A 70,156-nucleotide genomic window follows, 5' to 3' on the forward strand; every position below is an offset into this window, starting at 1 on the left:
AAATCATGCCCCCTCTCCCTGGCTATCCTCTGAGGTTAAAACTGCAACTGGGGTGGAAGGCAACCCACAGTCTCTGGGACTCACTTTGCCTCTAAATGTTATTTATGCTGATAAATGTTTTTCTCACCGTTTTCTTTTTTCCCCAGCTTGTCCGATCCCTTTGATGGGCCGGGATTTACTCTGTAAGCTTGAGGCTACTTTAACCTGCACTCCTGAAGGGGTAGGATTATTGATGACAGTGTTAGGAGATTCGGCCCCAGCTCAGGGTAATTGGGAACCCCCCCCCTCTCTCCCCTGACCTCACTGACTTGCCTTCAACCCTCTGGGGAATTTCTGACACTGATGTTGGCCTGCTCCTTTCGGCAGAGCCAGTAAGGATTCAAGTGAAGCCCTCCTTAGCCCCCCCCCCCGTCAGTCCCCCAATACCCCCTGTCGCTGGAAGCCCGGGAGGGCATCCGCCCCATTGTCGAGGGATTCATTGCACAAAAGCTAGTCCGCCCTCAGCGCACTCCCTGTAATACCCCTATACTGCCTGTCAAAAAGCCTCCTAAAAAGGACGGAGACCCTATTCGTTGGCGCTTTGTACAGGATCTACAGGTTATTAATCAGTATGTGGTCCCTCTTCATGCAGTAGTTCCTGATCCAGCTACTATCATCAGCCAAATCCCCTGGGATGCTGAGTGGTTCACTGTTATTGACTTAAAATCAGCCTTTTTCAGCATTCCTGTGCACCCAGACTCTCAATATCTCCTTGGTTTCACCTGGGAGGGACAAAGTTATGTCTGGCAACTACTTCCTCAAGGCTACAGAGACAGCCCCACGATTTTCAGCCAATGCCTCCACCACGACTTGGAAGGCTTCACCAGTCCACAGGGATCCACGTTAGTCCTATACGTAGATGACATCCTACTAGGTAACCGCGAAGAAGCCGCCTTCCGCATCGATGGTAAGGCACTTTTATTATACCTACACACCAGAGGCCACAAGGTAGACCCTAACAAGATTCAGTGGGTCTCACAGAAGGTCCGATATCTGGGCTTCCTGTTAACCCCAGAGGGGAGACAAATGGACCCAGTCCGCATAAAGACTATCCAAAACTGCCCTCTGCCAAACACCAAGAAACAACTTCGAGGTTTCTTAGGATTAATTGGCTTCTGTCGCCCTTGGTTGCCGTCCTGCGGGGAGTTGAGCAAACCGCTCCACCGACTCACTGCTAACCTTGCTCCTGACCCTTTGCAGTGGTCCCCAGACACGATCCAAGCCTTTCAGTTACTCAAGGACAGTGTGGCCTCCTCCATGTCTCTCCGCCCCCCCAATTACCGCAAACCCTTTCACCTTTTTGTCCACGAGAGGGGCGGAATTGCTAGTGGCGTCCTTACCCAGCTGAGCGGGCCCCACCATTTCCCGCTTGCTTTTTACTCCCAGCAGATCGATCCTGTCGCTCAGGGAACCCCATCCTGCACCCGGACTCTGGCAGCAGCTGCCCTGCTGATCACAAAGGCAAAGAGCCTGACCCTGGGTCATTTTACCACGGTCTGGACCTCTCATGCCTTGTCAGCCCTTCTGCGTAGGGGCACGACCCAAGTCTTTTCGTCCCATCGTCAGCAGCAGCTAGAGGCCGAACTCCTAGAAGACACTAACCTAATTTTTGAAAGGTGTGGGCCCCTTAATCCAGCTACCTTGCTTCCTGACCTGCCAGTCCTCCAGGATCAGCACGACTGTGTGGAAGTAGTTCATAGCATCTTACAGATAAGGAACAACCTGTTTGACGTGCCACTGGACAACCCTGATTGCATCCTCTTCTCGGACGGAAGCTCCTTCTATGTTAATGGCAAGCGTTTCACCGGTTATGCAGTCACCTCTGAATGGGACATTCAAGAGGCCGCCTCACTGCCAGGCAACTGGGGAGCCCAAGCCGCCGAACTCTACGCCCTGGCCCGAGCTTGCCAGTTGGCCGCTGGTAAGACCGTTACCATTTTTACTGATAGCAAGTATGCTTTTACCCCGTACCAGTACCCGCTGCTGAACTACAGTTGTGGGAGAGCCTCGGAGCCACTCTGGTCAAAGGGACCTGGCTTATGCCGGATGGCCGAGCCTGCCTCCCTCGCTCCACATACCCCGTGGCAGTTCGCTGGCACCATGATAAGGGGGGTCACTACGGCACGCACGCCCTTGTGGACACCATCGCTCGCTTTTGGTATGCTCCAGGCATTCAACCCTACTGCCTGTCAATAGTGAAAGCATGCAGCACATGTCAGCGTAATGGACCTGCTCCGCCTCTTAACAAAATTAAGGGTGGAAGACCTCCGCCTGCTGCCCCATTTCAACATCTTCAAATTGACTTTGCAGATATGCCAAAGGCTTTTGGGAAAAAGCACCTCCTTGTTTTGGTTTGCCCTCTGACTTCATGGGTCGAAGCTTTTCCTACTGCTAATTGTACTGCTGCCACAGTGGCGAAGATCCTCCTTAGAGACATTGTATCCCGTTTTGGCATCCCTCTCATACTTGATTCAGATCGCGGACCCCACTTTACTGGTAATGTCCTTGGCCGTTTAGAACAAGGACTGGGCATTTCACACTCCTTTCATACACCCTACCACCCCCAGTCTAGCGGGAAAGTTGAGCGTATGAATAGAGAGCTTAAGCTTACATTGGCTAAATACTGTCAGGAAACAGGGTTAAAGTGGCCTCAGGTACTTCCCTTGGTCCTGTTTCACCTTCGTACTCGCCCAACCCGTGTATTGGGATTATCCCCCTTTGAACTGCTCTATGGACACCCCCCTTTCAAAGGCGGGGCGCTACCACGTGCTGTTGTTTCACTATTGGGAGGGGATCATATGACCGCGTGCCAGTTTCTCTCCCTACAGGCTCGCCTCCGTACCCTTTGGAAAGCCTCACAGTTTTCCCAGACCGTGCCGCTGGAAGAACAGATCCACCCGTTCCAACCAGGGGACTTCATCTGGGCCAAAAAGTTCGTTCGTGGCGACGCCCTCCAGCCGAGGTTTACTGGACCCCACCAGGTTCTTTTAACAACCCAGACTGCAGTGTTCCTGGAAGGACGCAAATCCTGGATCCACCACTCCCACGTCAAGCCAGCCGTTGTGGACCACAGTGACGGACCAGCAGCTCTTGCCACCACTGAGGACACTGCCTCTGACCAGTGGACCAGCTTACCTCTTTCAGACATCAGACTTAAACTGACTCGGAAAAAAATGAGAGGATCTTTTATTCTGACAACTGTATGTTTTTTATCATGCCTTTTTAGTTTATTTTCTGCTTATGAAGATAATGCTTTTATTAGATATTTCCACGAGGTTAAAACTCGTATTTTAGGAAATAGAAGTAATTGCTGGGTATGTACTCAATTTCCAGTAAATGCAGAACAGGGACTCCCCTTCACACCCATTCCCCTGACCACTGCTAATATGACTTGGATGCCACCGGCTAGAGTAAAAGATCCAGTCCAACACAATCTTACATGGGACAAAACAGGAGTGCCAATTAACAGATATCTCAGGGTAACAAATCAGACAGGATCACTGTGTTTTGTTAAAGAAAAGGGGTCAACTTTTGTGGGAACCAGTAAATGCAACATGTATTTTAATGGCACCGCCTTTAGTAAAAATCTTGGCTTCAAGCCTTGCGCATCCCACTTATCCCATATGTGGATCCCTCACCCCGATCCAACTTTTTCATGGGTGGGCAAGCCTTCAGAGTCAGCTTTTAAAATGGGGTGTAGCTTTTGGTAAATAGTTATCCCAAAGCTACAAATGGAGGAATGTTGAGTCTGAACTTTTCATGAGTTTAAACTTAACCCAGACTTGATGTCTCTATCTGAAACTTTTAATCAAAGCTCTGACCTGCGAACTACTCATGACACCCCCCCCCTCCCAATAAGTAGCCATCTCCTCCTTTGTCTTTTCTAATTTACATTTTAACCTGTTTTATCCTGTAGAATCTTGATTGATTATGCATGACCATTATGATCTGTTAATCACTTTGTTTACTTCTGTGTATAAATATTGATGCTCACCCCTAATAAACTTGCCACACTTACTCCGAAGCTTTTAAGCTAAGGATGGTGTGAGCCCGTTGATCAACGAATTGTTGTCTGGTCTCTGACAGATTTCTGAGCCCTATACCAACTCCGCACAAACTCGGGTGCTGGAGAGGTGAGTAGGACTTGCTTTTTACCTAACATTACTAATGAATACATGGGAAATTGTTAAAACTGGAGGAACTTTACCGCGGGTGCTGTTTATTTGTTCGGCCTTTCAATTAGAGTTGGGTTCCAGACAGGTGATGGCCACGAAGTTTTAGAATTTGTTTGGGGAGAGGTATTGGAAACCATTACGGCCACATCTTTGTGATCTGGTGTAGTTCCAGCTCTTCCGAGGGCTCCCATTGACTCGTACGTAGCAAGCACTAGGTGTGGTGCTTAGGTGTTTGGGAGCAGGAAGACCTTATCTGCAAGCTCTTTGAAGCAGGGATCTGTCTGCAAACTCTGAAGCCCAGTGTCAATGTGCTCCAGGGCTTCTACTCTGAGGTTTTGGGTCAGTTGGTCGGTCTCTAGGGCTCTGTTGCATTGCACAGCCTGGGTCCCAGACCCTCATGTAAAATACCCATCACCAACCACTTGATGCTCTACTTCCCTTCGTATTTTCAGTGTTGTCACGTGTTTGCTTGTGGGTTGGTTTGCTGTCTGTGCCGCTTGATTCCTTATTTTTTACTGTTCTCTGTGTGCAGTATTCATCAGAGTAAGAGCTGACAACCCAGAGAAATTGTGTAAGCCCGAGCGAATGCCTTTTACTCTCCTTTCCAGTATCAGACAATATTCATGATATTTGTGAGGAGTGTGTGACTATTTCTAGTATCAGAGGGGTAGCCGTGTTAGTCTGGATCCCTGATGATGCCACAGCGCGTCTGGTTGCTGAGCTCTGACTTTATCCTCACACGCAATTATTTCAAATTTGGTGACAATATAAACCTCCAGAACAGTGGCACTGCTATGGGCACCGGCATGGTCCCATAAGACGCCAACATTTTTGTGGCTGACCTGGAACAACGCTTCCTCAGCTCCCGTCCACTCACGCCCCTTCTCTACCTACGCTACATCGATGACATCTTCATCATCTGGACCCATGGGAAGGAAAGCCTGGAAGAATTCCACCACGATTTCAACAGCTTCCACCCTACCATCAGCCTCAGCCTGGACCAATCTACAGGGGAGGTCCACTTCCTAGACACCACGGTGCAAATAAGTGATGGTCACGTTAACACCACCCTATACCAAAAACCCACCGACCACTATGCCTACCTTCATTCCTCCAGCTTCCATCCCGGGCACACCACATGATCCATTGTCTACAGCCAAGCACTGAGGTACAACCACATCTGCTCCAACTCCTCAGACAGAGACCAACACCTACAAAATCTCCACCAAGCATTCTCAAAACTACGATACCCGCACGAGGAAATAAGGAAACAGATCAACAGAGCCAGATGTGTACCCAAAAGCCTCCTGCTGCAAGAGAAGCGCAAGAAAGAAACCAACAGAACCCCACTGGCCATCACATACAGTCCCCAGCTAAAACTTCTCCAACGCATCATCAGGGATCTACAACCCAACCTGGACAATGATCCCACACTTTCACAGGCCTTGGGTGGCAGGCCAGTCCTCGCCCACAGACAACCTGCCAACCTGAAGCATATTCTCACCAGCAGGCACACACCACACCATAGTAACTCTAACTCAGGAACCAATCCATGCAACAAACCTCGATGCCAACTCTGCCCACATATCTACACCAGCGACACCATCACAGGACCTAACCAGATCAGCCACAACATCACCGGTTCATTCACCTGCATGTCCACCAATGTAATATACACCATCATATGCCAGCAATGCCCCTCTGCTATGTACATCGGCCAAACTGGACAGTCTCTATGGAAAAGGAAAAATGGACACAAATCGGACATTAGGAATGGCAATATACAAAAACCTGTAGGAGAACACTTCAACCTCCCTGGACACACAATAGTAGATTTAAAGGTGGCCATCCTGCAGCAAAAAAACTTCAGGACCAGACTTCAAAGAGAAACTGCTGAGCTTCAGTTCATCTGCAAATTTGGCACCATCAGCTCAGGATTGAACAGACTGTGACTGGCTTGCCAACTACAAAAGCAGTTTCTCCTCCCTTGGTGTTCACACCTCAACTGCTAGAAGAGGGCCTCATCCTCCCTGATTGAACTAACCTCCTTATCTCTAGCCTGATTCTTGCCTGCACATTTATACCTGCCTCTGGACATTTCCACTACATGCATCCCACGAAAGCTCATGCTCCAATACGTCTGTTAGTCTATAAGGTGCCACAGGACTCTTTGCCGCTTTGACTATTTCTAGTGGACTCGTAGCTCTGTTTAGCATCTGAAAGCTGAGCGTGTGCGCAGATAATACACCTGCAAGAGGGATAGTTTTGTGAACTGCAAAAGCCCAGAGCATGCTCGTGTTTTGGCAGTTGCTTCATTTTTTCAGAGCCGCTTTCCTTAAAGCTGTAGTGGTCTGTGGTAGGAGTAGGTTGTTAAACTGGGCCTCTGGTGCATCGTTTTTATGCTTTTACTTAATGGCCATGACTTTGTTTTAATTACGTAGCTGTTTTCAGTAGGCCACATTTTGGTGTGTTTACTAGCTTGAGTTGTTAGGATGATAAAACACATGTGAACAGGGCGGGCAGGTGGGCAGGCCTTCAAGGGGCTGTCCTCCCTGTTATCTGGGAGGGTGAGAGGGGCTGGGAGCCAGGACTCCTGGGTTCTATCCCTCGCTCTGGGAGGTGACCAACTAGATGGCCTCATCTCGTCCAGAGCAAGTGGAAAGAGCCATGGGGAGCTGCCACGAGATGATGTCCTGCCTGCAAGAACAAAATAAGTCTGAGCATCACAGACAGATGTTGGGTCCAGCTGTTAGCAGAGGCCAGCTGTTATCCAATCTGTGCACTGTTACACCTGGGCAAGTACAGAACAACTCCACTGATGCAGCAGGATCGCTCCAGATTCACACCAGGATCACTGAGACCAGAATCCAGCCCTGACTCCATTGATGTCAGTGGGGTCACTCCAGATTCACACCCAGGTTACTGAGATCAGAATCTGGCCCTTTATGTTATTCCTCACAAACGGAAAAATTCTGTGGCACCGTCAGGTCTGAAGGATCTTCTACTGGACAGACTGATTCCTTCCCTGCATTGCAAGTGTAAGCAGAGTCAGGACGAGCCCTACCCTGACATCTGGTGGTACATTATGAAGAGTGGGCAAAGGAATTTTAGGAATGTGCATTTGCATTGGTAAACCCACTGCACTTAGCATAACACACAGCAGCATGGGATGGTTATTTTCACACTGTGGAATCCCCAATTTCTTTGTTATTGGGGCAGGAAGGAAAAAAAGGGGGCTGTTACCTTAATTATGTGAATGAGGAACTATGAGACTGCTTTATGACAGAAATGACTCAACCTACATTAAATAGTACTTGCTAGACAAGGGACAGGGGTTCCAAAACCCAGTGAGGGGAGAGAGGCTGGGGACTGGTGTGTGTACCTGATGGTATGGGCCCCTTTTGAGGGCCTGGAACACCAATTGCACTTCCTCCTCTCTCCACTGTTAAAGAGCAGAGCTAATTTTGAATCCTTTAGGAGTCCATCTAGAGGTTGCTGACCTGAATTCATGTTGGGCCATGTGACAGTGGGGCTCTCCTACTACAAGTTGAAATCACTAAAAGAGCTGAAATCACTAAAAGAGCTAAGCTTACTAAGCTGAGATCACTGAGTGCTGTGTTAAGTAGTGGGAGAGCCTGAAGATCTATCACCAAGCAGCTGGCAGAGCGGAGCAGTCTGCAGCACGTTGGAGCAGCCCATGGAACAGTGAGCAGTGTGGAGCGGTTTGTGGGGACGGCTGACGTGGTTCACGGGTCTGCTGGAGGAGCGGCACAGCTGGTGGAGTAGAGCCAGTCGTGGTGAAGGCTGCAGCAGAACTCCACGGAGAAGCGGGGCAGTCGGCCCTGGCCCACGTAAGGTGTCCCTAGCACCCTGTGTGTGTGACCCCCCCCCATTTCCACCCAGGCTGGGGGGGGGTAAAACTCTGCAGATAAACTTTTGAACTCTGGGGTGGCACTGACCGGAGACTGAGACTTTTGGGTTGTTGGACTTTGGGGTGATTGGACTTAAGACCCTAAGGACAGTGCCAAATGTACTTGGAGGTGGGTTTTTGCTTATGGTTTGTGTATAGTCCTGTTTGTGGTGTCTCTCCAACGTGATGCCACATTGTTTCCCTCCTTTATTAAAAGGATTTTGCTACACTCAGACTTCGTGCTTGCGAGTGGGGAAGTATTGCCTCCTAGAGGCGCCCGGGGGGGTGGTAGGTAATTGTCCCAGGTCACTGGGTGGGGGCTCGAGCCGGTTTTGCATTGTGTTATTGAAACGGAACCCCTGGATACTGAACCCAGCCCTTGTTGCTGCCAACTCAGAGGGGCAGAAGGGTTACATTTTTGGGGGCTCGTCCGGGATCCCTGGGTCAGTACCCCTCGCAAGCACCTGTTGAGTGTTCCACTGTATTGGGAAACAATTGTCTTTATATTTTGAGGGAATTACTGTTTGTATAATGGCTAATATGTCGGATTTGTTGGGCCCCAGTCCTGCAGCCCCTAGCTCAGGGGCGGCAGCCTCAGCCAATGATTGGGCACAAGCACTGGGGCATATATTGGAAAAGATTGTGTTGGCCGATGCTACGTCAAACTCTTGTCGTAAGTTAAGGTTATTTGCTGGGGAAGAGGAGTTTGAACCCTGGTTGGAGCATACCACTGAAATGCTGCGGGAGTGGGCCGTACCTGATGTAGAAAAGCGAAGATGTCTAATAGAGAGCCTTAGTGGCCCAGCATTAGATGTACTTCGCACCCTGAAGCTCATTGACCCTAAGGTCAGTGTGAAGGACTGCCTAGAGGCCCTTGATAATACCTTTGGGAGCGTAGAGAGCCCTGAAGACAGTTACTGTAAATTCCTTGATTCCCGCCAGGAAAGGGGTGAGAAAATTTCAGCCTATATACAGAGGCTGGAGAGACTGCTTCAGAGAGCTGTTATGAGGGGAGCAGTGACTGCTGAGCAGATGGATCAGACCAGACTGGCTCAAGTTGTAAGAGGGACTCGGTATCAGAACCCGATCCTACTTCATCTCCGACTAAGAGAACGGCAGGATCATCCCCCAAGTTACTCCCAGCTGATAAAGGAGGTCAGGGAAGAGGAAGAAAGGCAGGCTGCCAGCAAGTGTTGGGAAGCCCAAACATTGGAACCAGCCAGCACAACGCCACTGCAAATGGCCAGTGTACTGATGGTGAGCACTACAGAGGAACTTGCCCAACAAATGCAGGTCCTGACAGAACGGATAGCTGAGCTGCAAAGCACCGTTGACCGAGCTAAGATTTCCAGGAATAAGGAGCCTCAGACTGTGACAATGGAGAAGTCAGTATCTAGAGCCACTGTCCCACCCCGGCGAAGGGGGAAAGGGCAATTCGTTTGCTATCGGTGTGGTCAGGATGGGCACAGTGCTGCTAACTGCCATAAGGAAGAGAACCCCTCCTTAGTGTATGAAAAGCTGAGGAGCAGTTGGGAGAGATCCAGTAGCTGCCAGAAGGTCTGGGGACGGAGACCACCTAGACCTACAGGATTTGAAGATTCCCCCAAAAGAGACCGTCCAGCTGGGATCCCTGCAGGACTGATAGGGCCGCGAGCAGAGGTCATGGTGAGGATTGAAGGGGTGGAGTGTAAAGCCATGCTTGACACTGGATCTCAAGTGACTATTATATTTCAGTCATTCTACCAACAGATGCTTAGGCACCTGCCTATACAGCCACTGACTGGCATTGGTCTGTGTGGCCTCAGCATGGATGAATACCCCTACCAAGGGTATGTCATAGTGCACCTGGAATTCCCAGAGGAGGTTGCTGGGGTAACGGAAGAGGTAGACACAGCTGCCTTAATATGCCCTGACCCTAAAGGGACCTCTGATGTGTCTGTGCTGATAGGGACCAACTCCAGTCTCTTCAAGGTGCTCGCGAATTACTGCAGACGACGGGCTGGGGACCAGTACCTGAGTACCCTGATGATCCATACGCTTTGTGCTGAAGCCTATAGGAAGATTGAGAGTGCTAAAAAGGAGACATCTGAGCTACCAGTTGGGGCACTGAAGTACATGGGCACAACCCCCTTAGTAGTGCCCGCAAGGACAGAGCAAGAGGTGCTTGTCATGAGTACCAGGCTGAAAGGCAGTAAAGGGGCATTAGCAGTGATAGAGCAGCCAGTTGAAGGAGAGCTCCCGGAAGGAGTGCTGGTCCCCAGTGGAGTCATAACCCTACCTGCTGAAGCCCAGGAAAAGGTGACTATACTGATTGCTAATGAAACAAGTCGAGATGTTGTTGTGAAGCAAGGACAAAAGATAGCAGACCTCTTCGAGCCTGAATCAATTGTGAAACCCCAGTGCGAGACTCAAGTTCCGACAATAGACCCAGCAAAGTTTGACTTTGGAGATTCACCATTGTCGGAGGAGTGGAAAGATCGCCTGAGGAGGAAACTTTGTGAAAGACCCAAGGTGTTCTCACTGCATGAGTGGAATGTGGGATGTGCAAAAGGAGTAGAGCACAACATCAGACTACATGACTCCCGACCTTTCCGAGAGAGATCTAGGAGGCTTGCTCTCTCCGAGATGGAAGATGTGCAACAACATCTTCAAGAGCTGGCTGCAAATGGCATCATTACAGAGTCCCGCAGCTCATACGCCTCACCCATTGTGGTGGTCCGTAAAAAGAATGGGAAAATCCGGATGTGTATTGACTACCGCACCCTGAGCCGCCGTACAGTGGTTGATCAGTACACAATGCCTCGAGTCCAAGATGCTTTAGACTGTTTGCTGGGAAGCCAGTGGTTCTCTGTGTTGGATCTTCGGAGTGGATACTACCAGATCCCTCTGGGTGAAGAAGATAAGGAGAAGACAGCCTTCATCTGCCCATTAGGGTTTTATCAGTTCGAACGCATGCCCCAAGGGATTTCTGGAGCACCTGCCACATTTCAACGTCTTATGGAGAAAGTTGTGGGAGACATGAATTTACTGCAAGTGTTAGTTTATTTGGATGACCTGATTGTGTTTGGAAGAACTTTGGAAGAGCATGAAGAAAGACTTCTTAAAGTGCTTGATAGGTTGGAGGATTATGGTTTGAAGCTTTCAATTGACAAATGCCAGTTCTGCAGGACCTCGGTGAAGTATGTGGGCCACATCGTGTCCCAAGAGGGTGTGAGTACTGATCCTGATAAAATAGAAGCACTCACTACATGGCCACGTCCAAGCAACTACAGAGAACTCAAGACTTTCCTTGGGTTTAGTGGCTACTACCGCAGATTTGTAAAAAACTATGCTACAATTGTAAAACCCCTCAATGATCTTACCAGGGGATATCAGTCCAGCAAGAACAAATCTAAGCCCAGGAATAAAAGGCCTTCCGTGCAGAGACACTATGGCCCCTTCGAACCCTTTGGGCCACGGTGGAATGAGAGATGTGAAAAGGCTTTTCGAGAAATCATTACTTGCCTAACTCATGCCCCTGTCCTAGTCTTTGCTGACCCAAGCAAGCCATTTATCCTGCATACAGATGCCAGTTTGGAGGGTCTGGGAGCAGTACTGTACCAGGAGGTGGAAGGCACGCGTAAACCTGTAGCCTTTGCCAGCCGAGGACTGTCTGATAGTGAAACACGCTATCCCACCCACAAGCTGGAGTTCTTGGCCTTGAAATGGGCCATCACTGAGAAATTTCGAGACTACTTGTATGGTGCTCAGTTCCAGGTGTGGACAGACAACAACCCACTGACTTATGTGTTAACAAGTGCTAAACTGGATGCTACAGGGCAAGGATGGGTGGCCGCTTTGGCTAGCTATGACTTCAGCATTCAATACCGATCAGGGAGAAGCAATGTAGATGCAGATGCATTGTCCAGGCGTCCACAAGCACCAGGAGTTGCTGTGATACCCACGGATGGAGTGAGAGCTATTTGCAGTGTGAGTCGCCGAGAGCCAGAGGCATAGGCGGCAGGTTCGTATAATTTTTGGTGGGGCCCAAAATGGTGGTCCCCCTCCCCCCCCCCCGCTCTCACCCTGTAAGCCGATATAAAATGAAGCTACAACGCGTCAGCACCACAAGATTACAAGGGTCAATTAAAAGTGGAAAGTCAGAAGCAGCACTTGCCTGCTTCAATATACAGTATTAAATTTTGTTGCACCTGTTGTGACAAAGTGGGAATGTTCTTAATGTTTTCTCTGAATACTGTGTGGGTGCCTCAGTTTCCCCTGCAAGATGCCAACTGACGGTGTTGGGGACAAAGAGATCAGGTGGCCTCCTTGTCCGGAAGAGACACAAAGGCCAGATGAGGGAGTGTCAGTTTGGAGCTGGCTGGGGAAATCGGGAGAGGCCCAGAACTTGGGTCTGGGCTCCCCACCCCACAAGATGGACCTGACTGAGGGGGTCCTGTTTTCTGTACCTACAAGCTCTGTTTTAGACTGTATCCCTGTCATCTAATAAACCTTCTGTTTTACTGTCTGGCTGAGAGTCACGTCTGACTGCGGAGTTGGGGTGCAGGGACCTCTGGTTGCCCCAGGACCTGCCTGGGCACACTCGCTGCGGAAAGTGCATGATGTGGAAGGGCTGAATGCTCCGAGGTCAGACCCAGGAACGTGTGAGCTTCTTGCCCTGCAGACAGTCTGCTCAGAGAGGAGGCTCCCCCAGAGTCCTGACTGGCTTTGTATGGAGTTGTTCCAAAGCATCCCAGCATCCCCTTCCACACCATGCGCTTCCCAGAAGTCCGCACAGGCACTGACACTCCCTCCTCTGGCCTTTGTCTCTTTTCCAGGCATTAGGAGGCCACCTGATCTCTTTGTTCTCCAACACCTTCAGTTGGCACCTTGCAGGGGGGTGGCCCAGGCCATCAGTTGCCTGGAGACAGGGTGTCGGCCATTCTCTGTGCAGACGGCATCACACTGGCCCTCTAGGGCTTTACAACAATCACACCCCCTTATCCCACCATCTAGAGCCTTAAGAAATGCATTGGGGAAACTGAGGCACACAGACAGTATTCAGAGAAAACACCTGTATATGACCAGTTACATACTTTGAAGGGTGTAAAATAATCAAATATTGTGCTAAATACAATGATACTCCAAACTGACCACCAAATTTAAGTTGCACGTTTTTCCCCTCAGGTGAGGGTTCTGGGGTGGGGCTGGGGATGAGGGGTTCACAGTGCAGGAGCGTGCTCGGTGCTGGGGGTGCAGGCTTTGGGGTGAGGCAGGGCTGAGGATGAGGAACTTGGGGTGCAGACAGGCTGCCCCAGGGCTAGGGCCAGAGAGGACTCCCCATCACCACCACTGGCAGCAGCAAGCTCCAGGGGAGGGACCCCTCCTCTCCCCCCCTGTCCCCCAGAGCACACTCACTCTGCACCACAGTCACTGCACATGTTCCTAGGCCCCCTCTCAGGTCCAGAAAGCCCACTCGCCTCCTCTATGATGGGTACTAGGGGGTGGGGGTTGCCATCACAGGTGGCCTTCCATGTTACTGCCCCTCACCATAACTTCACTGTGGATGGGGCTGCCCCTTGCCCAGCATGGGGCAGAAGTGGGGTCTGCACGGTGATGGATATGGGGCAGGGGAGCAGGGTGTCATAAAATTCACCCAAGCCCCAGCTGCTCAGGTAGGTCTATGAATCCCCCTCCCCCATCTGCCCTGTGGTGGGTGGGTGCTGGAGGGGAGGGGCACTGCCTTCACATATGGCTTCCTGCCTCCCTGACCCCTGCTGCAGGCTGCAGCCTGCTGCCCCTCACCGTAGCTTCACTGGGGGACGGTGGGAGGGGATGGCATGGGGCTGCCCCTTCCCCAGCATTGGGCAGGAGTGGGGGCTGGGGGCGGGAATCATAGGGTCAAACACTCGCGGAAGCCCCAGCAGCTGCTCAGGTGAGTGAGGTCAGTCTCCGAGTCCTTGCCGGAAGTCCCCTTTGTGTCCCCTCCAGGTAGGGGGAGGGGAGGGCTGCCAAACATGGCACAGCCCCCTCCACTCCGCTCCCCTCCCCCGGCCGGTGCTCCAGCAAGCAACAGCAGCTTGCATTGCCTTAGGCAGCAGCCGGCAGCAGCAGAGGCAAGGGAGAGAGACACGCTGTCTGGTCTGTGTTCAGGCAGGGAAGCTCTGGGGCCGGGCGGCAGGGCCGACTCTAGGTTTTTTGCCGCCCCAAGCAAAACATTTTTTGGCTGCCCTCCCCCGCCCCCAGGCATGAGCCCCCCCCGCCCACCAGTGCCCCCCACTCACACCCCCTGTTGCCCCAGCACTGGGCTCCACCCCAAATGTGGGATCCGCTACCAGCACACTGCAGCCGAACCCTGGCCCAGCTGCGACTCTGTCCCCATGCGGGTGGAGCTGCTGGGCGGCACGGAGCGGGAGTACTTCCAGGTGGCGGCGCGGCTACGGGGTGGCGCAAAGAACACGGCCCCCTCCCTGGGCTTCGCAGCACTGCTGGTGGCCAAGGTGGATCAGTTCGCGCTCACCGCTCTCACCCCTGACATGCTGGCGGCCGAGGACCTGGAGAGCCCCCCGGACCTGCTGCTCTTCAGCCTCACGGTGCCCTGGCCCAGCCCTGGCAGGAGGGAAGGCGAGGATCTCCGGCTGCGGGGCTACCTGCTCAGCACCGACGAACCCAGCCGGCCGCTCACCTCCTCACACACTCCAGGAGCCCCTCACCGCCACTGCAGCCCGGGCTCGGCTCCAGGGGACCCCGTTTCCCTCCCTCCCCGGCTCCTCACACACACTGGGTAGGGCCGCCCAGAGGATTCAGGGCAAAGCAATTTTGGGGGCCCCTTTCATAAAAAAAAGTTGCAATACTATAGTAACATGTATTTGGAAATGTAAAAAATAACTAGTGAAAATTAATTTGTAATAATTTGAAAATACACCAAATACATTATTTAAAAACATTAAATGCTTTACTGGTCTGTCTACATTTGCAATTACATAATGGGCTGTTGCTGGGTGATGGTTGGTGTCAATGGGCTGTCACTGCCTGGAGGTGGTGCTGCTGTTGCCCAGGGCTGGGTGGGGAGCTGGGCTCTGGGGGGTGCCCGGCTCACAGGGGCTGGGCTCAGGACTGTGGGGAGATGGGGTCGGAGGTTGTCTGGCTCAGAGGGGCTCGCCTCAGAGCTGGGGGTCTGGGGTGGGGGGGATGGGGTCGGGGGGTGCCCGGCTCAATGGGGGCTGGGCTTGGAGCTGGGGGTCTGGGGTGAGGGAGATGGTGTCGGGGGTGCCCAGCTCAGAGGGGCTGGGCTCAGAGCTGGGGGTCAGGGCTGTGGGGGGAATGGGTACAGGGGGGTGTCCGGATCAGAGGGGCTGGGCTCGGAGCTGGGGTCAGGGCTGTGGGGGGAATGGGGTCAGGGGGGTGTCCAGCTCAGAGGGGCTGGGCTCGGAGCTGGGGGTCAGGGCTGTGGGAGGAATGGGTACCAGGGGATGTCTGGATCAGAGGGGCTGGGCTCGGAGCTGGGGGTCAGGGCTGTGGGGGGAATGGGGTCAGGGGGGTGTCCGGATCAGAGGGGCTGGGCTCGGAGCTGGGGGTCAGGGCTGTGGGGGGAATGGGGTCAGGGGGGTGTCCGGCTCAGATGGGCTGGGCTCAGAGCTGGGGGTCAGGGCTGTGAGGGGGATGGGGCCGGGGGTGTGCCCAGGTCCATGGGGCTGGGCTCGGAGCTGGGGGTCAGGGCTGTGGGGGGAATGGGGTCGGGGGGGTGTCCGGATCAGAGGGGCTGGGCTCAGAGCTGGGGGTCAGGGCTGGGTGGGGAGGATGGGGCCGGGGGGGTGCCCAGGTCCAAGGGGCTGGGCTTGGAGCTGGGGGTCAGGGCTGGGTGGGGAGGATGGGTTTGGGGGGGTGCCCACCTCAGAGGGGCTGGTCTCAGAGCTGGGAGTCAGGGCTGTGAGGGGGATGGGTTTGGGGGGGGTGCCCACCTCAGAGGGGCTGGGCTTCGAGCTGGGGCTGGGGGGCAATGGGGTCGGGGGGTGCCTGACAACCACCTCCCTGAGACCCCCCCCAATCCAACCCCCCCTTCCCTGGCCCCTGACCGCCCCTCCCCCCCACAGAACCTCTGCCCCCTGAGTGGGGTTTGGGGGGGTGCCCACCTCAGAGGGGCTGGTCTCAGAGCTGGGAGTCAGGGCTGTGAGGGGGATGGGTTTGGGGGGGGTGCCCACCTCAGAGGGGCTGGGCTTCGAGCTGGGGGTCAGGGCTGGGCCTGGGGGGCAATGGGGTCGGGGGGTGCCTGACAACCACCTCCCTGAGACCCCCCCAATCCAACCCCCCCTTCCCTGGCCGCCCCTCCCCCCCACAGAACCTCTGCCCCCTGAGTGTCCCCGGGACTCCCTGCCCCTTAGCCACCCCCCCGGCCCCGGCTGCTTACCCCCGGCTCACTGCGCCCCTCGAGAAGCAGCCCTGCCCAGCGCGGCAGCCACGTGGCTCCGGAGGGGGCTGAGCTCTTCCCCGCTCAGAGCCGCGTGGGGAGGGGCGGGGCTGCGAGCTCCGGGCTGAGCTCAGCTGCCCCCGCTCGGCGTGGAGCTCGTAGCCCCGCCCCCTCCCCACACGGCTCTGAGCGGGGCGGAGCTCAGCCCCGCCCCCAGCCAAGCTACTGCTGCGCTGTTTAGGACCCGGGGAACAAGCGGAGGAGGAGCGGCCGGTCTCCTGCAGCCAGGGCGGGGCCGCGCTACCGGTAAGGGGCCAGTCCTCTCCCCCAAGCGGAGCCGGTAGCGCGGCCCTGCCCCGGCTACAGGGGACGGGCCGCTCCTCGGCTCACAGCGGCAGGATGAGCTGGGGCCCCAGCCTTTTGCTGCCCCAGGCACCAGCTTGTTTTGCTGGTGCCTAGAGCTGCCCCTGCCGGGCGGGGAGGGGAGAAGCTCCAGCCCTGGCGGCGGTGGCGGTGGCGGGCGCTCCAAGCAGGGGAGAAAACATTGGTGGAGCAGAGCCCCTGCTTGGGAATATTCCTGGGGCTAAAGCCCCAGGGAGCCCATATAAGTCGGCGCCTATGCCTGTGCCCCCCTCAGCCCAATGGCTCTGACCGAGCCAGAGTCACCCCCTGCCCTCCGCGTCCCCAAGGGTCTGTCCCCCCTCCACTGACTCCCTCTGCTCTGCCAGAATCTTTTGTGCCGGAGCCTTCCTGATTTTATCCCTACATGCTGCTTGTGGTGGTTTTTTATATTCATCCTTCATAATTTGACCTACTTTCCACTTTTTGTGTGACCCTTTTTTGAGTTTCAGGTAAAAAATGTTGAAATGTTCCTTCTGACATTTCAGAGTGGATTGGTTCACAGTTTTGTTTCAAAACATCTTTTCATTTTTAAATTTTATCTTATTTTTAAGTCAAAAGCAGAATGGAACATTTTGATTTCATCAAAATGAAATGTGTTGGTTGACCCAAAATGAATTTTTTTCAACATGTTCATTTAATGGGAAATTTCAATTTTTTTAAATTCTGATTCAGAATCAAAATAAATTTTGAAATGTCAGAACTTCCCATGGAACAGAAATTCTGTTTCAACCACCTCTGCTGAAAACATGACACAAGTGTTATCTAACGGCTCAGTCACCAGAAGGCAAATAAAAAAAATTAAATGTATTTTTAATCTCTTTTTTGTGTGTGGCTTATTCATGATTTTTGAATGCATACTAATGGCAATACTGAATGTAGTTAAATGTTTCAAATAAATTAAGAAGCTGATTTAATGTGGCACTCTGTAGTTCTGGATTTTTTATTTAATTGTTTAGATAACTCAGGAAATGTTTAAATGTTGCAACATACAGTAATAATACAATTACAATTAAACATTACAATTATTATTTGTACTATTAGAAATGGATCTGATTAGACTGAGAACACCAGAACTTTGGCAAAGTTCCAGTCCCAATCAAACTAACATTGCAACTCTGATCTATTTCTAATTCCCATCAGATCCTGTTTTGAAATGTTTACAAATAATTTCTAACTAAGATGGCTGAAGGAAAGTACCATATAATGGCGTAGTTTTGGGCATAATTCTGCCAATACTGTTGGCCTCTACAAAGTTTTTGTGGGCGTGGAATGAGGGATTTTATGATTGGCTTTTATTTAGAAATGCTTTTATCTCTTCAGTGACTTGATCTACTTAATGCTGTTTAGGACAGCAGGGGGAAATATTTGTTTAAAGTCTAATCTGTACAGATGTAGGAGTTCAATATAGTCATTATTTTATATACTTCTCTCCTATCTCCTTATATTTTCTCCTTTCCAGAACTGAAGGATCCCAGGGCCCAGCGAACACATTCACCACAGATCAGCCAGGAGCCAGGAGGCTGCTGCAGGCTGCAGGAAGGGCGGAGACCAGCTTCAGTCGGGAATAGACACGTGGCTGAGTGAAAGTGAAACTTATTTTTCTCTTCCCGTAGGTGCCATGGCCGCAAAACGGGGGATACAAGAGCCTGTTATCTGTTCCGTTTGCCTGGCTTATTTTAACGACCCGGTGATTCTCATCAAGTGCGGACACAACTTCTGCCGATCCTGCATCACTCAGCACTGCCAGGAGTCCAAAACCTCCCCCCGGTATCGCTGCCCTCAGTGCAGAGAACCCTTCCGGGCAGGGGAGTTCCAGCCCAACCGGCAGCTGAGGAACGTGGTGGAAATAGCCAAAAAATTCCCAGCGCCAAGCGGGGAGAGAGCATGTGAAAAACATAAGGCGCTTTTGCAACTCTTCTGCGAAGTGGATCAAACCCCGATCTGCCTGGTGTGCAGAGAGTCCCGCAGCCACAGAGACCACCCCGTGCTTCCTATCGAGGAGGCGGCCCAGGATTACCAGGTAATTTTGCATTTGGGACCCATCCCAGGCCAGACAGGCTGGAACAATCAGACCAGCCATCTGAGAACAGAAACCCAGCAAGGTCCTAAAACGAGCTTCCTACAATCACAAGGTAGAGAAACCAGGGATTTCATACAGGGAGATGCTGAGGAGACACGTTTTTAAGACCTGCTCTGTATATAGTTTTGGTACTGATCTGTGCTGGGGAGGGGGGGGGGGGGTAAACGAAAGAGTTATGTCAGCAACCCCCCCCGCGCAGTGCGGATACAAGTTGTGCTGGTATAAAGATGCCTGATGCCAGGAAGGCCTGTTCCCCTTTCCATACAGGACTAGGCGATACACCGTTATAGAGGTGTAACTACACCCACGCCAGCAGGGCTGTACGGCTGTAATAGCACCAGGATGTGTAAAGCAGGGTATGACTTGTGCGCCCTAGAGCGAGGGCATCCCCTGTGCAGGGGGAAATCCCCACGGGGGACAGGAAACTCCCCCCATTCCAGCTCACACAGTTTCCTTTTACTCCTTGCAGGGTGTGGGGAGCAGGGTTTGCTTCTCATACAGGATGGACAATGGCTGGGGGCCTGGCCCATTCCAGCAGATTGCTTGAAATCTGCGGCAGCAGGGGCAGGGCGCCCATATTTTCAAAATGAAGATCCAGGGTCCTGTTTTCCAGGGGGAAGGAGGGGGAGGGTCAGGGAGGAGAACCCGCCGGCTTCGGGAACTGGGGAAGAATTATGTCCGTTCCTTGCCATCTTTTCCTCCTCAGCCAGCAACACCCCCCTTGCTCCTTCTCCATAATAAAACCCGAGCCACATTAAATATCCTTTATAGCAGGGAGTCTCGAAAATGTAACGGATGTAACCACAGTGATTAATGTACAAGGATCAAGCTGCACTTTTTGGGAAGAATTGAAGATGCCGCATGCCCACAGTTTGTGTGTCACTGGGTTAGATCTGTTTGGACGGTGTCCCAGTGGCTCATCTCACTGATTCTCCCCGACATTCTCCGGCAATCCCAGTGCTTAGTGGGGGGGACAGGAATTGGTTATGTGTAGGGGGAGGGGGGAAAATTGTTTCTCAGGCCCACTCAGAAATGCCAAGGCCGGTGATATATCAAAACATGCCCTGGCTGACAATGTGGTTCGGAGACTTCTCAGAAAAGTCGCAGTGAGCATGAGCGGAGTGTGAACACCTGTGCAGTGAGGAAGTGAAGCCTCCATCCAGCCCGTCCTTAGCTCAGTTTCCCTGTCCGGGAGACCTAGATTCACAGTAGGTGCCTAAACCCCCGTTGGAGCCTTCACTGCAACTCACAAAACTCCTGCTGAGCCCTGTCGGTGCCTAAACTCCCTCTGCCCATGTGCACTGCTGCCTCGCTCAAGGCAGCTAGGTGCCCGTCTCCCACCTGAGCCCCAGGGAAGATCAGCCTTAGGCCACCTAACTCCTGTGTGGGGCCTAGCCTGGTAGGTGGCCTGAGGCCCCTCAGGTGAGTTCACACACAGAAAACTTCCCTCATCATTTCTAGCCCAGTGTTTAGAGCACTCACCTGGGACATGGGCGATCACAGGTTCAAGTCCCTCTTCCATCTGATGAAGAGCCGGGATTTGAACAGGGACCTGCCACCTCCCTATGGGATGTGCTGAGGTGGGGCTCTCTCCATCTCTCCTGCTGAAGCTGTTCCACTGGGGATAAATACTTAGAGAGTCATTTGCAGGAGAGAGAGAGAGCCCGCGAACATGAGAAGGACTGTACAGTCATGTGGTTAGAGCACTCACCCATTTTATTATGTATTTAATATTCTTGACAATATAAATAAAATGGGGGGAAATCCTCCAAAAGCAGCCAAACCTAAACCAGTTTTTCTTTTGTTAGGAACAAATTCGGAGCCGTTTGGAGAGGTTGAAGAAAGAGAGAGACGAGATTCTGTCGTATAAATCGAGTGGGGAAAATACAAGCCAGGAACTACTGGTAGGTGCCGTTCTTACTCAGAGGCAACTGTGCACTGGGATGTTATTGATACTCTGCTTAGTCTAACGGAAGAAGAACAGTGAGCAACATCTTCCCTTCCATGGAAGATTATTGCTTATTTATTCTCCTTGTAAAGAAAAACTGTTCTGCTTTAATCGAGTGTAAATAGGAAAATGGAGCATTAAGGAAAGAGTTTTAATAATCCAAGTATCAGAGGGGAGCCGTGTTAGTCTGGATCTGTAAAAGCGGCAAAGAGTCCTGTGGCACCTTATAGACTAACAGACGTATTGGAGCATGAGCTTTCGTAGGTGATACCCACTTCGTCGGATGCATTCCCTTAGATGCTCCAGTTTCCCAGTATCCGCACCAGTGCCACTCGTTATGGGGACAAATGGTTATGAAAACCGATACTCCAGTAAAAGAGAAAAGGTTCTCTCGATCCCAAAGGACCAAGCCCCAGACCCAGGTCAATATACAAATCAGATCTTACCAACAAATCACCCTGTTGCCAATCCTTTAGAATCTAAAGGTTTAATGATAAAAGGAAAAATATGTAGGTGAGAGCTAGAAGTGGTTAAATGGAATCAGTTACAATACAGTACTGGCAAAGTTCTAGGTTCAGGCTTGTAGCAGTGGTGGAACAAACTGCAGATTCAAATCAAGTCTCTGGAACATCCCCCGCTGGGATGGGCCATCAGTACTTTGTGAGAGCTTCTGTTTGTAGCAAAGTCCCTCCAGAGGTAAGAAGCAGGACTGAAGACAAGATGGAGGAGCTCAGCAGCTTTTTAGTCTCTTGCCATGTGGTCCCTGCTTTCTTTTGTCCCAAGGACAAGCTGTCCATGACATGGCCTGGAAAAACCTCAGAGTTCTGTCCATAGGCAGGTCCCTGCAGACCTTGCTGAGTCACAAGGTGTGTCTGCCTTCCCTCAATGGGTCAGTTGTACAGCTGATGGTCCTTAATGGGCCATCAAGCAGGCTAGGCAGAGCTGACACCAAGTTGTCTGGGGTGTCACCCAGAAGCACAGCATAAGTTTGAAATACAGACTGTTTGGGTTCAACTGTTTGCTCCCCAGAAGTAATCCTTGCCTGTCCCATTCTGGATCCCACACCTGCGATACTTCCTGTTATTTGAAGGGTCTGGTTTTCTGGACACCACTGATAAGAGAATATCCTAATAATGCAAGATACATTCCTATTCTAACCACCAGTTAGGATTCTTGAAAATCCACTGGAAAATCATCTGTCTATTGAGCATGGAGTATGTTCTCCATAAAATATCAGGAGTTAAATTCTGTGGCGTTGCAATGACCTGCTGCTATGTGCATACATGAGGCTTTATAAAATAATCCATGACTCACTCCGTGTTCCTGTTCTTGACCTGTGCTTTCCCTGTTCGTATCTCTTCGTTTCAGAAACAGCTGGAAACTGAGAAGCAGAAGATTGTGTCTGAATTTCAGCAACTGCGCCAGTTTCTGGAGGAACAAGAGCGACTCCTGCTGGCCGAGCTGGAAGAGCTGAATAAGGAAATTGAAAAGGCGGGGGCTGAGTATGTTGCCAAACAATCTGAGGAACTCTCCTCTTTCAGTTCCCTGATCAGTGAGATGGAGCAGAAGTGCCAGCAGCCAGCGAGTGAATTCCTGCAGGTGAGACGGTGTTAGAAACACCCCAGAACCTTTCTCAGGGCAGAAAGTCTCCTAACTCTTCACTTTTGGAGAGTAGGAGTGAATGATCAGAACATACAGTATTGCTACAATATACATTATTTTTCCTTAAGGGCTTGATCCAATGTCCAGTAAAGTCAATGGAAATGTACTTCTTGAGTACAGTGAGCGTTGGATCGAGTCTAAATGAAAAGATTCTTCTTTTGAATTCTACTGGGAGACGACTCCTCCAAAAATGGCCAACTCCAAATTCTGTTCTGACTGTCTCCTAATGCAAGAACAAAGGGATATTCAATATAATTAGCAGCAAGGAGTCCTGTGGCACCTTATAGACTAACACACTCGTGCTCCAATACGTCTGTTATTCTATAAGGTGCCACAGGACTCATAGATTCTAGGACTGGAAGGGACCTCGAGAGGTCCTCGAGTCCAGTCCCCTGCCCTCGTGGCAGGACCAAATACTGTCTAGCCCATCCCGGAGAGACATTTCTCTAACCTACTCTTAAATATCTCTAGAGATGGAGATTCCACAACCTCCCTAGGCAATTTATTCCAGTGTTTAACCACCCTGTCACTTAGGAACTATTTCCTAATGTCCAACCTAAACCTCCCTGGCTGCAGTTTAAGCCCGTTGCTTCTTGTTCTAACCTTAGAGGGGAAGGTGAACAAGTTTTCTCCCTCCTCCTGATGACACCCTTTTAGATACCTGAAAACTGCTGTCATGTCCCCTCTCATTCATCTTTTCCAAACTAAACAATTCTTGACTCTTTGCTGCTTTTACAGATCCAGACTAACACAGCTCCCCTCTGATACTCAATAAAATTAGAAGGTGACAAATTCAAAACTGATCCAACTAACACTTTTTCACACATCACGTAGAGAGACTGTGGAACTCATTGCCACCGGATGTCATTGAGACCAAGCATTTAGCAAAACTCAAAAAGTGATCAGACATTGATATGGATAACACAGTATCCAGAGTGATATTAAACCTCATTCATCACAAGACTGAGCCCTCTGATTCCATGTGCCGGGTGGTTATTCAGATGCTGTTACACAAAGAGCTAGTGTGCCTCCATGTATAAACTTCCTGGGCCCAGATCCTGAACTTACAGCACTTTTCCAAAGGAGCAAAAGCAGCACATTCAAAGGCTATGGCTACACTTGCACTTCAAAGCACTGCCACGGCAGCGCTTTGAAGCGCTAAGTGTAGTCAAAGCGCCAGCGCTGGGAGAGAGCTCTCCCAGCGCTGTCCGTACTCCACCTCCCTGTGGGGAATAACGGACAGAGCTGGGAGCCGCGCTCCCAGCGCTGGGGCTTTGACCACACTGGCGCGTTGCAGCGCCGCAATTTGCAGCGCTGGAGAGGGTGTGTTTTCACACCCTGCTGCAGCGCTGCAAATTTGCAAGTGTAGCCAAGGCCAAAGTTTTTGTTTATGTTAATAAATAACAAATAATTTAACTTTGAACCTCAAACTGTGAAGACCAAGTGAGTCCCCTCCAGAGCAGGAGGGATCCTTAGTGTGAGAGCTGGGACTGAATTTCCTTTTCTCTCTCCCCTCTAGGACATCAAAGGCACCTTGAGTAGGTAGGTGGCTCCTTCTCACTCTCCCTTTCACTTCCCAGGGCAGGGAAGGGATTTTGGACATGAGACCTGGCTCCCCACGGCCCAGCAGTGCGGAGTGTGGGGCTGGTTCCCAATCTCCCTCCGTTACATCTCATCTCGGGGCTGTTGTCATTGTGACCAGACTCCAGAATAGAGCAGCCTGAGAGAAGAGTGACTGACCCACAGACAGGGGAGTTATTTGTAGTGGCTGGTGGAATGGAGACCTCAGGAGATCGGGGATGGAGAATGGGTCTCTCATTTCTAGGTCATAGACTCCAAACTCCACCTGGGTTGGGAGGGATGGAAAGTCAGGGCCATCTGATCAGGACCAGCTCTAGGCACCAGCAAAGCAAGCACCTGCTTGGGGTGGCACATTTTCGGGGGTGGAATTGTACCGCTAGGACCCAGGAGGAGCTGGAAGGGAGGAGCTGGGCTCAGGCCCGGCAGCAGGAAGTGACTCGCAGCCGCTGCGGTGACTCTGGCTCCCAGGCTCCTGGCGAGATCCCCGAGCCCCGGGGGGCGCCTGGTGCTGGGAGCCCGGAGCCCTGGCTGCAGCCGGGAGAGGGGAATCTCCAGCAGGGCCCTTCCTGCTGCTCCCCAGGAGCCTCTCCCAGGGCAGAGCCCCCAGCCCGACCAGGGCCACTTCCCGGCCAGCCCCTGCCCTGCCCCGGGGGGGCCCTGCTCGGAGGGAGGGAAGGTAAGAGAGACACCCCCCCCCACCAGGGAATGGTCCCCCCTCCTCCCCCCCCCCCCGTCACCCCCGGGCTGCAGGGGGAGGTTTGGCCCCAGGCTGCGATTCCCTGCCCTGGGCCCAGGAAAGCTGCCGCCAGCTCTGGGTGTGTGTGGGGCGGGGGGAGCCAGCCTGGGCCGTGCAGCCCCAAACACGCAGGAGACAGACCCCCAAATCATGAGTGTGTCTGAAAATAATAAATTGGGAGCTGTGTGTGTGCACGTGTGCATGTTTGCATGATATTTGTCTTGTAGTTTCCGAGCCCTTAGGTGGAACCCTCCACCTACCCCCAAAGCTTCATTGACTCTTTGTGGTTAAAGAATTCCCCTCTGGCTGCTGGGTGGGGCAGCCCCTCGCCCCCTCCTGCCCCATGGGGTGGGGGAGCTGCCCTTGTATCTCTCGCTCTCATTCTCCTCGGTTCCCACTGTCTCTCTCCCTTCCCCGGCCAGTCTGCTCTTGCTCTCAGCCTCCCCTCATCCCCCCCTGTCCTTCATGGTGCCCCCCACTCAGTTTCCCTGTTCCCATCCACCCCATAAATTTCCCCTCATTTCTCTACATTGCCTCATTCTCCCTTCAGTGCCCCCATCCCCTTCACCCCCTCCTGCATTCCTGTCCCCCCCGTATCTGCCCCCCCTCCCCTCTTCAGCCCCCTCCCACTCCTCCCTCGGCTAGGTCTGTGGTTATGTTCTGCATCACTTTGCTGGTCAAATTCTGTTTTCATTTTTTTAATTTTAAACAGTCAAAAAACAAAAAAACACTGCACAGTGAAACCATGTAAAAGCCACAAAAAACAGGGGGAGGGTGTTGGTTGGGGTGGCAAAAAAACCTAGAGCCGGCCCTGCATCCGATAACTGTTCAATGGGCTGTTTATTAATTGTTTCTAATTATGCAGTGAGCTCCAGCCGTGTGCTGGGCGTGGCAAGTGCCTGGAAGCTCAAGCCAAACCCAGGGCCCAACGTGCTGGGTGCTGCACAGACACAGACAGAGACAGTCCCTGCCCCAGGGAGGTTACAGTCTAAATAGACACAAGAGACACAGGGCGGAGGGAGGAAGGATTAAAATCAATTGAAGGGAACATTCAATGGAGACAAAGTGCTGCACGTTGGGAGGAAAAATCAAACCTACAACTAGGAAATGGGGAGTCACTGGGGCGGCAGCAGGACGGCGGGAAAAGCTCTGGGGGTGGCAGTGGGTCACACAGTGAAGGAGGCGGCAGGGTGATGCTCTTGTGAAAAAGGCAGATGTCACTGTGGGATGCTGTCCCAGGTGCTGTATTCACCGCAGGTGCTGCCCCCTCCTGGCTGCTCTGGGGATTGGCTCTTCCAGGGCCAACCCCTCCCCTGGCGTCTCTCCCCCGTTGTCTCTCTCTCACGCTGCAGCCTCGTCTCTCCCCCCAGGAGCTGCAGCTTCCTCTGCGTGACTCAGCCCCCAGCCAGGTCACTGAATGGTTCCCCTGCTGGGGGGCAGAGTCTCGCTGGCCCCACTGCCCAGGCAATGCCGCTCCAGCCAGGGCTGGGTGGGGAGCTCGAGCCGCCCACTGCTCCAGGGTCCAGCCCAGGGACCCTGCCACATGCTGGCAACGTCTGCTCCCTCCCTGGGCTGCTCCCCCCTCCCCTCCCACAGGTCTTCGTCTCCCCCCTGCTCTCTGATGGGGGTTAGACCAGGTGACCCTGGCAGCCCCCTCTGGCCCTGTGAGTCTAACACTCCCTCCCCCAGGCCCGGCTCCCAGCAGGCTGTTCTCTGCCTGGGTCCCTCCTGCCCTGTCGAGTGCACAGGGGGGGCTGCAGACTCCTCACTGCAGCCATTTCTGCTGCCACCTTCCTGGCTTTGCACTAGCCCAGCCCCCACCTGTTCAGCTGAGCTTCATCGTCCAGCCAGGGGTCACTGCTCTGGCCTGAACCCCCCGTGTGTGGCCTGTCTCCCCAATCTCCTCGTTCTCTGCTTCCTTCACCCTTTCCGGGGGCTGATGTGGGGTGAGCACCCAGCACAGGTGTGTTAACAGGAGTGTCAGGGTCAGACACAGGAGGACGTTGTTCCCCCCTTCTCGCCACGGGGAGGCCCCAGCTGGGATCCTGTGTCCAGTTCTGGGCACCGCACTGTGAGAAGGACGTGGAGAAATTGGAGAGAGTTCAGAGCAGAGCAACAGAAGTGACCCGAGGTTTAGACTGGACGAGCTGTGAGGAAGGTTGCAATAAATGGGTGTGTTCAGTCTAGAGAAGAGGAGACTGAGGCAGGGCCTGATAACAGTCTCCAGATCTGTCTGAGGCTGTTCTGCAGAGAGCGGTGACCAGTTGTTCTTCACGTCCCCTGAGGGCAGAACAAGGAGGAATCGGTTTAATTTGCCACAAGGGAGATTTACATCAGTGCGACGGGGTCCCGGGGCGCAGCCTGGCCTGTGGCACTGCTGAGCCCTCCAGATCCCCAGCCTGGGCTGCCTCTCGCCCCGTGATGCTGATGTCGAGCTACAAGCCTGACAGGCCCTGCGCTGACACAGACACCTGCGGGCAGGGACCCGCCCAGCCGTGTTACATGGCTCATCCCCCAGCCATTGACGAACCAGCAATAGAAGGCACCAGCCAGTTCCCCCCAGCTCCAGCCCTGCCCCCCAGAACTGCACCGACTCCCACTGCTCCCGGCTCCCTGGGCAGTGCAGGTTCATTCAGTCGTTTGCCGTCCCCCAGTGTGGGGTGGACACACACTGGCCTTGTAAGCTGAGAACCCCGGAGCTAGTGGACTGACCATCGTATGTATCGAGAGAGCTAAATAAGAACATAAATTATCTTTGAAATGGGTTAGTGGGTCTCACGCCAGGTCCTGGTACGATGGGCATCTACATCACCACAAGGATTGTCACTAATTATCTCCCTTCAGTGGGGTACGGGATATAAGTCAGGGGATCCTGCTTCCCACACTCACAGTACAAGACCGAGGGGATGTTCAGTGCAGCTGAAAGGGAGCTAGTGTAAAGCTGAGAAAAGGAAATGCTTTTTTTTTTCTAACACAGTTATTAACCCGTGGAACTCATTGCCACAAGGTGTTACTGAGTTTCGTAAATGCATAAAGCTGAAGGCCAGAAAGGACCGTAAGATCCTCACATTTGACCTCCTGTATGTCACCGCACAGGCACTGACCTTCTCATTCCCCCGGGGGTGTTCGACCCCCGCTCTGCCCCGGGCCCTGCCCCCGCTCCGCCCCTGCCCCAAGACCCCACCCTGCCTCTTCCTGTCCTGCCCAGCCTCTTCCCGCCCTTACGTCACCCTCCCCCCCCCAGCACCTCCTGCCCGTTGCTGACCAGCTGATCCCCGGTGGGCGGGAGGCAGTGGGGGGTTGGGGGAAGAGCTGATCTGTGGGGCTGCTGGTGGGTGCTGAGCACCCACTTTTTTTTTCTGGAGTTGGTGTCTCTGTATCACAGGTCCTTAAATTTCACCCAGTTATTCCTGTGTGAATTTGACTAAATCCTAATGTGCGACTAAAGCACCTTCCAGAAAGCCGGTCAGCCTAGATTTACCGACATCAACAGACAGTAACACCTGAAGCTTCCTAGAAGTGGGGGGGCCAATGGTGCCTGAACCATGGCCCCCACCTCTGCTCCGCCTCTTCCCCCAAGACCCCACCCCCTCCTCACTCCTCTCTGCCCCCTCCCTCATCACTCACCTTTCAGGCAGGTACCAAGGCAGAGAGCAGAGCTCGCCCACCTTTAAAAGTGATGGGGCCACGGCCCCCCCGTTCTGGTGCCCAGTCAGGAGATGGAGAATCCACCACTTCCCTGGGCAGTTTCTGCCAATGGTTGATGCACCCGCACTGCTAACAATGTCTGTCTGATTCCCATGGGCATTTCTCTGCCTTCAGCTTCCAGCCATTGGTCCTTGTTCTGCCTTTGTTTGCTAACCTGAGGATCCCTTTAGTGCCAAGTCTGTTCTCCCCGTGACGGTGTTTGTACCCCACACTCAAGTGCCAGGGAGCTCTCAGGACAAGGCATTTTCACCAGCCCTCACATCAGATTTGTGGGTCTTCTCTGCACCGGCTCCACTTTTTCAACGTCCATTTTAAAATTTCCTCTCCTGGAATTGACACCTCCTCATCTGTGATTGGGAGTGGAGCACATCCCCCCTGATCGAATTGGCCCTGTCAGCACTGGTTCTCCGCTTGTGAGGTAACTCCCTTCTCTTCATGTGCCAGTGTATTTATGCCCCCAGCAGCTGTAACTTTCACTCCATGCATCTGAAGAAGTGGGGTTTTTACCCACGAAAGCTTATGCTCAAATAAATCTGTTAGTCTTTAAGGTGCCACCGGACTCCTTGTCATTTTAAAATGGGGACCCCAGAACTGGATGCAGTTTTCCCCTATCGGTCTCACCAGAATGAAGGGGAAGCTTGTAGTGTCCAAGCTGGGATTGGACCTGTTCCTGGGGCAACAGAGAATTTAACCTCCAGGGTCTGCTGAGCTACAGCCATTCACTAGAGTAAAATACATGTTAGTAAAACACACACATGACCGAACTCCACAGCGAGTAACACTGGGTTGTTCTTCAGATGCGAGAGGGAGAAGTTTCAGAACCCAGGGGCCTTTTCTTCTGACCTGAAATGGAGAATCGGGGAATCTTCTCAAAGAAACGCATCTCTGGAGACCAGAATGAAGAAATTCAAAGGTAATAACCAATCAGTCACCTGGGGAATTTACTCAACTATGTTACACTGATAACAGACAGAGCTGGGGAAATCTCTTCGGGACAATGATTGTGGATGGAGATCGTCAACTAGTCATTTGGAAGCTATGAATTCCCTACCCAGCTCTCAGTACGGCCCACACACACTGGGGTAGGGGGCTGCATTCGGACCCCCTGGGGGTTTTCCTTTCCTAGCAGCTGTGAACGTTAAGCTGAGCTTGAGTTTACTGCTGAGTTCACTGTTTCTGGAGTGTGTTTGTTTGGATTGTTTGTCTGCAAGGCCTCCGGTGTCACCACAGTCCCTCTCTTGCTTTAGAGCAGGGCTGGGGAACCTTTTTCTATCACGGGCCATTGACCCACAGAAAAAAATCAATCGCTGACCACACATTCACGGGGGGACAAAGAGGGGGCCTGGAGGCTCGGGGCTTCCCCCCGCAGCAGGCCGAGCCGGCGCTCACGGCTCCAGCCCCGCAGGTTCTGGTGCTGGATCAATGTTGACAGTAGAGGTGCTGAAAGCCAGTGGGCCCCAAACTTTTTACTGACACCCCCCTTACCCCTGTCTGTGCCCCCTCTCCCCAGAGCTGGGGCCAAGACTGGGCCGTGGCTCCGGGGGGGGGGGGGGGGGCGAGATGTCGACAGGGGTAAGGGGGCTGAGCCTGGGACCACAGCTGGGGGCGGGAGCAGAGTCCCTGGTGCAGGGCCAGCTGACGGGACCCCGCGTGCGGTGCCAGGCGCAGAGCCCTGGGCGGGGGTCCAGCAGCCAGCTGGGACCCTGGGCGTGGGGCCAGCACCTGGGACCCCGCACAAAACCTGGGGGGTGCTGCAGAACCCGCCGCACTCCTAGTTCCCACGGCTCTGTGCAGAGGCTCGGGGCTTCAGTACTCGCGGCTCCAACTCTGCGGGGGGGGGGGAGGCTGCGGGCCAGATGAAATTTAGCAACAGGCCGGATCTGGCCCACGAGCCGTAGGTTCCCCACCCCTGCTTTAGAGATTCTCCACCTTTTATCCTCCTGAGCTGGAGAGAATGAGACCCCCAGTTTTACTAAGTACTAATGGTACAGGGCAGATTTAAAGTTGATTGAACGCTAATCAGTGACACAGTTTCTGTGAATGATGTGTTGGTTTCAGAGGGTTTCTATACACAGCAATTAAACACCTGTGACTGGCCCGTGTCTGCTGACTCCGGCTCACGAGGTTCGGGCTCGGGCTGGAGCCTGGGCTCTGCGACTCTCTCCCGTCACAGGGTCCCACAGCCCAGGCCTCTGCCCAAGCCCCAGCATCTACCCCGCAATGAAACAGCCCCAGTGCCCCAGCCCTGCGAGCCCAAGTCAGCTGTCATGGGCCAGCCACAGGTGTGTAATTGCTGGTAAAACATCTCTGGTCTGCCATGTAACCTTAGGTCGTGTCCTTAGTTTTTAATGTTTGGGGTTATTTTTTAGTGAGGTGTGGAATGGTTTGTACTGGTCTGAATTGCACTTAACCTCCTTCACTAGAACTTCATAAAGTTTGTTTTCTTTTCATTTTGCTTTTGTGTTGGAACATTAACAATGTGACTAGATCCCTAAACACAACAACCTGACATTTCGTCTTTCACCCATTTCTTCCTCTAGACTCACTCTCGTCTAGCCAGCAGTTGGACAAAGGTAAATTTCTTGTATCAAAGGGGGAGTGAAAACTTTCCTATGAATTATGGAGGCTCATTGGCAGCACCATAGTTCAAGTTTTGTTTCAATTTTGCATTTGACAGGAGTTGAGCAACATATTCCTGGTGGCTGCCCAGATCTTTCCTAAAAACAGAAAAGTCGATTCTTTTCTCTCTTAGAATTTAGAATTAAGCCTCACTCATGATCTCGCGCTAGAACTCTCAGCTGTAGCTCACAAAAAATCCCGATATTTGAGAGTTCTAAAAACGAGGCTGAATTTTACTTAGAAATCCTGTCAGTGCCCTGGGCGCGGCCGGGGCTCCCGCTGTCACCACCCCAGTGCGGCTGCTCCCCTGCCAGCCTGGGAAGTGGGAGAGGGGCCCCCACTGTAGCCCCCAGGCCTAGGCAGGGTGAAGGGCTCTAGGAGGAGCAGAGGTGGGGCTGGGAGGCTTTATTATGGCCTGGGGGCTGCAGGGGGCCTGAAGTGAGTGGGGGGCTGATGGGGTGGGGGGGGGGGGGCTGTATTGCTGGTGGGGTCTGCGCAGAGAGGGTGAGTGCTGGGAGGGTGAACTGAGGGCGGTGGGGGAGGGGTGCTGAACTGATGGGGGGTGATGATGGGGCTGGGGGACTGAATTGAGGGGGTTGGATGGGGACAGAGCTGATGGGGGCTGGGGACAGGATTAATTGCTGGGCAGGAGATGGGCAGATGAGGGGTGAGAGCTCCTGCAGCAGGAGCCAGAATCCCCTTCTCCAGGACATGCGGGAGAGTGGGCAGCACTGACTGTCACATGCGCAGCCCTGGGGAGGGGCCAGGGGGTTCAAACATCAGGAGACTGAGCTAAAACCCACAACAGAATCCTTTAAAATGTCCTGATTGCTGGGCCCTGTGATCTGCTGGGAGCCTCCTGTGCTGCCAGGGTCTCTGATCACGTCTGTGGGGAGAGGTGGGGGCAGGTGGGGAAAGGTTCCAGGGCCTGACTGTCAGGCCCGTTCGTGCTGCTCTGTCAGAGCAAAGGGGCCTTGATGTGCCTGGAAACAGTCCCCAGAAAATAGCTCCGGTGCCAGGGAGCCCCCCCCCCCCTCCGTCCATGTGAAGTTGGCACAGGGGCTCCACAGCAACTCTGCCCCCAGCCGTTATTGTAGCAGTGGCTGGGGCCAGGCTGGGGGCCAGGGCCGGCCCTAGGGGGGTCCAGGGCGGAAGTGACGGATTCGTCTCTTCTGGGACCGACCGCGCCAGCCAATAGCACCAGCCCGCGGGGCCCCCAAAGCGCAGGGCCCGGCGCGGTCGCCCCGATTCACCCTCCCCAGGGGCGGCTCTGCTGGGGGCACAGACAGGAGGCATCACACTCTGGCTGCTCTCTGCTTCGCAGCCCTGAGGCCCCTGGAGCGAGGGGCCAGGCAGACTGAAGGAAGGACAAAGGTGGCTTAAAACCAGCTCCCTCTGACCCCCCTCATCTCCCCCCCAGCACAAGGATGGAATCGCTGAGACTCAGACTCGGGGTCTGGGGCCTGGCTCAGCCGAGCTGATCCTCTCGCTCTGTCCCTGAACTGGCTCTGTCAGGGTGTGAATCCCCCCGGCCCATGGCTGAGATCTCAGCGCTGCTCCCCGTGCAGAGCTGGGTAAATCCGGGAGGGGGGAGGTTGCCTGGTTCACTCCCCAGCTGGGGCAGGTTCTGTCAGTGACACGATCAGACCCTGTCCCAGGGCTGAGCTCTGCCCCTCATGCTCTGATTCTCTCTCTGCAGCGAACGTGACTCTGGATCCACACACGGCCCATCCCCAACTCATCCTGTCTGCGGATCGGAGAAGTGTGAGATACGGAGACAAACGGCAGAACCTGCCCAACAACCCTGAGAGATTTGTCACTGAGCCCTGTGTGCTGGGCTGTGAGGGATTCACCTCGGGCCGACACTACTGGGAGGTGGAGGTGGAGGTGGGGACGGGGGGATTCTGTGATGTGGGGGTGGCCAGAGCGTCTGTGAGCAGGAAGGGAGAGATCAGCCCTAACCCTGAGCGGGGGGTCTGGGCTGTGCAGTGCTGGGAGGATCACTGCTGGGCTCACACATCCCCTGGGCAGAGCATCCCCTTCCCCCCGAGCCGGGGACCCCGCAGGATCCGGGTGTATCTGGACTATGAACGGGGGCAGGTGGCGTTTTTCGATGCTGGTACCGGGGACCCGATCGGCACTTTCCCGCCGGCCTCTTTCGCCGGGGAGAGAATCCGCCCGTTCTTCCGGGCTGGTGTCTGGGCTCTTGGTCGTTCTAGTTGTAGTGTGCGGCTCCTCTAGCCCCCCTCTATGGCCGGGGGTGAAGGGGGGTGACGCTCTCCCCGTAGCTCTATGGCTGTGGAGGTCTGTGTGTGGCGCTCTAGGATCAGTCTCTGTGCTCCTGGGAGGCCAACTCGGGGTGGGGGGAGGGCTGGTCTGAGTGGCTCTGGGAGCTGTAGTTCCCTGGTTAGCTCCCTGCCTATAGAGCCAGCCCTGGAGCAGGGAAAGAACTACATTTCCCAGCATTCCCTTGGCCACGACCCACTGGAAAGGAAGGGGAGGACCTTATGCTGCAGCGTGTGCTGTGAATGGAGAGTTGCACTGCGAATGGGGAGGGATACAATATTTTAACATTCAAAAAACAGGACACTCCAGAGGGGGGGAAGCCCCACCCTGCCACCATCCACTCCCTCCAACTGCCCCCCACAGAAACCCCAACCCATCCAACTCCCCTGTCCCCTGATCACCACCTCCCGGGACCCCTGCCCCTAACTGCCCCCCCAGGACCCCACCCCTATCTAAGCACCACTGCTCCCTGTCCCCTGACTGCCCCCTCCTGAGACCCCCCCAACTTCCCCCCAGGACCCCACCCCCTACCTGTCCCCTGATAAACCCCTGGGACTCCCATGCCAATCCCACCGCTGCCTGTCCCCTGACTGCCCCCCTGAACCATCCAACCCCCCCTTCTCCCTGCCCCTGACTGCCCCCGAACCTCCGCCCCATCCAACCCCCCTGCTCCCTGTCCCCTGACTGCCCCCCAAACCTCCGCCCCATTCAACCCCCCCTGCTCCCTGCCCCTGACTGCCCCCTGAACCATCCAACCCCCCCTGCTCCCTGTCCCTGACTGCCCCCCGAACCTCCGCCCCATCCAACCCCCCCTGCTCCCTGTCCCTGACTGCCCCCCAAACCTCCGCCCCATCCAACCCCCCCTTCTCCCTGACCTTGACTGCCCCCCGAACCTCCGCCCCATCCAACCCCCCCTTCTCCCTGACCCTGACTGCCCCTCGAACCTCCGCCCCATCCAACCCCTCCTACTCCCTGTCCCTTGACTGCCACCCTCCCCGGAACCCCCTACCCCTTCTCCAACCCCCGAGCCCCCTTACCGTGCCACTCAGACCAGCGTGTCTGGCTCTGTGCAGCTCCAGACACGCTGCTGCATACATGCTGCTGTGCTCCCCCGCGGCAACCACAGCCCCCCCCTCCCCCGCCCCGCACATACACCCAGCACCTGCCTTCCAGATTTGAGCACCTCAAAGTTCAGGAATGCTCAAGCTCAGTTTGGGCAGCTGTTACTTCATTTCTCCCAAATCAAATACACTGATCCACTGTAACTTGCTGTAGAAAAAGTAGATAAAATTGAGCAAGAAATGCTTCCCAGGGGTTATCAGGACTGGAATTGCTATTTTCAACAGCCAGTGCCTTTTGTTTGTTTGTTTAAAAGGAAGACAGTGATATTGCATTGGCAAATTCCCCAGAGAAAGAAAGAGTGGAACAAAAGAATAATAAAGGCACCTCAACTTTTCCTCATTTATGGAGGACAGTCTTATAATCTGCATCCAGATATCCTCCAATCACACAAGCTGAAAATTGTTCCCCTTTACTGCAGCTCTGTAACCATATGGGAACCAATCCTGTCTGTGTTCTGTGCACATCCAAAATTCCTGCTGAATGACCCGCCCTGGGAGCGAGTTACCAGTGACCCAGGGCTGCGGCGGAAGGAGGGTGCAGGTGGGGGGAAAAGGGGAAGCTCAGAGCTGGGGCAGCACAGGGTGTATGTGTGGGACAGCCCAGGGCTGGGGTGGTGGGGGGGAAGGGGAGAGCCCAGGGCTGGGGCAGCAGGGGGTTGTGGCGAGGAGCCCAGGGCTGGGACGGGGGGCAGCCAAAAATTTTTTTGCCTGAGGTGGCAAAAAACCTAGAGCCGGCCCTGCGGCTACCCGGTGATACTGGGAGGAGGGAGACCTTATCTGCAAGCTCTGTGAAGCAGGGATCTGTCTGCAAACTCCGAAGCCCAGTGTCAACGTGCTCCAGGGCTTCTACTCTACACATCGATGGTGTACTGGGTGCTTCCGTCTTGGAGCTGGAAGACGTGGATGGTGTTTGCCCCTTCCCCAGACATGAACCCAGCACCCGCCCGTCGCTCTTCACCACCATCTTGGCGTTGCCCTGGATGCACTGGGGCTCTCTGGAGAACCCATTCTGTGCCCGCTCCAAGCAGGACTTCAGCCCTTTGGTCATCTCCCTCCAGCAGATCATCTTGACCATCACTTTGTCCAGGTTCTGCAGGCTCAGCACCAACACTCCGCTGGGCAACCTTTCTACTGGACTGTTAAAGCTGGGGAGCGGCACTTCATAGCAGGGCACCCCATGGCCGTAGGAGACCTGGATGTTGTTCTTGCCCTGGCCTGAGACAAACACCAGCTACTGCCCCTCGCAGCGGATCACCAGCCGGGCGTTCTCCTGCAGGCAGCCGACCTCCCAGCTGAACGTCAGCAGCGCGTGGTCCAGACACTCCTCCATGGGGCGAGAAAGGCCACCCAGGAACGCCAACCGATTCCGCACCTTGGCGATGTTCTCCACGCTCAGCATCCCCGGGCGGGTGGAAATCAAGGCACAGGAATCCATCATCGGTCCCAGGTGCCGGTGGAGAACGGGAGTGGATGGAGGCTTGGTAACAAACTCACAAGCTCTGAAAGTGGGAGAGAAAACAGGTCATGGGGTCTGAGATCTCCCTTTGAGGCACAGCTGAGACGAGTGTGTGGAGGACTCAGCCTCGTTGGGGGAATGGAGCCGGTGGAAAATGAAACGTTGGGTCTGATTTCAGTCACACTGGAGCAATTCCACTGGCTTCTGGATTTACACCAGAGTCACTGAGATCCGAATCTGGCCCTGATCTCCATCCCTAGGACGCCTGAGTTCTAACCTGTCTCTGGAAGGCCAGGGGTGTGTGGTGGGTTGGAGCAGGGAAGGATGGGGGAGTTGGGAGCCAGGACTCCTGGGTTCTGTTAGGGTTTGTCTACACCTGAGGCCCAATTTGAATTAAGTCCGGGTGCAAATGTGAAACGCAGTTGCTCTTCCTGACTCCACCTAGGCCGCTGTCCCTGCAGAATCGCTCCACGGTTCTACAAGCCCTTTTCTCCTCCCCGGCCCCGACGGGCGACAGAAACCAGGAGGAGTCTGTTACCCTTGACGGGGAAATGGAAAGTTAAGGGCGGCCTGGGAGGGGTGGGGGGTGGGAGCTTGGTTACACCCTGAGGGATTTAGAAACAGCAACCGCCTGGCCAGAGACACAGGGAGGCGGGGCCCTCGTCCATTTCTCTGGCTCTGCCTGTCCTGGTACATTAGGCACTGGGAGGGCAGGTAAAGGTGGCATCTCAGGGCAATGGCGGAGCTGGGCACAGGGTTGGGGTCTCCTCACTCCTGACCCACAGCCCCTGCCAGCCCAGCCCTGCCCCCTCAGCTCTGCCAGTGCCCCTCACTCCCGACCCGCAGCCCCTGCTAGCCCAGGCCTGCCCCCCCCAGCTCTGCCGGTGCCCCTCACTCTCGACTTGCAGCCCCATGCAGAGCTAGGCTAGGCTAGCAGGGGCTGCGGGTCGGAAGTGAGGGGTGCTGGTGGGGGCAGGGCTGGACTAGCAGGGGCTGTGGGTCAGGAGTGGGGGGCACTGGGGGGCAGGGCTGGGCTGGCAGGAGCTGCGGGTCGGGAGTGAGGGGCACCGGCAGGGCTGGGCTGGCAGGGGGCTGCGGGCCGGGAGTGAGGGGCTCCGGCAGGGCTGGGGGGAGCCCGGGGCCGGAGGGGGTCGGGGAGGGACGGAGCCTGCCGGCCTTACGGCTGCTCCTGTGTCCAGCGGAGTCTGAGTGGGGGGATCGGGGTCCCTGTGAGATGATCCCTCCGGAGCAGGGACTGAACCCGGCCCCCTGCATCCAGCCCGTTTCCTCCTCGCGCGGTGACCTGGCGCCCGGCCCTGGCAGCGGCCCAGCTCTCGCCACAGATCTGAGGCTGCCCCGTCCCAGCCCGGGGGCCGGGCCCAGGCTCCCTCCCCTGGGATCTGTGTCCGGAGGGGCCGGGCTGGGGGGACGGTCACAGCCGGGGGCTGCTGGGGCGGGTCAGCCCCGCGTGGAGCCAGCCCAGCCCCCCCCGCAGCGCTGAGCGCTGGTGAAACGCGGCGATGGTTTGATACACAAAGGAGCCGCTGACCCGGCGGGACATGAGCCCAGGGCGGCACCGGCCCGCAGCAGAGCCCGGCCCCGGCACGCGTGGCACAGCGGGGCCGGGGGGGTCTAACCCCAGAGGCAGCCGCATTTGCTCAGGAAACCACCGAAGGGGGCAGGGAGCCGCCTGAGCACCGGGGCTGCTGAGCCAGCCGGGAGCCGGGACCAGAACTGCCCGGCCGGGCCCTGTGCTGAGTCGGTAGAAAAAACCAGGAGACGAAGGGAGAGATGCTGGAGCCACGCGTGTCACGTGCTGCTGCCCACGTCGCGTGTGGGAACCCAGGCCCGATGTCCCCACGCTGGTGATGGTCGCGCTCCGAGCGCCTCTCCAGGGCGGCGCAGGGCAGGACCCGCTGCACCGGATCTGCACAGCCCAGGGTGGGCGAGCGCCGTCCTGCAGGAGCCCAGCACCGGGGGGCAGGAGCCGCAGCGCGGGGTCAGGTCTGGCCCCGGGGACTTCCCCGCCAGGTCACTGTGTGGCTACCACCCGTCGATCCAGCGCCGCCTGCTGCCCCCGCGGCCTCCTCCCGCGACGTCTCCCGGGCGCGTCAGAGCGGCTGAGACGGGGGCGCCCGGCGGGCTCGGTGCAGCCCCGGTCGGGTTCACGGGCCCATGTGCGGGGTCGGGCAGGGGCGGCCCCTCCGCTCCCGGCTGCGTGCCCGGGGCCGCTGGGGGTGAGGCACGGGCAGCCCCAGACTGGGCGAAGCAACAACGTGTCGCTGCCCCGCCTCCTGCAGCCCTTCACCGGCCTCCTGCGGAGTCCCAGGCTCCTCGGTCCCCAGCCCGGCGGGAGCAGGGGCGCTGCCCGGGGACCGAACGCCGCAGCCGCCTCCACCGACCAGAGTCGCCTGCGCACACACCGGCCCCTCGGGTCTCCAGAGCCTCTTTGTAGCGCTGGGTCACAGGACGTTAATGAGGGGCCATCGGGGAGAAAACATCCTGGTTTTAAGGCGGTGCAGTGGGGCGGCTGCCTGAGAGCAGGGGACCGGGACCGGTACCAGGGCGGAGGGAGCTGGGTCGCTCCAGCCTGGGCACCCCCCGGCTGCAGGCCTTGGCGAGGGCCGGAACAGGGACTGGGGTTGTGGAGGTGCAGCCAGGGCCTAGGCAGGGGCAGCTGGTCCAACCCCCTTGCCGATGATGAGCGGCCATCGCAGGCTGCCGTCGGCCCCAGGGGGCGAGGCGGTGGCTGGCCGCAGCCACTGAGTCAAGGTGGGTTTAGAGGGTTGTGGGTTCCCCTGGGAGAGGAGACCCAGATCTGTGGGTTACTGCGGGGGCAGAACCCAGGGGGCAGCACCCCAAGGGAAACAGGCACTGGGCTCTGGGAAGGACACGAGGCCAGCGGCAGGCGAGACACCGGCCTGCAGAGGGGGCTCTGTGCTGGCAAAAGAGCTAATTCCTGGACGACCAGCAGGAGGCGCCGCGCCGGTGAGTGGTTGCATCGCTGCAGGCGGGTTCGGCTCAGATTGTTGGAGAGGTTTCTCGAAGGACGTGTGAAAGGAGGCACGTTCCAGGGAGAACCGCAGCGCCCAAGGACCTTAGACACTCCGTGTCGATGGGAGAGCCACGGGTCGGGCTGCTTTTGGAGCTGGTCAGTGATTTGGGGCTATTAATGCGGTAGAAATCTGGTAACACCAACTCCCTGGCCCGGGGGGGAGGCAGAAAACCCGAGGAGTCTGGATGACCCTTGATGTGGAAATCGAAAGTTAGGGGCCATCGGGAGAGGCTGGGGGGGGCGTCCTGGCGATGCCCTGAGGGTTCAGAAACAGCAGGTTATGGCCAGAGGCCCGGGGAGGCAGGGCCCAGGTGAGTGTGTCTGTCTGTCCCGTTACAAGCCGCCTACATTGGGCGGGGAGTTGGGTCCCAGGGGGCAGGGCTCTGGGGGGTAGGGGCTGCTGGGGGGGATGAGAACAGGGTACTGCAGGGAGCCAGAGGGTTTGGGGGGGCTGGGTGTGGGGGGCCAGGTTCAGGGTGCTGGGAGGGAGGTGGGGAACTCGGGGGGATTGAGTACAGGGTGCTGGGGGAAATCGATCGTGAGCTCTCAGCTCCCCCTTTGCGCCACAGCAGAGATGAGTTTGTGCAGGACTCAGCCTCGCTGCAGGAATGGAGCCGGTGGAAAAGGAACCGTTGGGGCTGCTTTTTCCTTTACTTACACTGAAGTAAGCTGGTTTCTGGGTTTACATCGGGGACCCTGAGATCAGAGTCTGTCTCTGATCGCCATCCCTAGGACTCCTGGGTTCTCTCCCTGGCTCTGGGAGGGGAGTGGGGGCTAGTGGTTAGCTTTGGGGGGGGGCTGGGAGCCAGGACTCCTGGGTTCTATCCTGGCTCTGGGAGGGAAGTGGGGGCTGGTGGTTAGCTTGGGGGGCTGGGAGGCAGGACTCCTGGGTTCTATCCTGGCTCTGGGAGGACAGTGGGGGGTCACCCCAGTCATCCCAGGGTGCTGAGCCCCCCGGCTGCCTGAACACACTACTGCTCAGAGGTGCTGGTTGGGTGCCAGAGCTCGGGGGGGTCTGATCATCTCTCATCTACCCCCTGGGTGAGGGGAAGCCCCTGAGCGTGTGTGTGTGTGTGTGAGTCTGTGTGTGTGTGTTCGCTCTTGGGACTAAGAGGGACCCGACATCAATCCAGGCTCTCCGAATCTTTCTGCACAAGTCTCTCATATTTCAAACTTGTAAGTAACAGCCAGGCAAGGCGGGTTCCTTGATCTTTGTTTTCTCAACTTGTTTTCTCAAATGTTCCTTTGCTAGAGGCAGGTTTATCCCTGTTTTGCTGTAACTTTGAACCTAAGGCTCGAGGGGGTTTCTCTGGGCTCTTTGAATCTGATTACCCAGCCCCCCATGTCCTGTACCCAACCTAATCGGCCCAGCACCCCATAACTCCTCCCCCCACAGCCCCCGCCCCACTTCTGCGGGGTGTTGTCCGATGTCACCAGTGTGGTGCTCTGCTCTTGTTCGACGATAACGGTCGGCTGCGTGCGTGTGTCCCCTCTGGGTGCTGCCCCGGCTCTGAAGAGAACCCCCAATGGCCTCTGCTAAGGTCCGAAGGCCCCGGCCAGGTTTACTGTCAAAGGAAGCACAGGAATGGTTCCCCGCAGACGCTACCGGACATACCCTGGCAATGGACCGGCTCAGTCAGTGGCGGGACTCTCCACGGCCCCCTAGGCTGGACAAAGACACCGCCCCGGGGTGAATTCTTACCCACCGGTGCACACACGTTCCACCTCCCTCCTGACACGCTGAGGTGCAGCCCCTCTACGCAGCAAGGTGCCGCCTCTCACCTTGTACAAGTTGGTTCAAATAAAACAGCCCCGTCCATCATATCACTCTCCTGCCCCCGGCTTTAGCCTGGGTCAGCCTGGTCCGTGTTATCCGCGTAGAAAGTGCCAGTAGCCGAGTTTTCTGGTACCATCCTGACACGTTTATATCTCTAGTGCCCAGGACCTTTTTGGGATGTGTCTCTTTGGGGCATCAGCCCTTCCCTTGCCAGCGTCTGGGAGCAGGGCCTGCCTCTGGCTCACGGCTTCGCTTTGCTTTGTGTTAGCAAAGTCTGGACCATGACTTTAGCTCAGGCCTCAGGCCTCCTACCGGGCCTCGGATACCAAGGATTCTATCTTAGGGCCTCCTCTTACTACACCAGAGGTGGGCAAACTATGGCCCATGGGCCACATCCAGCCCACGGGACTGTCCTGGCTGGCCCCTGAGCGCCCGGCCAGGGAGGCTTCCCCCAGCCCCTCCCCTGCTGTCCCCTCTCCCCTGGAGCCTCAGCGCTCCAGCCAGACAGGCAGCTCTGAGCAGCACCGCAAGGGGGCCAGGGGGTTGCATATGGGGGAAGAGGGTCTGGGGGGGGGCAGACAGGGAACGGGGGGTAGGGGGGTTGGATAGGGTGTGGGAGTCCCAGGTGGCCTGTCATGGGTCGGGGGTGTGGCTAGGGGTTGGAGCAGTCAGGAGACAGGGAGCAGAGGGGTTGGATAGGGGGTGGGACCTGGGGGGGTGATTAGGGTCGGGGGGGTCTCGGGAGGAGGTGATCGGGGACAGGAAGGGTCAGGGATTCTGAGGGGGGGCAGTCGGGACAGGGAGTGGGGGGGTGGATAGAGGGTGGGTTCCAGGGGGGTGTTTAGGGGCGGGTGGTCTCTGGAGGGGGTGGTCAGGGGACAAGGAGTGGGGGACGGGGGGTTGGATGGGTCGGGGATTCTGAGGAGGGCAGTCAGGGGATGGGGAATGGGGGGGGTTGGATAGAGGGTGGGGTCCTGGGGGTCTGTCAGGGGGGCAGGGGTGTGGATAGGGGTGGGGGCAGTCAGGACAGGGGGGGTGGATAGGGGGCAGGGTCCCAGGAGGGGGCGGTCAGGCGACAAGGAGCGGGGGGGTTCGAAGGGTCAGGGATTCTGAGGGGGGCAGGGATTCAGGGGATGGGGAATGGGGGGTTTCTGGGCGTGTGGCTAGGGGTCGGGGAAGTCAGGATGGGGGGTTGGATGGGGGTGGGGTCCAGGGGGGTGCTCAGGTGACAAGGAGCGGGGGGGTTCGAAGGGTCAGGGATTCTGAGGGGGGCAGTCAGGGGATGGGGAATGGGGGGTTCCTGGGCGTGTGGCTAGGGGTCGGGGCAGTCAGGATGGGGGGGTTGGATGGGGGTGGGGTCCAGGGGGGTGGTCAGGTGACAAGGAACGGGGGGGTTGGATGGGTCGGGGATTCTGAGGGGGACAGTCAGGGCGGGAAGTGGAAGAAGGTGGGGCCAGGCTGTTGGGGGGGGGGTACAGCCTTCCCTACCCAGCCCTCCCTACCCAGCCCTCCATACAGTTTTGCAACCTCGATGTGGCCCAAAAGTTTCCCCTCCCCTGTACTACACCCTGTATGGCAGGGTCATGGGGGGACGGTAGCCCAGCCCCCGGTGAGATGGCCCAGCTCCCCCTCCCCACTGTAAATTGGCCCAGCCTCAGTTTACCCCGACCCAGCTGACCCAGCTGTCAAACATCAGCCCCACCCAACATCTGTGGAAATTTCCTGCTTCATCCTCCCCTCCCTTCCCTATTACCGGGGCACTGCCAGGGGCGCCTGAACAGAGGGACCAGAGGGCCGTAACCCCATGACTTTTTTCCTGCCTGAAGAGCGAGCGATGTGGGGAGGAGACAGAGAGGAGCAAGTGGGGCGCGGGCGCAGGGGAAGGGGCAGAGGGGACGTGGCCGGTGGTTCCCCCACTTCTAGGGAGCATCCAGCTCTCCGGCTCCTCGCTGCCCGGGGGAGAGGCAGGCTGCGAGAGGGGAACTAATGAAGTTGTGGCCTGGTTAAAACCCGCCCCCGTGGCCTCGGCGAACACGCCTGGCGCTGCCCCGCGTTCGGGACCAGCCGGTGTCTGAATTCTCGGTGATAACGTCGTGGGTCGTCGCAGGATTCCAGCCAGAGAGTTTCTGCTTTTCTCTAGCATCTCGGCGCATCTGCAGTGAACCCCCCGGAAAGTGAAAGGGGAAATAGTCCCAGCTGGGGCGGGTCTGAAGCCTTCAGCCCACGGCGCGCTGGAGGAGCCGGAAGAACGGGGGGAGATTCGCTGCCGGCTGCCCCCAGTAAGTAGCTCTGATGTTTCTCACGTTTTCCTCTCTCCTGGCTCTTGCTCCGGTTCCCTGCAAGGCCCCAGGGCTGGCGCGGGGGTGAAACCCACGAAGGGCCCGTCCGATGATCTCGCCTGCGCAGCACAGGGCAGGAAACTCTCCCCCGGGATCCCGGCATGCAGCCCGCACTTTAGACCGGGGGGTTCTCAAACGTTTGTCCTGGTGGCCCCTTTCACACAACAAGCCCCTGAGTGTGCCCCCCCCAATGAATTTAAAACACTTGTTTATCTATTTAACACCATTGTAAATGCTGGAGGCAAAGCGGGGTTTGGGGTGGAGGCTGACAGCTCACGACCCCCCACGTAATAACCTCACGACCCCCCGAGGGGTCCCGACCCCCAGTTTGAGACCCCTGCTCCAGACAGGCCGGAGTGTGGTGAACACATGGATTTATTTCTGGGAGCAGAGATGGAGCCCCCCCATCTGCCCCATTCCCTGCGGCTGGCGCTGCCACCCCCAAAGCAGGGTGTTCCTCCCAGGCAGGAACCAGCTTTTCTGCTCCCTGGGGCCACGTGGGGGCGCAAGGTCACATGACACTGAGCCCGCCGCCCCCCCCCCCCCCAGGAGCTGTGCAGCCCGGCTGAAAAGAGAAGCTGCTGCTCAGTGCCCTGAACTCTGCAGCTGGACACCCAATCTGGGTGCTAGTGCTGGTCGAGCTCCCTTCTGTGCGCTGGGGGCCATCCTTCATCTTGTGCAACAGTGAGTGCCCGCGGTGGGGCAGGCAGGGCAGAGGCAGTGGGAAAGGAAGGGGGTGGGATGGGGAGGAGATGGAGCAGTGGGAGCGGGGCAATAGAAGGGGAAGGGGGGAACTGGGGGCAGAGAGGATGGGGGGGCCCAGCATGCGGATCTTGGCAGCAGCTGGGGCTCCCCGGTTAAGCAGGCCCATCAAACCCTCCCCCTGACAAGCCCCTGTGACAGTGCTGCCCGTGGGAGCCCACTGAGGTCACTCAATCAGGGTGAACTGCAAACAGAACAGGGCAGACAAACCCCAAACGCTGGTGGTTATTCCAATTCTTAGATTTACCAACCAGCACAAAACAGCGTCTGTATCACCTCACTGGTTACTCAGAGTCCAAACCCCGCAGTTCCCTTGAAGTGCCCAGCCTCAGGCCTCCGTCCAGACACCACGTCAGATCCAATGCTGATTCCTGAAAATCTGATCTCATCATATAAAAGAAAAGGTTCTTCCAACCCCAAAGAATCAGCCACACACCCAGGTCCAATAACTTAGATCTTACCCAAAATACACGCCACAGCCAATTCTTACTAACGAAACTAAAATTTATTAACAGGAAGAGAGAGAGTGTTGGTTAAAAGATCACTATACAGACAGACTTGAATTCAATTCTTGAGGTTCAGACACAGCAGAGATGAGCTTGTAGTTGCCAAAAGTCCTTTTAGAAACATGTGACGTTATGACTGTGATATAATATCCCCCCCCCCCCGGGACAGGGACTCGGCAGTGAGGCTGAACCTGACCCTGACCCAGCACAAGGGCCAGGCCTGCCCCACACACACCCTGGGACCCTGCCCCTCTTGCGCCAGGCACCCCAGGCGTGGGCAGGGGCTCAGCCTGGCAGCAGGATCCGAGTGCAGAGGGACTTAGTGTGGGGGGCTCCAGGTGGGGGTAAGAGGGTTCTGTGGGGGGCAGTCTGGGGGCAGGCAGCTCAGTGGGGGATCTGGATGCACAGGGAGGTTGCAGGTGCAGGGGCAATGGGAGTCTGCAGGGGGGACCAAGTGAAAGTGGTTGGAGCTGGGGGGGGTGTCTGGGTGCAGGGGAAGTGGGGTTCATTTGGGTGGGGTCCAGATGCAGGTGGTTGGGGCTCAGTGGGGGGGGTGTCTGGGGGGCTCATCAGGGTGGTACAGATGCAGGGGAGGTGGGGGCTGTGACATTATGAATGTGATATAAGATCTCATTGAAAGGTGACAGGGCCAGAAAGAGTTAATTACCTCCCAGACTGACCTGACCCAGGGGTGAACCTTGAGGACTGGTTAGGAAGATCTGTCAATGACTAGAGCTTTGAAATGCAGCCGGCATTGCTAGGGGTAGAAGGGGAGATGTTTGCTCAGGTCTTGTGATGTCAGCAAACAAGTCTTGTCTATTGCTATAGTTTAAATTCAAAGATCAAAAAAGGAATATTAACATTTATGATGAACAGTTATGATGACTTCTACCCCTAGCAATGCCGGGGTAGGGGCCTGGCTGAAGGTGCTGGGGGGAGAAGGGGAGAGCGGGGGGGATCCTGGCTGAAGAAGCTGTGGGGCTGGGGGAGGGGAGAGCAGTGGGGGGCCTGGGCTGAAGAGGGTGGGGGAGGGGAGAGCCGGGGGGGGGGGAGGGGAGCCTGGCTGAAGAGGCTGGGGAGCAGTGGGGGGAACAGCCCAGAGGGCAAACCAGGCGCCAGGCGGGAGAGGTTCCCAGGAGACCAGGGGCAGGTGTCGCAGGGGAAGCAGAGCTGGGCAGGGAGGACCCAGCTGCACAGACAACGTCCTGCCCCTTGGCTTGGGGCGCACAGAGGCTGGGGACCCGTCGGGCCCCCCAGGGTTCCCCCAATCAGAGCCCAGGACTGGAGTCCTCTGCTCCCCTCCAGCGGCTCTTCCAGCTGCGTTAGCAGGACACTGGGTGGCGGGTTCGGCTGACGAGCTCCTAAGCGCCCGGGGGGCAGCGTTTGAGTCTCGCCAACTGTTGAGAACAGGCCACTTCCACCTTAATTGAATTGGCTCGTTAGCACTGAGCCCCCACTCGGTCCGGCAGCTCCCCTCTGTTCACGTGCCGTGTGTTTGTACCTCCCCCCTGTATGTTCCACTCTAGCCCACGAAAGCTTCTGCCCAATAAACGTGTTGGTCTCTAAGGTGCCACAAGGACTCCGCGCTGTTTTTGCTGGGACACACTAACACGGCGACCGCTCTGAACCCCTCTGAGAGCTGTGGTTCCTGACAGAGGCCCAAGGGAGGATCAGACACGGGGTGGGGGTGCAGGCTCTGGGAGGGGGTATGTGGGGTGCAGGCTCTGGGAGGGAATTTGGGGGCAGGAGGGGGTGGGAGTGCAGGCTCTGGGAGGGAGTCGGAGTGGGGTTGGGGACGGGAGGGGGTGGGGGTGCAGGCTCTCGGAGGGAGAGTGAGGGCAGGAGGGGGTGGGGGTGCAGGCTCTGGGAGGGGGCCGGAGGGGGGTTGGGAGGGGTGGGGGTGCAGGCTCTGGGAGGGGGCCGGGGGGTGTGGCGCTTACCTGGGGCTCCAAGGCGGAGCGGGTCTGGGGGCTTCCGCGCGCTGCTGCCCCCAGGCACAGCCCTGCAGCTTCCCATTGGCCACAGGGTCGCTCGGGGTGGGGGCAGCACACAGAGGCCCAGCCCCGCCCCGGAGCCGGCAGACCGTGTGCGGGGCAGCGCCCGGGGGCAGCAGGTGGGGCCAAGCGAGAGACCCGGCCCCAAAACTGCTGGAGCCCCACGGACCACATTGGGGAGGCTTGCAGGCTGGGAACTCGAGACCCCTGCAGTAGAACATGATACTGTGGGGAGATGGGGGTGGGGGGACAAATAGGGAATGCAGGGCCTCACACCTAATTAGTGGAGCCCTGCAGGCTGTGTCCCAGTTCGGGGTGTCCCAGCCCCAGGCTAGGCCGGACGAGAGCAGGCTGTTGGGAGTGGTGGGGAGCAGGCTTTGCAGGGGATGCCAAGACTTCTGGCGAGTTGCTGGCGTTTTGGGGCATGGGGGGGATGTAGCTACGTGGGAGTGATCTGATGGATAAAGCTCAGCAAGCCACGGTTAACAGAAATCTGTGATCGTATTTTGCTTGGTGTGACTTTAAGAAGCTGCTTTCACGCTATTGACTCTGTCCTAGATCCTGATCCCGCCAACAGCTCTGCCTGTGGAGGGCTCCCGTGCATTGGCCTTTGCGGGATCAGGGCTTTGGTGAATGAATCCTGGAGCGGAAGCACGTGGCGAGGCCTCGCTCCTGACATTGGCACGGTTACATCTCAAACCCGGTTTCCACAGGACGTGTTCCAGGCTTAAGTAAGAGAGAAAAGGATTCTTTGAACAACAGAAATCTTGTGGAGGTTTGTAGACAGCTGAAAACTGTGACCCTCGTGATTTAAAAAAAAAAATTCCCATGTTACTAATGAATACATGGGAAATTGTTACAACTGGAGAAACTTTACCGCGGGTGCTGTTTATTTGTTCGGCCTTTCAATTAGAGTTGGGTTCCAGACAGGTGATGGCCACGAAGTTTTAGAATTTGTTTGGGGAGAGGTATTGGAAACCATTACGGCCACGTCTTTGCGATCTGGTGTAGTTCCAGCTCTTCCGAGGGCTCCCATTGACTCCTAGGTACCAAGCACTAGGTGTGGTGCTCAGGTGTTTGGGAGCAGGAAGACCTTATCTGCAAGCTCTTTGAAGCAGGGATCTGTCTGCAAACTCCAAAGCCCAGTGTCAATGTGCTCCAGGGCTTCTACTCTGAGTTTTTGGGTCAGTTGGTCGGTCTCTAGGGCTCTGTTGCATTGCACAGCCTGGGTCCCAGACCATCATTTAAAATACCCATCACCAACCACTTGATGTTTTACTTCCCTTCGTATTTTCAGTGTTGTCACGTGTTTGTTTGTGGGTTGGTTTCCTGTCTGTGCCGCTTGATTCCTTATTTTTTACTGATCTCCGTGTGCAGTATTCATCAGAGTAAGAGCTGACAACCCAGAGAAATTGTGTAAGCCTGAGCGAATGCCTTTTACTCTCCTTTCCAGTATCAGACAATATTCATGATATTTGTGAGGAGTGTGTGACTATTTCCAGTATCAGAGGGGTAGCCGTGTTAGTCTGGATCCCTTATGATGCCACAGCGCGTCTGGTTGCTGAGCTCTGACTTTATCCTCACACACAATTATTTCAAATTTGGTGACAGTATAAACCTCCAGATCAGTGGCACCGCTATGGGCACCGGCATGGCCCCACAATATACCAATATTTTTATGGCTGACCTGGAACAACGCTTCCTCAGCTCTCGTCCACTCACGCCCCTTCTCTACCTACGCTACATCGATGACATCTTCAACATCTGGACCCATGGGAAGGAAACCCTGGAAGAATTCCACCACGATTTCAACAACTTCCACCCCACCATCAGCCTCAGCCTGGACCAATCTACACGGGAGGTCCACTTCCTAGACACCACGGTGCAAATAAGTGATGATCACGTTAACACCACCCTATACCGAAAACCCACCAACCGCTATGCCTACCTTCATGCCTCCAGCTTCCATCCCGGGCACACCACATGATCCATTGTCTACAGCCAAGCACTGAGGTACAACCGCATCTGCTCCAACTCCTCAGACAGAGACCAACACCTACAAGATCTTCACCAAGCATTCTCAAAACTATGATACCCACACGAGGAAATAAGGAAACAGATCAGCAGAGCCAGACGTGTACCCAGAAGCCTCCTACTGCAAGAGAAGCTCAAGAAAGAAACCAACAGAACCCCACTGGCCATCACATACAGTCCCCCGCTCAAACCCCTCCAACGCATCATCAGGGATCTACAACCCATCCTGGACAATGATCCCTCACTTTCACAGGCCTTGGGTGGCAGGCCAGTCCTCGCCCATAGACAACCTGCCAACCTTAAGCATATTCTCACCAGCAACTGCACACCGCACCATAGTAACTCTAGCTCAGGAACCAACCCTTGCAACAAACCTCGATGCCAACTCTGCCCACATATCTACACCAGCAACACCATCACAGGACCTAACCAGATCAGCCACAACATCACCGGTTCATTCACCTGCACGTCCACCAATGTAATATATGCCATCATATGCCAGCAATGCCCCTCTGCTATGTACATCGGCCAAACCGGACAGTCTCTAAGGAAAAGGATAAATGGACACAAATCAGATATTAGGAATGGCAATATACAAAAACCTGTAGGAGAACACTTCAGCCTCCCTGGACACACAATAGCAGATTTAAAGGTGGCCATCCTGCAGCAAAAACACTTCAGGACCAGACTTCAAAGAGAAACTGCTGAGCTTCAGTTCATCTGCAAATTTGGCACCATCAGCTCAGGATTAAACAAAGACTGTGAATGGCTTGCCAACTACAAAAGCAGTTTCTCCTCCCTTGGTGTTCACACCTCAGCTGCTAGAAGAGGGCCTCATCCTCCCTGATTGAACTAACCTCCTTATCTCTAGCTTGCTTCTTGCTTGCATATATATACCTGCCCCTGGAAATTTCCACTACTTGCATCCGATGAAGTGGGTATTCACCCATGAAAGCTCATGCTCCAATACGTCTGTTAGTCTATAAGGTGCCACAAGACTCTTTGCCACTTTGACTATTTCTAGTGGACTTGTAGCTCTGTTTAGCATCTTAAAGCTGAGCGTGTGCGCAGATAATACGCCTGCAAGAGGGATAGTTTTGTGAACTGCAAAAGCCCAGAGCATGCTCGTGTTTTGGCAGTTGCTTCATTTTTTCAGAGCCGCTTTTCTTAAAGCTGTAGTGGTCTCTGGTAGGAGTAGGTTATTAAACTGGGCCTCTGGTGCATCATTTTTATGCTTTTACTTAATGGCCATGACTTTGTTTTAATTACGTAGCAGTTTTCAGTAGGCCACATTTTGGTGTGTTTACTAGCTTGAGTTGTTAGAAAGGATGATAAAATACATGTGAACAGGGCGGGCAGGTGGGCAGGCCTTCAAGGGGCAGCCCTCCCTGTTATCTGGGAGGGTGAGAGGGGCTGGGAGCCAGGACTCCTGGGTTCTATCCCTGGCTCTGGGAGGGGACCAGCCAGATGGCCTCATCTCGTCCAAAGCAAGTGGAAAGAGCCATGGGGAGCTGCCACGAGATGATGTCCTGCCTGCAAGAACAAAATAAGTCTGAGCATCACAGACAGATGTTGGGTCCAGCTGTTAGCAGAGGCCAGCTGTTATCCAATCTGTGCACTGTCACACCAGGGCAAGTACAGAACAACTCCACTGGTGCAGCGGGATCGCTCCCGATTCACACCAGGATCACTGAGACCAGAATCCAGCCCTGACTCCATTGATGGCAACAGGGTCACTGAGATCAGAATTGACTCTGGCTCCATTGATGTCAGTGGGGTCACTCCAGATTCACACTCAGGTTACTGAGATCAGAATCTGGCCCTTTATGTTATTCCTCACAAACGGAAAAGTTCTGTGGCACCGTCAGGTCTGGAGGATCTTCTACTAGACAGACTGATTCCTTCCCTGCATTGCAAGTACGGGTCTAACCTTCCCCCTGCCGTTCTGAAATCCAAGGCGCATCAGCTCGAGGAAGCAGCGTCAGGTCTGTAATGTAAACGTTTTCAATAGGAAAGTCCTCATGTAACCACAGAACAAAGGAGGGCCCTGGTTCCCCGCTGTGTTGCTAATTTAACAGGGAGGTGACTCGAGATTTTAGCCTTGACGACTGGAGAATGTGATTTTTTTAGACCCATCCCTCCCTGCCTTGCACTGCCTTCCCCGCTCCACAGGGGTTTGGGGGTACGGGTGGGGCAGGGAGCAGCTCCGTGCCTCAGGTGGGGATGGAAATGGGTGTGGGGCTGAACTGACGCAGGGCAGGGTCAGATGCAAGGGCTGGTGCCAGCAATGAATTGATGTGGCAGCTTAACAAACTCTGCAGTTACCCAGAGGCCAATGAACCGGCTGATGGAGCCACTGGCATCTTCCAGCGTAACCGCACCCCAGCTCCGCCCTGCCCATCGCCCCAGGGGGAGGGAACGTGCTGACACTCTAATGACGGGTCTTACATCCCAGCAAGAAAGGAATAAAATAGGAATGGTGGGGGGAAGAGGGTAAACGGGGTGGGCACACAGAGCCCCTGGCGTGGATGGCAGAGGGGGCATACAGACGCCATACTGAGCGGGGAATGGGGGACTCTGGGAAGGCACACCGAGCCCCTGGCATGGGTACTCCTAGGGGAATCCTGTGCCAAAAAAATAAACATTCTGCGCACAATATTTTACAATTCTGCATATTTTCTCTCTCAGCGTAACACAGTATAACCTGCCCATTTAAATAACTTTGATAATTCATTACAAACGCACCAGTCAGCAAGTCTGTCTGTAACAATCCAGACAACAAAAAAGATTCCCCCAGAGTAGAGAGTTCAGGAAACCCCTGCGACAACCCAGTGCCTGTTTCTCTGTTAGGCTTTTGGTGGGCACCTCAGTCTGGGTGCGTCACACGTGCCAGCTGGACACATCTGGGGGGAAAACGCTGCCCCTCTGGTCTATTAGTCGACTCTCCTTTTTTTGCCTTGACCCTGTAGGGTTGCCATATAGAGGTTCCCAAATAGATGACACTGCTGGGAGGGGGGTAGTTGCGGGGGTACAGTTGAGGGATGGGGGAGGGCGGGTTTGTGTACTTGGAAGGGGTGTTTGGGGGGTGCTGGAGGGATGCAGGGCCCAGGGATCCAGGGGCAGACACAGCCTGATGCTGGTCAGACCAGGCTTGGACAGAGTTTCCTGTGGTGATTTCAGTGCTGGGCTGTGCAGGGCTGACACCGCACAGGGCTCCATCCCCGCCAGGCCAGGTGTTCCACGCACTGCGGGACACGCCGCTCCTTCTTTCAGGGCGTGCCAGGAACCACAGCTGCCAGGAAGCCTCCAGCTCCCCCTCCACTCCCCCTCGTCCCTGCAGTGTCCTCTGCTTGGGAGCTGGGGAGCTGGGCTCTGCCGGGTCCAGGGACCCCAGTGGCGGCCAGCAGCTCTGCAGCACCAATTCTGCGGAGAACAATGAAATTCTGTGCAGAACAGTAATTCTGCAAAATTCTGAATTGCGCAGTGGTGCAGAATTCCCTCCAGAGTAAATATGAGAGACAATGGTATGGGGTGGGAGGGAATGTGGGATACACAGATCCCCTGCCACAGCAGGGAAGGGGAGAGATGAGAGGTCACACAGAACCTATGGCTGGGGGGATGGGAGACCCTAGCGTGACACTGTGCCCCAAAGAGACACTCTGCACCCCATATTCACCATGGGGCCCTGATCTCAGCTGGGGCAGGTACTGTCTATCGTTGTGGGTCTGTGCAGTTCCTGGTACAATGAGGCCCTGATCTCGGCTGGGAAAGGGACAGTTCTCTCACTGTATGTCTGTGCAGCGCCTGGCACAATGGGGCCCTGATCTCAGCTGGGGCAGGGCCTGTCTCTCGCTGTGTGTCTGTGCAGCGCCCGGCACAATGGGGCCCTGATCCCCGTTGGGGCCCATAGGTGCTCCTGTAATACAAACAGTTAATAATACTAAGGAATTAATGTGCTGGATGCAGTAGGCAGAAAGGGCTGCACTGAGGACTTTTCTGACTGGATCAGAACTGGGAATATCATCTGCGTAGCATCCGGTCTCCTCTCTCTGACAGCAGCCACCGTCCACTGCTTCAGAGGAAGGTGTAAGAATTAGGCAGTAGGAGATGTTGGATAATCTCCCCGCAGGGAACGTTCCCTTCTGACCTGTGGTAGCTGACAGTTGGTTTTCACTCTGAAGCAGGAAGGTTAGAGCCTCACCAGATCCTGAGGGTTTGTTTCTTAATCCTCACTATTCTAATTTGTGGCTGGACTCATTCTCCATTGCAAGTGTCTGAGCCTTCTTTTTAATCTTCTGGAGCGGTTGGGCGCGAGCTTGTCTTGTGGCAGGGAGTTCCACCGTCCAAGTATGCCTTGTGTCATCAGTCAATTTGTTGCCGTTCAGTTTCACTGAATGTACGTTTCATGCATTTACCCTCAAGGACACTTGCCTTCTTTTTTCCATTTTTTTAAAACTCTAGAGCTTGGTGCTACAGAATCAGTGTTGACATCCCAGGAGTTGTTTTCTTTAGAGACTGATCCACCCCAAGTTTATGATCGGACCAGGACAGGTCCTTCTCCTCACCACATATCATTTACCCTCCTCCTCACACACACACAAACCCCTGTGTCCTGAGTGTAACTGGTGCAGTGATGCTGCCTGAGTCTGCAGAAAGCCTGAGCCCATTGCTCTGAGAAAGGAGACCTACACCATGCACGTCAGTGGGGCAATAAATCCTATGCCCAATGTAGAAATCGTGATATATTTCATTACGTAGAAAACATGATGGGTTTTACTGCCCATTAAAGCCCTGAGAAAAGGGGGCGTCGGACTATGACAATCACCACATCCCATTTTGTCAGGCCAAGTGGTGGCGTCTGGGGGATACCACTGCTTCCTGGGCTTATCTCAGAGGGCAGAAGAATTGGTACAGCCACCAAGCACTGTCTACACAGAGACTTAAGTCAGTGTAACTGCACCGGTGGGGAGTGGATTTTTCTGCTGATGGACGTTTTTAGCTCACAGCAGCCCCAGCTCGGTGGTGCTGGAGTCCCCGAGCTCCCTGCTACTCCCCATTAAGGAGCAGTTTTTTGTTTCTTTATAAAAAAAACAACAACCCCCCTGGCCTCCTCCCCCTCAACCTGCCCACCAGGGGCAGAGAAAAACCTGACCACGAACTGCCTAGCTGCACCCGCTTCCTCCTGCCAGTGATGCTGGAAACCAGAGCCCGGTGCTGAGTGCAGCCAGCAGTGACTGCGCCAGGCGGCTCCTCGGAGGGTCACTCAGCTCCGGGGGACCTGAGGTTTGCACAGGGTGGGCGAGATGTCGCCTTGTAAGGGGCTGCGGAAGTGCAGGGACTGGACCTATTGGCTTTCAGATTCTCACCCCCTCCCCCAGCTTAGCCTCCTCCTGCCCCCGTTTAGCTAGCAGGGGGCAGGACGTCGGAGCTGCTGAGCTCACTGCATCCGCCAGGGCTCCTGGACCCCTCCATGGGCACCACAACCTTCCAGGGAACCCACTCCCCCCCCTGCCAGGGGCTGTGCGCCCCCATCCATTCGCCTCCAGGCCAGAGACTCTAATGTTCTATGTTCTCCTTAGCGTTTACCTAACACTCTGCCTGTGAAAGCCCTGCCCAGATACACTAACCCAGTCAGCTTTAGCGCACACCCAGGGTAGGTGTGTAAGTATTACTACACCACTTACAGATGGGGAAACCGAGGCAGGGAGGTGCAGTAACTTGGTCATGGTCACACAGCGCATCAGTCACACCAGACCTCACTGCTTCTACTCGAGCCTCCCCTCTTGGGGCCAGGCCTGACGGGGCCTGGGCTTACAGACCTTCTCCCATCTCACTCTGTCGGGATCCGGTCTCTTCCCAGAGGATCAGCTGGGTTAAAGCCAGGTCAGGTTTCCTTCAGCCCAAGCAGGAGAAGTTGCAAAGCACTGACCAGAGAAACGGGCCGGCAGGAGATGAGCTACAGTCAAAGGAGAAGGGAGAGGCCGGCCAGGTAACATTGCTCCATACTCAGGGTACTCTGGCTACGGCTACACAGGGGTAAAAGCTCCGTCATCGCCGCTCGGCTGTGGCTGGCCCGGTCACCTGATTCAGCTCTGCGGCGCTCAGGCTGCCGGGCCAAACACGGCCGTGTAGACATCCGGGCTCGGGCTGGAGCCCAGCTTCTGGGCCCCTCCCCTTCCTCAATTCCCAGAGCTCGGGCGCCAGCTGGAGCGTTTCCACAGCAGTTTTTCAGCCCTGGATGCTGAGCCCCGTGACCCTGAGTCAGCTGAGGGGCTTTTAGTCCTGTCTGGTCGGACCCTGCCCGGACCTGAGCCCCACGGCCAGGCTCGGGGGTTTCTGACTCACTCGTGCTCAGCGGGAAATTCTGCAGAACAGCTTCCAAGTTTCAGTGCATTAAATATGAAAGTGTCTTAGCCCAGCGGTTCCCTGGTGAGTTATTTCTCTGAACTCCAGCTCGTTTCCCTCGGCCCCCATTCCCATCTTTCGAGGTGTCTGCACTTTTTGAACTGAGGGCACCGAGCTGCATCGTGGGGGACGAACGGAGGCTTTGGCTGGTGGGAAGGGGGCGGCTGGGGCTTGGCTGGGGCAGCAGGGAGGCAGGTTGGGAGTGGGGGAGAAGCGAGTGAACTGGCTGTTGCTGGTAAAACTCCCAGCTGCCAAAAGAGCTAGTGAGGAAATTATTTTAAAGACTCAACATTTGTTAACACCTGACATGAGATAAGTTCTGTGGGGAAGGAGGGACCTGCCTGTCGTGTCACAGCTACTGAACCGATGAAACCACCAGGACGGGTCAGAACCTCAGCTGGTGTAAACTGGCATCAGCTCCATGACTCCCATGGGGCAACACCACCCTGCACCAGCTGCAGATCTGGCCCCGTTGAGCCAATGGAGCAACCCCAGTGTAGCCCCGCTGGGAAACTGGCCCTATCGCCGTGGGAAGGGAACTGCTCTCTGCAGCGCTGCGCGGACACTGCCTGGGCCGCCCGAGGTGCTATGAGCACGTTTGTTATTATTTGTAAGGGGATGAATTGTTTTCTTAAGAACATAAGAACGGCCGTACCGGGTCAGACCAAAGGTCCATCTAGCCCAATATCCTGTCTACCAACAGTGGCCAATGGCAGGTGCCCCAGAGGGAGTGAACCTAACAGGCAATGATCAAGTGATCTCTCTCCTGCCATCCATCTCCACCCTCTGACAAACCAGAGGCTAGGGACACCATTCCTTACCCAGCCTGGCTAATAGCCATTTATGGACTTAGCTACCATGAATTTATCCAGTCCCCTTTTAAACATTTTTATAGTCCTAGCCTTCACAACTTCCTCAGGTCAGGAGTTCCACAAGTTGAAGAAGAACTTCCTTTTATTTGTTTTAAACCTGCTGCCTATTAATTTCATTTGGTGACCCCTAGTTCTTGTATTATGGGAATAAGTAAATAACTTTTCCTTATCCACTTTCTCCACACCACTCATGATTTTATAGACCTCTCTCATATCCCCCCTTAGTCTCCTCTTTTCCAAGCTGAAGAGTCCTAGCCCCTGTAATCTCTCCTCATAATCCCCGTTCCAAACCCCTAATCATTTTAGTTTCCCTTTTCTGAACCTTTTCTAGTGCTAGAATATCTTTTTTGAGGTGAGAAGACCACATCTGTACACAGTATTCGAGATGTGGGCGTACCATCGATTTATATAAGGGCAATAATATATTCTCAGTCTTATTCTCTATCCCCTTTTTAATGATTCCTAACATCCTGTTTGCTTTTTTGACCGCCTCTGCACACTGCGTGGACATCTTCAGAGAACTATCCATGATGACGCCAAGATCTTTTTCCTGACTCATTGTAGCTAAATTAGCCCCCATCATACTGTCTGTATAGTTGGGGTTATTTTTTCCAATGTGCATTACTTTACATTTATCCACATTAAATTTCATTTGCCATTTTGTTGCCCAATCACTTAGTTTTGTGAGATCTTTTTGAAGTTCTTCACAGTTGCTTTGGTCTTAACTATCTTGAGTAGTTTAGTATCATCCACAAACTTTGCCATCTCACTGTTTACCCCTTTCTTCAGATCATTTATGAATATGTTGGTGTCATTAGGCATAACCCTAGGTAACTCGGGAGGGTGGAAGACCACAAGTGTCGATGAAGCCTCCCTGCACTAGGCCTAAATGAATCAAAGCCCTTCCATGTTTGAACTTTAATCGACCTAACAAGCCAGCAACAGAGAATGGAAGGTGTAACAGCCAGTTATCAGTTGCAACACAGCTCAAATCGGTTTCAAGATAACTGCAGAAGGAAAGATCACTAACGAGCTGCAGCTGCCAAGGTTGATGTACCTGCTACAGGGGGAAGGGGAGGGGAAGACAGCGGGGAATCAGCTTGGGTATAAAAAAAGGGAAACTGCTTGTATCTGTGTGCTTGATTTGAGATGTGTCTGTCTCCTGGCATCGCTTTGAGATCTCAAATAAACTTTGTCTGCTTCTCCACCTTGGTGTGTTCATTGGCGCGAAGCACACCGGGCAACGACCCCCCCACTGTTGCTGTCCTCGAGCACTCTGTGCCGGCAACAGGGGCAAGGAGAAAGCCGTAGCAAACACAAACACTCAGCGACCAGTGGACTAAAACAAAGAAGCTTAAAGCTCAGGCCCAATATACCCCTCCCTTGGCAGCAAGAACAAAACAGATCCAATCCCCTCTATGGCCTCCTGCTAATCCCACGTCATCTCTGGGCAGGGCACATGGTAGCGAGCGGTGGGTCCAGGACGTTCTCCCCTCGGCCGAACGCTGCCCTTTGGGGAGAAACGCTGGATCTCGGCTGCGGGATGGTGACAAGCGGCTGGGACCGGAGCTGCGGAGGGACCAAAGGACCCTGGGTGGCAGGTAAATTGTTGGGGTCACAGGAGCCTTCCCAGCTCTCGATCCGGAGACTGAGGCAAAAGCCCGACCGGACACGGCTGCCCCCGGACGGGCAGCGCCGTGACGACAGGGCACAGGTCCTTATAAGGCGCGAGTGGCGGGAAAGCGCTGAGGGGACGGCAGTTACAAACCAGTTCCAACTGGTTTGAACCAGCCCTTTGCGCCACAGCTCGGGCGCCTTCATTTTCCCGCCTCTGGGGGAAAAATGGACATTTGACTCCATTTCAAAAAGTCCCAAAGTCCATATTGATGAGGGGGGAAACCATATGAAAAAACCTGATCCTAAACATTGAAAATCTTTTATTATATAAAATCACCAACATGCTGGGCTCGCCAGGCCGGCCTCCTTTTACCGAGCATGGTGGGCTCCCTTCCGCTGAGGGAGCCCTTGTTTGCGAGGGTGGGTTTTACCTCAGGGACTCCCCATACTGCAGAGGGGAGGCTGGTGCAGGGAGGCTGAGCTCGCCAGGCCCATGTTCTCTATGGGGTATCCCGGAGCGAGCGGCCGGCTAGGGGCAGTGGGGCACGAAACGGGGGGGTTGGACCCAGGAGTGAGGGGCCGGCTGGGGACAACAGGGCCCGGGCTGCGTAGGGTGACGATATGTCCTGTTTTGGCCAGGACAGGGCCCTTTTCCAGCTCTGTCCCGGCCGTCCCTCCTTCTTCACCAAACGGGGCGTTTGTCCCGGCGGCCAGGCAGAGCAGAGCGAGGCGGCTGGTGCCTGGAGTCAGCTGAAGGCAGCGATGCCCCTGCCCGCCAGCAGGAAAGGGGGGAAATTTGCTGCTGGCGGGAGGTGCTGGGTTCAGAGCTGAACCCCTGGGGGGCGCTGAGCTCAGGGTGGGGGCGGGATCAGCCTCAGCCGGGGGAGGTGTGGAGCTGGCGGGGGACCAGCCCCTGAGCTCAGGATAGGGGCTCGGGTCAGCCCCAGCTGCAGGCGGCCTGGGGAGGGCGGTTCGGGCGAGCCCTGCAAGCGGGGTGGGGGGCTGCTCCGATGAGCCCCCAGCCGTCCTGTTTTTACCCCACTGTCTGTCGCCTCTTCTCTTCCAGCCCCCTGGTGGTGGCTTGTGTAACTGCCCCTGACCAGCCAGGCCTTTGGGAGCAGCTCCTGCTGCCCTCCTGCCCTGAGGGGCCGCAATTAATGCGGGTTAAAAAATGTAACACGTTAATTGTGCTGTGCGTTAATTGCAGGCGTTAATGGCAGTTAATTGACAGCCCCAATAGCAATTAGATACAGGTTCCTGTCAGCTAATTTCTAAGTAATAATCTGCAAAAAACCTCAATTGTTTTCAGGTGCCGAAGGAGCTCCTGAATCACAGTTAAAGTTGCTGAAATGGCCCCCTGGGCTCTTATCATGGCCCGCTTCAGGCCTGGCTGGAGGGGGGCCTCGGGGGGAGAGGAGGAGCCGGGCGCGGGGCCCCGTGGTGAGGGAGGGTAAGGCCCATCTCAGCCCCGCACTGGGAAGACGCTTCCTCTGCCAACCCGTGTCTGCCCCAGGCTACTGCGCTTGTGTTAAAAAATGGTTTGCCGTGAGGGACCCGACGCAGAGTATTTTAAGAAGGTTGAGTTGTTGAACCCACTTTACCTCCCTCATTCAGGTAAAGCTTTGACACCCCTTTGTGCTGGCGGCACAGGGTGTGGGGTGTGTGAAAGGGGAGGCCACATGGCCCTATCACAGGAGTGGAGGCCTGAAGCAGTTGGCACCTGTGGGGCTGGTTACAGTATTCAGTGACTCCCCTTAATCCCGCTCCCACCCACACCCCCTTTCGAGTTCCTGGAGACTTGTGGGACCCTCCCCCATGGAGTAAGACACAATCTCACATGAACCTTTCAGAAATGTAGAACAGTGGTCACCAAAAACACTGCGTGGGGTTGCAATGTATGTCACAACATGATGTCTAATGGCCAATCAGAACACAGGACTTCCTAATGCTGTTTTGTAATTTCCCATAAACTATAGAGTCATCCGAGAATAGGGCTGGGCTGGACTTCAGCCTTCAGATTAGCAGTGATATGGTGAGATGAAATTATTATGCCCATGAACTCTCACCATGCAATACAATGATTACTTATCATATTAGCTCTATCCTTAAATTAAAACCTCCCAACACAAAGTGCAAACTTGAATGGCTTGTGTTGTTTTAACAGTTGGAAGAGCAGCTCACGGACCTCTCTCCTTAACTTAAGAATTGAAGCTTGTGGCAGCCTGCATGAAAAAGTCCTCAGGGCAGACAGAACATTGCAAAGCACAACCTATGGGATCCCCCTAGAAAGGACAAAGCCACTCGAGTGTAGCGCTATGAGTTACAATTCACCATAGTCAGTATATCAAAGACGTCTGACAGATGTCAAAGAGTCAGCGTGATTGACTTGATCTTCACCCACGATCTGGAGAAGGTCTGTTACCAATGTAGTCTGTGCGCTAACCGCTGGCTAACAACCGGACTGACGGGAGTCAAGGAAATCTGGGGTCCCCGCAACAAGCACTAGAGTCGCCTTGACAGAATATTCTGGAGGAACTTTCCCTGAAAAAGGAGCTAACAGACAGGGCAATAACTGAGAAGATTTTTACTGTCAGAAAATGATGTCTGTAGTAAGGGCCAATCGGTCGCTTTCTTGCCCTAAATTTCTTCTGATAATAGTCCCAATGTCTCCCAGCTGGATTTTATCAGAGTCCAGCTCACGGGTTATAACCCAAAGAGCAGTAGGAACTTCCACTCCCTTGGCCAGTGACAGTGGCTCATACTCAAGCAGAGATGACAGCGTTGGTCCCCCACAGACAAATCCACCGCTCTGCGATCTGATAATTTGATCTGAATCTGCAGGTTATTTTCTGAGAAATGGGGTTAAAACCCCTCACAGTGAAAACTACTTGATTGCATATGTCACTGGAAGCAACACAGATCCACCAGGCCTTTTTGTCACTTGGAACAGCTCTGCCGATCAGGACTTTGCAGAAGTTAGATGGAGGCTAAGAAGCCCAGCGGTGCCTCATGCAAAGCCCTTGGCACAAGATATCAACATGTTTTCATGCTGCAGTTGGTGAGAATGAGGCAGTGACTCCGGCCCCCATTGTTCCAGCCCCGTTTTCCCTCTTCCTGAGTCGCAGACCATGTGTCTATCCCCTGCTGACCTCTGGGAACCTGCCTAGGAAGACGATATTGAGAGATTATTGTATCAACCACAGAGGGCAAACACTGAGCAGAAAAACAGATGGTCACTGCCCCAGTCACTGGGTTGAGGGGGAGGGGCAGGACTCTAGGATCCCCCTTCCAAAGGCTGGATACCACTGGCAGCCCACAGCACTTTGTAAATGTTCCCAGCACCACCTGCTGCAGAGAGCTGTGCCCTGAGCTAGGCTGCAGGTCCCTCTGCAGTCCCACAACAAGCGATGGCGGGAGAAATGCTGTATGGAGCTGGGTGTGGCAGGGGCTGTTTTTCAATCAGCTGTTCTGCAGAGGGGCCAGGCTGCACCATTGCAGGGACCAACAGCGTCAGGTGCTGCCACTCCACAGTCTGTCCTGGCGCTTCCTCCAGGGGCTAACTCAGACCAGAAGCAGTTTCCAGCCTCCCAAGAGTAACATGAGGCAATGTACACGTAGGAAAGGCCCGTTTGGTGTGCAAAGTTCAGAATCCGCCCATTTCTGAGAATAAAAGGAAACTAAATTCCTCTCTTCTCTGCAGAAGCAGACAGGTCTGCTGCGCATCCAGCACAACTGCTCCTCGCTGAACTGACTTGTTCGGTGTGTCGAGATTATTTTAAAGATCCAGTGTCTCTAGCTTGTGGGCACCATTTCTGCCTAGCCTGCATCACTCAGTGCTGGGAGGAAGTGCAGACTTCCACTGTCCTGAGTGCAGAGAAACCTTCTCCTGGAGAAACTTCAAACCAAACAGACAGCTGAGGAATATTGTAGAAGCTTCCAGACCACTTACACTGGAGTTGGGACAATGTGTGAAAAACACAACGAGGATTTTAAAGTCTTCTGCCAGGAGGATCAAACACCCATTTGTGTGGTTTGCCACCTGTCCCGAGATCACAGAGAACACACGGTGGTTCCCATAGAGGAGGCTGCTGAGGATTACAAGGTAAGAAATCACGGGACGGTGTAAGGGCTGGAATGGCCAGGAACAACATTTTAATTAAAAAATTATGGTAAAAAACCAGCGGATACCGTTAGACACCCTTATGAACAAGACTTGAGCAATGAGACTTATAACACACTGTTATTAACCTGTTCTTGCTAAAAAACATTTTTAACACCGATAAGATCCCAGAAAAGTCAGCTCTGAATTGCCCAGGGGCTGAAATTTATGACACACATTCTGCTAGGAATGAAAAAACATCTTGTGTGCATGTGTTGTGCACTTGTCCGGTATCAGCGCAGCCACAGGAAGTGCTGGATCTTCCTGAAAAAAGGCACATGAAGAGGGAGAGGAAAAGTCTCCTAGGTGAAATGTCGAATACAAACAAGTGTAGTTGGCTTCAATATTGTTACCTCTTAAAAAATACCAATAACATCTGGAAGATCCAAACTCGCAGAGATTTCAGGGACCCAGCAGTACTGACACACAAACCCTTGCAGGGGACAGTGAAGGTCATACACATCACTAATCATTGTGACTGATTCTGTTTTTCATACATTATTTTTTATTTCTTGTGTATTTTTTAGAAGAGTCGCTCTCATACGTGCAGCTGAGACATTAGAGTCTGTTGTTTTTCATTGGTAATTTTTAGATAGGCCTAAATGTTTCTGCTCCACAACTCTTGACAGTACAGATGGCATTGTATGACCATGAGATCTCAAGGGATATTTTCTCATATTCCTGTAGGGCACACATGGGTCAGGTGTTTCATCTTGTCCCAAATAATGAACCATCACTTTGTCCATATTTACATAAAGAACTTCATAGCCGTATCTGTGACACAAAACCTCATCTGTATCGATCAGACTCTGGAAATCTCTCTGCCTTACCAGAGGCTCCCCCCCTTGGGAAAAGACGTCTTCCTCTGTGGATCCATTTGTATGGATCACACTCCAGTCATCTTTTTTGTCCTTTTGCCCTTCATAACTGTATGCGAGCAGCTGGCCATTTTTTGGCTTAGAAGCTGGAAGACTCAATATTTTCTCTTTTATACGATTTCTTAAAATGTCCACTGCTGCTTGCAGGGAAAATAGTCCCAATTTATACATATAAATTAAACTACAAATACTGGAGGAAAAAAAGACTAAACAATCTATTTTATTGTATTTGTGCACCTGTGAATTTTAGGTTTTGTTAGAACTTCGGCAAAGCTTTGCGCAAATCAGATTAGAGTTGCGGGTGAGACACACCACCGGCTGGACAATTGTCGAGATGCAACCAATGAGAGAGTAGGGTGATTAAAGTAGAATAATGTATTGAATTTAAACAACACACATTCCCAGCTCAGTGATTGACAACAAGGATAGGGACCTAGGAGGTTAGTGGCCTATTCTGAGCCTAGCTATGTGCCATGCAACTGTACACACCCGGGATTCCACACCCTCTAAGCAGCTCTGTGCATCCTTGACACTGACTGAGAGCTGTGGGCCGGGGGGAAGGTCAAGGTTCCAAACCGCAGAGGAGCAGAGGTGAGAACGGGGTGAAAACAGGTGTCCCCACAGGTACATGCGTTCTGAAGCAGTAAGCAAGCGAGTATTTGCCCCCATGGAATAGCTACGCTGTCCCTGGCCCCATTTCTGTGCTAACATCTGAGCTGGTCTGGGCGTGAGCACTGGCAGTGCTCCGTGGGGGAAGAGTGAGATCAGAGGAAGGAAATGGACTTGCAGGGGCAGAGCGACAAGGTGGGGGAGGGAATATCTTTGATTGGACCAACTTCTGTTGGTGAGACAAGCTTTTGAGGGTACACAGAGGTACACAGAGAGAGGCAGCAAATCAGCTGCAAAGCAAAAGGGAGCAAGAGAGACTCAGACTGTTTAACCAGAACCAGGCAGCAGGAGATAAACGACTCATTGTCATCCTCTGGGCCCCTTGGGAACAGAGGGTTTATTAATAATTAACCCGTCATTGCACAGAGCAGGCAGTGAAAGGCTGGTTTGGCCGGTGGTTTCAGCAGGACTGTGCTGCTCTCACCTGTGTAACACGCAGCGTTTTTGTCCCGTTTCACTGTGGTACCAAGTGTTCTGGGTGGTTCAGTAATAAAGCGAATTATCCCCCGAAAACCTGGGTTAACGGTCGGTTCAGACGAATTTCTCATTAGCCCTGTATCGGTCTCACCTGTATGTGCTGCATGTAAAACTTCGGTCCCCCGAGCCACTTTCAGAACCGACTGTTCAGGCTCCTCCTTGGTTTGAAAATGGCTCTGGGCTGGAATGGGTTAACAAAAGCATGCTGCTAATCAGTTCTTAATCCTAAACTACTGTCCTCAAGGGAATGAGCTATTTGTATAAATTCTGTCCCTTTGCCACTTCGGAACTGTGTATTCCTGGTTCCTGTTAGCGTTCAAAACTGGCTCTGGGCTGGAAGAGGTTGATGACAGTCAGCTGTTAATATGTTCTCAGTGGTACAATATTGTCCACAAGGCAATGTGCTCTGGTTACACATCTCATCCAGGTCCTTCTTGGTGTTTAAAAACTGGCTCTGGGCTGGAACGGGTAAATGGCAGCGTGCTAGGAATCAGTTCTCAGTGGTAAAATATCGTCCCCAAGGTCTTTTGGGGTTTATTTATTTATTTATTGGTGTTTAAAATATGGTTTTGAGCCACAATGAGTCAGTGACAATGTTACTCCTGGGGGAATTCTGCACCAAAACATTTAAAATTCTGCAAATTTTATTTGTCAAAATAACACTAAACAATCACACCAGTTTCAATTATTTTTGTAATTTATTTCAAAATACCTGTCAGCAAGTCTGTCTGTAACAATACAGACACACACACAATTTCCCCCAGGGGTAGAGAGTTAAAGAAACCCGGAAAACAGCCCAGTTCCTGCTTCTCTGCCTCCTCCCTGCCAGAGCCCAGCCGGGGGGCCAGACACTCACAAACCCCACTTCCCCAGAGCCCAGCTGCGAGGTTCCCCCCAGCGCAGCGCAGACACTCACAGCCCGTCTCCCCCAGAGCCCAGGGACCCAGAAGGAGAAACAGCCTCATGCTGGGTCCCGGAGTTTCCTGCTCGCTGCTGCCCCCTTCCTGCCCTCGGGGTGGGCTGGCAACCGCAGCAGCTGCTGGGAACACTCCTGTTCCCTCCCCCTGGGATTGTCTCTATTTGAGATCTGGGCTCTGCCAAGTCCAGAAGCCCCTAGTGGTGGCCAACGTCTCGGCAGCCCATTTCTGGGGGGGGGAATTTTCGGTGCCCAACATTAATTTCTGCAAAATCCTGCACTGCGCAGCGGCACTGAATTCCCCCAGAAGCACAATGTGTTATGAGTCTGTTCTCATCACGAAAATATTGTTCCTAACTGTCTGTAAAAGCACCTGCTGGTTTTTGCAACAATTTTATTGACTAAGATGTTGGTCTGGGCCTTTCTGGCTCGTTCCAGCTTTTACACCATCCCTATATTTCTAGACACGCACCCTGCAGTGCTGCCTCCCGCTAGGCATCCAGACGCCGATTTCCCACCTAAGCCCTAGAGCGATTCACAGTCTGGAGGAAGACAGGCGTTTGGCTGCCTAGGTAGAGGGTGGGGCCCAACCTGGTAGGTGGCCTCTGAACACACCTGCCAGACCAGACCCCACAAGCTGGTACACACAGAGGCAGCCTCCCTCCTGACTCTTAGCCCAGGGGTTAGGGTGCCCACCTGGGAAGTAGGAAGCACTGAGTCAAGTCCCAACTCCACCTGATGAGGAGAAGAGATTGGTACAGGGATCTGCCATCTCTCCGGGAGTGCCCTACCCATGGGTAGTGTGGTGTGGGGCTCCTTCCCTCTCCCCTGGAGAAGCTGTTCCTGTGGGGATAAAGAGTCATCTGGGCCAGAGAGAGAGACCACAAGCGTGAGACTGGCTGTATAGTCATGGGGTTAGAGCACTCACCCATTTTATTATGTATTTGATATTCTTGCAAATGTAAATAAATGGGGGGAAAATCCTCCAAAAACAACCAAAACTAAACCAGTTTTTCTTTTGTCAGGACCAAATTCGGAGCCATTTGGAGATTTTGAAGGAAGAGAGAGACGAGATTCTGTCGTATAAATCGAGTGGGGAAAATAAAAGCCAGGAACTGCTGGTAGGTGCCGTTCTTACTCAGAGGCAAATGTGCACAGGGACATTATCAATCCACATCCGAAGAAGTGAGCTGCAGCTCACGAAAGCTCATGCTAAAATAAATTTGTTAGTCTTTAAGGTGTCACAAGTACTCCTGTTCTTTTTGCTTAGTCTGAGTGTCATCAGAGGAACAGTGAGTAACACGTTCTCACCCATGAAAGATGATCACTTCTTTCTTCTCATTGTAAAGAAAAACTGTTCTGGTTTAATTGAGAGTCAGCAGGAAAATGCAGCATTAAAGAAAGAGCTTTAATCATCCAAATCCTTGCACTGCTAATTCGAGTGTAATTTGTTTACTTAACAGTAGTTTCTCCTTTAGTCTTTCAACTAAAGCTGGTTGAAAAGTTTCAACCAAAAAAGCTTCCAGCAGATAAAAGGGGTTTAGTAGAAAACAACTTTTTTCATGGGAAAAAGTCACTTGCAACAAAATTTTAATTTTTTGACAGAAAATTTCAAAGTAAAACAAACATTTTTGTGTCATTTCAAACTGAAATTTCATTTGGCTTTTAAAAAGCTGAACATTTTTAAAACTTTCATGTTTGTTTTTTATCTCTCTCTTTCTCTTTTTAGCCCTTTTTTCTCCTGAGTGCACTAAAAAGAATAATTTCCAGTTTTTTTTCCCCCTTAGTTTTCCCTTTTTCTTTTTGCCACTTTTTCAAAACTGGGAGCTCTTTTGAAGAGATACAGAGAGGACGTACTAAAAGGAAAAATGGGGGGAAATTAACATTATTTTTTCCATTTGGGAAAAGGGAGAAAGAAAAATGTGACATTTTTCAAAAGTTATTTCGACATATTTTCAAACAAATCAAAAGAAGTTCCATTTTCAAAACTGAGACATGGAAACAACTTTGAGATTTCAATTATTTTTGCAAATTGCCCCCACCCCCCAGTTTTTTGGCCAGCTGCACTTTGAACAGAGAGAACCGCAGCTGGCCAATCAGTGCAGCTGCTCTGGGAATCTGCTGCCCCAGAGGAGGAGGTTCACTTAGTGCCTAAGACAAAGCACAAGGACGTCATTGGAAAGACTCCGGGTCAGTTCAGTGAGCTTTGGAACAGGTCCTGATTGGTATCGCTGCTAGAAGATTGGTATTGCCATGGAGAAGATCTGGGTCCAGATCTGGTCTGATTTCCTTGCTCCTCGGGTATCCAGGGCCAGAGAGTGCTCCAGAAACAGCATGAATTGGTGGGCTTCTGTCCAGTTCACATGCACTCAGTCCTAAGCAACCTGCAAACTCAGATTTGCATGTGTAAAAAGGGGTCTTCCCGGCAACCCAATTTGTGCTCAAGGTCCCTGTGTGGCTTAAAATCCAAGATTTATGGTGGGCCAAATGTTATGTATCCAAAACTGTTTTCAGAACTCATGAGAGCAAATGATGGAGCTCAAATTTTAGTACTTTTTTTTTAAAATGCCCTTTATGTTTCTATGTATTTTGTGGACAGCTTGTGTCAAGTCTAGTGCTTCTTAGTTTGGGTTCTGCTGTTTCCTCTACTGAAATAATCCTTGCCAGTCAGTTCTGAATCCCACACCTGCTGTGCTTCCTGTTATTGGAAGGATCTGGTTTTTTAGAAGCCACTGATCACAGATTATCCGAATCATGCAAGAAAAATTCATATTCTAAACACCAGTTAGGACTCTTGAAATCTATTGGAAAATCTTCTGTCTACTGAGCATAGAGTGTGTTCTCCATAAAATGTCAGGAGTTAAATTCTGTGGGGCTGCAATGACATGCTGCCACGTGCATAAAATGTCCCATGGCTCACTCCGTAGTCTTGTCCTTGACCTGTGATTTTCCTGTTCGTATCTTGTCATTTCAGAAACAACTAGAAACTGAGAAGCAGAAGATTGTGGCTGAATTTCAGCAACTGCGCCAGTTTCTGGAGGGACAAGAGCGACTCCGCCTGGCCCAGCTGGAAGAGCTGAATAAGGAAATTGAAAAGACGGGGGCTGAGTATGTTGCCAAACTATCTGAGGAACTCTCCTCTTTCAGTTCCCTGATCAGTGAGATGGAGCAGAAGTGCCAGCAGCCAGCGAGTGAATTCCTGCAGGTGAGACGGTGTTAGAAACACCCCAGAACCTTTCACAGGGCAAGAAAGTCTCCTAAACCTTCACTTTTGGTGTGTAGGAGTGGAAGGTCAGAACATACAGTATTGCTAAAATATACATTATTGTTCCTTAAGGGCTTGATAAAATGCCCAGTAAAGTCAATGGAAATGTACTTCTTGAGTACAATGAGCATTGGATCGAGCCCTAAATGAAAATAAATTCTTCTTTTGAATTCTACTGGGAGAAAACTCCTCCAAAAATCACAGACTCCAAACTCTCTTCTCCCTGTCTCATAATGTAGGAACAAAGGGAAATTCAATAAAATTAGAAGGTGAAGAAATCAAAACTGATGCAAAGAACGCTTTTTCACAAATCATGTAATTAGACCGGATCTCATTGAGACGAAGCATTTAGCAAAACTCAAAAAGTGATCAGATATTTATATGGTGTGATGGCGCAAGGCCAGATGGCTACAGTAAAGTACTGAGAAAGAGGTATGTTAGCCCCAGGCTAAACAAATCCCTAGCACCGTGTAACCAAATGGCAGTTGCTCCAGGTTAATCAAGGCACCTGGGGCCAATTAAGATCTTTCTAGAAGGCAGTGGAGAGAGCTGCACTGATTAGAACACCTGCAGCCAATCAAGGCTGGCTAATCAGGGCACCTGGTTTAAAAAGGGAGCTCACTCCAGTCAGGGGAGGAGGAGCCAGAGGAGAGAAGTGCGTGTGAGGAGCTGGGAGCAAGAGGCACAAGGAGCTGAGACTGAGAGGATGTGCTACTGGAGGATTGAGGAATTATCATACAATCAAGCGTTATCAGACACCAGGAGGAAGGTCCTGTGGTGAGGATAAAGAAGGTGTTTGGAGGAGGCCATGGGGAAGCACCCAGGGAGGTGTAGCTGTCATGCAGCTGTTACAGGAGGCACTATAGACAGCTGCAGTCCACAGGGCCCTGGGCTGGAACCCGGAGTAGAGGGCGGGCCTGGGTCCCCCCCCCCCCCCCAAACCTCCCAACTCCTGATCAGACACAGGAGGAGTTGACCCAGACTGTGGGTTCCACCAGAGGGGAAGATCACTGAGGTGAGCAAATCCACCAATAAGCACAGGACCCACCAAGGTAGAAGAGGAACTTTGTCACAATGGATAACAAGAATACGCAGAGTGATCTTAAACCTCATGCTTCATTGCTTCAGCCAGTCGCTAACTGTTAGAGAGAAGGATGAGAATGTGGGGGTCAGATTATCTTACACCTTCCCCTGAAGCATCTGGCACTGTCCACCTTTGGAGACAGAATAGTGATTAGATGGACGTCCGGCCTGAGCCAGTCTGGCATTTCCTGTGTTCCAAAATATTAAAGATGGAACCAGTCTTTAATTATGGAAATAGCTAAGATTGAAGCTACGATTCCATTTAAAGCCTGATTTTGCCACTTTTCCTAGATACCACAAAAAGGGAAAATATTGGCTTTAAAATCGATACATGGGGTCTGAGGCTGTGGTGATTTTCTCAGCCAGAACTGAAGTTAGTTAGGGAAGCTGTTCGTTACTTATGGTAGCCTGGACGTGTAAATAGTTGTTAGAATTCCAAAAGCCTTCTGATGATTTTATTTTTCAAAAAATGCCTCTAACTAGCAAAGAAAAGAAAAAAAGGCAAGAAATAGAATGTAGCAGCCTGGACGTCTCTACCTGATATCTAGGATCAAATTCTCTGTTGCGACCAGTATCTGCTGTGGGCAGCATTCTTCACTCCTCAGGTGTCCTGAATGGAACCTGGGGTGTAGGACAGTGATTGGCCCTGTGTTACTCTGTACCCCACACCCACTGCTCTCACCCAGCCCCACCTTCCTGTGGATGTCAAGAAGCCCACAGGACGGGCCTTCAGAGTGTTTGTGGGCGAGTGGAGAGAGAGTTTACAGCAGGGGGGCAGCACAGCCTGGGGACATCCCTCCCTCTGGCCCCACTGGAGTCTGCAGGAGGGGATCTTCCCCACACGTGTGAGTGTTAGGCAGATCCTTGTTCAACACATCGCAAGAATGAGCCTTTGATTCCATGTGCCGGGTGGTTATGCAAATGTCACTACACAGAGAGCCCATGTGCCTCCTAGTACAAACTTCCTGGGCCCAGCTCCTGCAGTCAGAGCACTTCTCTGAAAGAGCAAAGGCAACACATTGAATGTTTTTCTTTGCATTAATAAATAACCAATAATTTTTCTTTGAACCTCAAACTGTGAAGACCAAGTGAGTCCCCTCCAGAGCAGGAGGGATCCTTAGTGTGAGAGCTGGGACTGAATTTCCTTTTCTCTCTCCCCTCTAGGACATCAAAGGTACCTTGAGCAGGTAGGTGGCTCCTTCTCACTCTCCCTTTCACTTCCCAGGGCAGGGAAGGGAT

General features: G+C 53.9%; 2 protein-coding genes across 2 annotated transcripts in view; both read left to right on the top strand.

Moving 5' to 3' along the window:
• The first annotated feature begins 18,492 nt into the window (after positions 1-18,492).
• Positions 18,493-48,017, top strand: LOC123344848 (tripartite motif-containing protein 15-like). The gene is made up of 9 exons (XM_044981342.1): positions 18,493-18,932; positions 20,801-20,896; positions 22,309-22,539; positions 24,122-24,144; positions 29,425-29,540; positions 31,168-31,200; positions 32,946-33,436; positions 47,101-47,317; positions 47,920-48,017. The coding sequence occupies exons 1-8, from the start codon at positions 18,531-18,533 to the stop codon at positions 47,173-47,175; spliced, it is 1,467 nt and encodes a 488-aa protein (XP_044837277.1). The 5' UTR covers positions 18,493-18,530; the 3' UTR covers positions 47,176-47,317; positions 47,920-48,017.
• A 13,213-nt stretch (positions 48,018-61,230) lies between these two features.
• Positions 61,231-70,156, top strand: part of LOC123344888 (E3 ubiquitin-protein ligase TRIM7-like) — a 17,597-nt gene continuing 8,671 nt past the window's right edge. Inside the window, exons 1-4 of the mRNA XM_044981382.1 lie at positions 61,231-61,572; positions 65,595-65,690; positions 67,544-67,774; positions 70,082-70,104. Coding sequence (XP_044837317.1) covers positions 61,435-61,572; positions 65,595-65,690; positions 67,544-67,774; positions 70,082-70,104 — 488 coding nt within the window. The 5' untranslated portion in view covers positions 61,231-61,434. The remainder of the gene's footprint in view (positions 61,573-65,594; positions 65,691-67,543; positions 67,775-70,081; positions 70,105-70,156) is intronic.

This window comes from Mauremys mutica, chromosome 12, assembly GCF_020497125.1.
Source record: "Mauremys mutica isolate MM-2020 ecotype Southern chromosome 12, ASM2049712v1, whole genome shotgun sequence".
NCBI classification, from domain to species: domain Eukaryota; kingdom Metazoa; phylum Chordata; order Testudines; family Geoemydidae; genus Mauremys; species Mauremys mutica.

Excerpts from the sequence above, each read along its gene's own strand:
- LOC123344848 (XM_044981342.1), top strand. The coding sequence starts at position 18,531 with ATGGCCGCAAAACGGGGGATACAAGAGCCTGTTATCTGTTCCGTTTGC. Across the intron at positions 22,540-24,121 it reads CAGCGAGTGAATTCCTGCAG|GACATCAAAGGCACCTTGAG; the intron begins GTGAGACGGTGT and ends TCTCCCCTCTAG. Across the intron at positions 33,437-47,100 it reads GAATCCGCCCGTTCTTCCGG|ATCCTGATCCCGCCAACAGC; the intron begins GCTGGTGTCTGG and ends ACTCTGTCCTAG.